General features: G+C 38.4%; 1 protein-coding gene and 1 long non-coding RNA gene across 3 annotated transcripts in view; one reads left to right on the top strand and one right to left on the bottom strand.

Annotated features, from left to right (window-relative positions):
- Positions 1 to 12,794: 12,794 nt before the first annotated feature.
- Positions 12,795 to 38,875, bottom strand: LOC131226041 (uncharacterized). 2 transcript variants are annotated; one of them, XM_058221696.1, is made up of 7 exons: positions 38,533 to 38,875; positions 33,986 to 34,066; positions 32,142 to 32,179; positions 18,378 to 18,457; positions 15,199 to 15,282; positions 14,226 to 14,334; positions 12,795 to 13,138 (listed from the first exon to the last, which is right to left on the bottom strand). In XM_058221696.1, the coding sequence occupies exons 1-7, from the start codon at positions 38,821 to 38,823 to the stop codon at positions 13,000 to 13,002; spliced, it is 822 nt and encodes a 273-aa protein (XP_058077679.1). In that variant the 5' UTR covers positions 38,824 to 38,875; the 3' UTR covers positions 12,795 to 12,999. The 2 variants fall into 2 exon arrangements, with proteins under 2 accessions (XP_058077679.1, XP_058077680.1); XM_058221697.1 differs by lacking the exon at positions 15,199 to 15,282.
- Positions 38,876 to 69,531: 30,656 nt separating this feature from the next.
- Positions 69,532 to 72,089, top strand: part of LOC131224856 (uncharacterized) — a 3,451-nt gene continuing 893 nt past the window's right edge. Inside the window, exon 1 of the long non-coding RNA XR_009161198.1 lies at positions 69,532 to 69,629. This is a non-coding gene — a long non-coding RNA (uncharacterized LOC131224856). The remainder of the gene's footprint in view (positions 69,630 to 72,089) is intronic.

Below are 72,089 nucleotides of genomic sequence, written 5' to 3'. Positions count from 1 at the left end.
CATGAGCTCAGATTATTCTAATTAACTAAATTGTGGACCACACTATTGCTATACCAAAATCCCAAAATCAATTTGATTTTGTAAACTTAGTCTCTGAGTCATGGACAATTATTTATTAAATTCAAACCATTGAATATTTTTCATCTTAACCATCTAATCAATGTCCCACAATCGATAATTAGATAGTCTAATAAACATAAGTGTTTATTCATTATAAATATAAAGTGGGAGTTACCATTTGGACTATTTAATTCATGCCACATATAAAAATTCTAATTAAGTTCTCGGTGTCTCATTTTCGCATCATCTATTATCTTATCCGGTCCTATTGCAAACACCTACAATATCATGATCACATTCGTTTATCTCTCTTTTTTCTTTTCTTTTTTCTAGCTCAGTGTACTATTGCTCCTCTAATAAGAAAAGGGCGTCCACTTCAGTGAAGGTCAGATCATAGGGTGTTACTTTCTACTCTTTCGGAGGCCTGTTGGTGATGTGGATTTGATGCTCCGAGTTACAGTGATTGATACTTCGGGCATGAGCTCTCCAAGCTTGATTCGAGTCTCCTCCTCTGGTAGGCCCGCCAAAGATTGTGCGGATTTTCCTGGAAGGTTCATTGTTGATGGGCCTGTCGTCTTTTGGATATGTTTTCTCCTCCCTTCTACTAACATATTCCCGTAAATTCCCATTGTGGATGAGAGCTTTGATTTCCTCTTTTAGATCAAAGAAATCACCAGTTGAATGGTTGTGGTCGCGATGGAAGTGACAATACTTCCTCTTGTCCCGCTTGTCTACGTTAGATTTCATCTCGTTTGGTCATTTGAGAATTCACTTAACCCAGACTTCCGTGAGGACCTACTTGAGGGTCGTGTTGAGGGGGCTATACGAGCTAAACCTGCTGTCAGGTCGTTTGCTCGAGCGCTGGCTTCTAGGTGGCTCGTCATCTTTCCTTCTCTCTCTGTCGTTGGTTGAGGTAGGCTCACCCTTAGGTTGCCTCTCTCTAGCCGAGCTTCCCTTGTTCCAAGCAGCTTTTCATAGGTTGAAAAGCTCTTCGACATTAGAGTATTTTTGAGCCCTATTGAGGAGGTCGACCATTGTCGTTGGGGGGTTTTTGTCAAGTGAGAAGAGGAACCTTCCTTCCCTTAGGCCTCCCCTCATGGCAATAAGAGCGATTTCTTCCGAATGTGCTTGTACTTACATCGTTTCCAGGTTAAAATGATTGATGTAATCTTTCAACAGCTCGCTCTCTCTGGACGATGTTGAGGAGATGGGAAGCCGGCTCGAGGCTCTCTTTTCCTCCAATGAAGTTGGTGACGAACGTTTTGCTAAGTTGTGTGAAAGAGATGATCGCAGCTTTACTTGCCGGAACCACTTTCGAGCTGCACCCGCTAGGGCTAAGGTCCATGGAGTTCTATCCAAGCCCTAAAGAATTCCGAGTGCTCGGCTAGGTCAGTGGTTCCAGAGTACGGGGCAATCTGAGGCATCCGAAATCTTGGTGGAAGTTGAGCATGCATAATGTCGGCAGTAAATGGTGGCTCAGCTTCTTCTAGTATTGCCTTCACTGAGGTTGAAGCGTTCGTTCGGCAAGCCTGCCATATATTGCCGATCTGACCTCGTATGTCATTGAGCTCGGCTTCCCAAGGGTCACCACTCTCGGCCATTGCCTTGTTCACTACCTCAAGGGCTTCTTCACGCCTTTTTCTCTCCAACTCGTGACACAAGTTGGAGGCAGCCCACGCTGCAGTACCTGAGACATGAGAAGGTGATGGCCTCGATGTTCCAACTTGCCTACTTCTTCGGGAACTGGTGGGCACCTCAAATGGCTCAGGGATCTCTGGAACCATCTGTCCTGCTACTTGCCCAGCCCCCTGGGCAAGACGGAGCTGTAATTGTTATTCAACGTCTCAACTTGTTGCTCGAGGGATATAACTTGTCCTCCCTGATTCCAGGATCGATGCATCGGCCCCACGAGGGCAAAATCAGCCTGGAGTTGGGAAGAAGAATCCCAATAGCTGACAGACTTTTTTGGCAGTGCAAGGTCGGGTACAATAGCAGAGGCCAGAGTTTTCTTTTTCCCTTTGCTATTGTTGAGTTGTTATAGATAAAAAGAGCAGCTTTGAAGTTATTCCCAGAGACAGTGCCAAACTGTTGATGCATAAATCTGGTTAGCTTCCCCTAGACCTCTATGTACCTGCACAATGAACGAACAAAGGAGACCCCGGCTAACATATGGGACACTCCGATGCCTAAGTTAGGTAAGGGATCTGGGTCAGAATCAAGGGTTATTGGCTAAAGATTGTGTGTACCTTTCATCATTAGAGATGCTCCTATTTATAGTTGAGGAAAGGCGGTGACGTAGAGGAGATCTCCCAATTTAGTAGGGACATCTTATAGAGAGAGTTGGATCCCGAATGCATGGGGAAACCTCCCGAGATGCTTGGCAAAGATCTCGGGATCCCGAGCATGTCGCGGATATCCTCCAAGATCTTTGAATAAGATCTTGGGTAGATCTCCCCATAGTAAGATTTGACTATTCGGAATCACCGGGGATATGTAGTAGAAGGCCGAGGTGGTCTTGGTCGACTTGACCTAGGGGCAGTGTGCCGATCTGACCTGGAGGTAGTAGGCTGACTTGGAATCATGTGGGTCTGATTCTTCTGGCAAGTGATGGGTACTTATGTCTCAGTGACGGTATCTCAAGCTCAATCTTATTTCCTACTCGGTCTCGAGTTGGAGGTTGGCTCTTTCGGTTGTATCGGTTTATTGTCCGACCTGAGTAAGCGCTTGAAGTTCCGACATAACCTTATCTTCTTAGTCGATCCATTTTTTTGCACAACAATTTTCATCATCCAATAAATGTTGTGAGTTGTTTGTTGAAATGGTATAGCCGGATATTCTCATTTTTAACCATCAAATAAATATAGGCAGTTTGTTGAAGTAGGATGGTTAGATATTTTCAATGTTAATTGTCTAATAAATATAGTTAGTTGTTTGTTAAAATAAGATTGTTGGATATTTAAATTTTTAACCATCTAATAAATGCTAGCAGTTGTTTGTTGAAGTAGAATTGTTGGATATTTTCATTTTTAACTGTCCAATAAATGTGGCGAATTATTTATTCAAATAGGATTGTTGGATATTTTCATTTTTAACCATCCAATAAATGTGGCCAATTATTTGTTCATATAGGATTATTGGATATTTTCATTTTTAACCAGTTTGATAATTATCCATGAATCAAAGAGTTAGCCGATCAAATAAATGTAATTTTTTATTCAGAATATCTAATGAATATTTTGATTTGAGCCATTTAATTTCATGTATTCAATTATAAGTGCCTGCATATTGTCCATCGTGCTATGCCAGAGTATCAAAGTTTTTCTCGCTTTGCTGACAAGCATAAGTTGGAGTGAGTGCACATATAAATTATTAAATGTGTTATACATGAGATCAAATTATTCCAACTAAATTGTGGACCAGACTATTGCTATGCCAAAATCCCAAAATCAATTTGATTTGGTAATCCTCGTCTCTGAGTCATGGACAATTATTTATTAAATTCAAACAATTGAATATTTTTCATCTTAACCATCTAATCAATGTCCTGCAATCGATAATTAGATAGTCTAATAAACATAAGTATTTATTCATTATAAATATAAAGTGGGAGTTATCATTTGGACTATTTAATTCATGCCACATATAAAAATTCTAATTAAGTTCTCGGTATCTCATTTTCACATAATATATTATCTTATCCGGTCCCCTTGCAAACACGTATAATATCATGATCACATTCATTTATCTCTCTCTTTTTTCTTTCTTTTTTTAGTTCAGTGTACTATTGCTCATCTAATAAGAAAAGGTAGAAATAAAAAAGGGCGTCCTCTTTGATGAAGGTTAGATCATTAGGTGTTACTTTCTGCTCTTTTGGAGGCCTGTTGGTGATGTGGATTTGATGCTCCGATTTGCAGTGACTGATACTTCGGGCATGAGCTCTCCGAGCTCGATTTAAGTTTCCTCCCCCGACAGGTCCTCCAAAGATTGTGCGGATTTCCCCCAGTAGGTTCATTGTTGATGGGTCTGTTGCCTTTTGGATCTGTTTGCTCTTCCCTTCTGCTAACATATTCCCACAAATGCCCATTGTGGATGAGAGCTTCGATTTCCTCTTTTAGATAGAAGCAATCATCAGTTGAATGACTGTGGTCGCGATGGAAGTGACAATACTTCCTCTTGTCTCGCTTGTCTACGTCAGATTTCACCTTGTTCGGCCACTTGAGAATTCGCTTATCTCAGACTTCCGTGAGAACCTGCTCAGGGGTCATGTTGAGGGAGGTGAATGGGTTGAACCTGTTGTAAGGTTGTTTGCTCAAGCACTGGCTTTTGGGTGGCCCGTCGTCTTTCCTTCTCTTGCTATCGTTGGTTGAGGTAGGCTCAACCTTAGGTTGCCTCTCTCTGTCCGAGCTTTCCTTATTCCGAGCAGCTTTTCATAGGCTGAAAAGCTCTTTGGCGTTAAAGTATTTTTGGACCCTATTGAGGAGGCCAGATATTGTCGTTAGAGGGTTTTTGTCAAATGAGAAGAGGAACCTTCCTTCCTTTAGGCCTCCCATCATGGCAGTAAGAGCAATTTCTTCCAAATGTGCTTGTACTTACATCGTTTCTAGGTTGAAACGCTTGATGTAATCTTTCAACAGCTCGCCTTCTCTCTGGACGATGTTGAGGAGATGGGAAGCTAGCTTGAGGCTCTCTTTTCCTCCAATGAAGTTGGTGACGAATGCTTTACTGAGCTATGTGAAAGATCTGATTGATTGCAGCTTCAGTTGTCGAAACCACTTTCGAGCCGCACCCGCTAGGGTCAAGGAAAATGCATGGCACATGACTACGGTTGATACGCCATGGAGTTTCATCGAAGCCCTAAAGGATTCCAGGTGCTTGGTTGGATCAGTGGTTCCGGAGCACGAGGCGATCTGAGGCATCTAGAATCTTGGTGAAAGTTGGCCATGCATGATGTCGACAGTAAATGGTGGCTCGATTTCTTCCAATATTGCCTCCACCGAGGTCGGAGCATTCGTTCGGCAAGCCTGCCATATATCGTCAATTTAACCTCGTATGTTGTTGAGCTCAGCTTCCCAATGGTCGTCGCTCTCGGCCATTGCCTCGTTCACTGCTTCGGGGGCTTTGTCGCACATCTTTCTCTTCAACTTGTGACACAAGTCGGAGGCAGCAAACGCTGCAGTACCAGAGACATGAGAAGGTGTTGGCCTCGATGTTCCAACTTTCCTGCTTCTTCGGCAACCGGCGGGCACCTCGGATGGCTCAGGGACCTCTAGAACCACTAGTCCTACATTTGCCCTGCCCCTTGGGCGAGATGGGGCTGTAATTGCTCCGACATCTGTTTCATCGAGCTCATGTTGTTATTCAACGTCTCAACTTGTTGCTCAAGGCATATAAGTTGTCCTCCCCGATTCCGTAATCGTTGCATCGACCCCACAAGCGCAAATCAGCCTGGAGTTGGGAAGAAGAATCCCAATGGATGACAGACTATTCTGGTGGTGCGAGGTCGGGTGCAATAGTGGATGCCGGAGCTTTCTTTTCCCCCTTTGCAATTGTTGAGTTGTTATAAACAAAGAGAGCGACTTTGAAGTTGTTCCCACAGACAACGCCAAACTATTGATGCATAAATCTGGTTAGCCTCCTCTGGACTTCCATGTACCTGCACAAGGAACGAACAAAGGAAACCTTGGGTAACACAAGGGACCCTCCAATGCCTAAGTCAGGTAAGGGATATGGGTCTTGTAGAATAAAGGGTTTTCAGTTAAGGATTGTGCGTACCTCTCACCATTAGAGATTCTCCTATTTATAGTTGAGAAAAAGCGGTAACGTATAGGAGATCACTCTATTTAGTAAGGACGTCATATAAAGGAATTTGGATCCCGAACACATGGCAAAACCTCCCAAGATCCTTAGCAAAGATTTCGAGATCCCAAGCGAGTCGCAGATATCCTTCAAGATCTTTGAATAAGATCTCGGGCAGATCTCCCCTTAGTAAGATCTGACTATTCAAAATCATCAGGGATATGCAGTAGAAGGCCAAGGTGGTCTTGGCCGACCTAACATGGGGGCAGTGTGTCGATTTGACATGGAGGTAGTACGCCAACCTGGAATCATGTCGGTCTAATTCCTCTGGCAAGCGATGTGTACTTCTATCTCAGTGATGATATCTCGAGCTCAATCTTATTTCCTGCTCAATCTCAAGTTAGAGATTGGATCTTTCAGTCGTATCAATTTGTTCGACCTGGGTAAGCGCACGGAGTTCCGACCTGACCTTATCTTCTTGGTCAATCCATTTTTTCCCATAACAATTTTCATCATCCAATAAATGTCATGAGTCATTTGTTGAAATGGTATAACTAGATATTTTCATTTTTAACTGTCCAATAAATATAAGCAGTTGTTTGTTGAAGTAGGATGGTTGGATATTTTCAATTTTAACTGTCTAATAAATATAGCTAGTTGTTTGTTGAAATAAGATTGTTGGATATTTTAATTTTTAACCATCCAATAAATGCTGGCATTTGTTTGTTTAAGTAGAATTGTTGGATATTTTCATTTTTAACCGTGCAATAAATGTGGCCAATTATTTGTTGAAATAGGATTGTTGGATATTTTCATTTTTAACTAGTTTGATAATTATCCACTAATCAAAGAGTTAGCCAATCAAATAAATGTAATTTTTTATTCATGATATGTAATGAATATTTTAATTTGAGTTATTTAATTTTATGTATTCAATTATAAGTGCCTGCATATTGTCCATCGTGCTATGCCAGAGTATCGAAGTTTTTCTCGCTTCGCCGACAAGCATAAGTTGGAGTGTGTGCCTGGGTATGCCATGCAAATCCACGTGATAAGGATCATATTATGGAAGTAATTTAATACTTAGGTAGCCTATGACACTTGATACACATGCACATATAAATTATTATATGTGCTATTCATGAGCTCGAATTTTTCCAACTAAATTGTGGACCACACTATTGCTATGCGAAAATCCCAAAATCAATTTGATTTTGCCAGTATCTGAGTCATGAAAATTATTTATTAAATTCAAACCATTAAATATTTTTCATCTTAACCATCTAATCAATTTCCCGCAATTGATAATTAGATAGTCTAATAAACATAAGTACTTGTTCATTATAAATATAAAGTGGGAGTTATCATTTGGACTATTTAATTCATGCCGCATATAAAAATTGTAATTAAGTTCTCAGTCATCCCAAGTTGTGTTAAGGTGACTACTACCAAAGTATCAAAATCTAAATTATTGTGATTAAGAAATTTCATGAAGAAAAAAGAAGGGAAAAAATACGCTGAAAATTAAAATAGTTATTTGGCATATATTTTTTATTAGTAAGTTTTTAAATTTAAATTTCTCACTAAATATTAAGAAAATACAACTGAAAATAAAAGTAGAAATTGAACTTTTGAATAAATACCATTAAAAACCTTTACAATCATTTATAAGACTCATTATGATGTATTTTAGAAATTGAACTTTTGGATGTTTTAAGCATGATTTTATATGGTTTTAGATCTCCATCAGACATTATGGTGGGGTCCATAGAGTTCGACCACATACTACCATTTCCATTAAAAGAATACACTTAAAAATGAAAGTATAAGTGAAATTTTGAATATATACATTTGAAAACCTTAAATGGGTATATTCATATTTTTTTCAATATTACGGAGTCGATGCTTTTGTACAATGCTCACGCATGCTTTCGCGCTTGTAACACACCTTTTGTTCGTGCACTGCTCCACGGTTACCATCCAGTTACCAAACGGGCACGTTAAAGTCAAAACTCAAAGAAGAAATGGTTCTCATCCGCTCCATCTAATGGCTAATATTCTACCGACATTTTGGAACGAACAGTGCTAAATGTTGAGGAATGAAAATTCTCCCCTCCAAATGCATCGAATCTTTTTCGAGGATTTATTTATTTATTTAAGCCTCTGGATGCACCGAATCTTTTTCGAAGATTTATTTATTTATTTATTCAAACAACAACGTGACTCACATGGACGCCAATTGCGTACTTTGTAACACATCACGCTATAAGGTGCTGAGTAAATTTTGTGGGGCCCATTGTGATGTATGTGTCTTATCGATGTTGTTCATTTATTTTTTCAGATCATCTTAGGAAATAAGCCAAAAATTGAATAATATGTGGGAATTGAACACCTACTAGTGAAAAATTCTCGCGGCTGAAGAAGTTTTGGATGAAACTTATATTTATGTTTTCCCTTCATTGACGTTTGTGTGACCTCTTTAACGGGTTGTATTACAAATAAACATCGTTGTGGGCTCTAGGAAGGTTTCAATAGTGTACGTCATTATTTCCACTATTTCTTGTGGTGTGGTCGACTTGGGTTTTCTAAGTGCCTCAATTTTGAATAATGTCCTAAAATGAGCTGGAAAATAGATGGACGATGTGGATAAGATACATACACCACAATGGGCCCCACAGTTTATGCAATCCATGAACTCACATGGGAATCCTGGAATGTGATACACACACACACACACACACAAAGTGCGCTGGTTCGCATGTGCATGTCGACGTCATGGGAACTTCCCATGAGGTCGAGCTGTGTGGGCCCCACTGTGATGTGTGTCAAACATCAACACCGTGCATTTGATGGGTCCCCTTTAAATTATGAGATATCCCAAAAATCATCCGTGTACGGAGATCACGTGGGCCATTCCATCTAAAATCATGTGAAGACACAACTAAAACATATAAAAGCATTTGGTGGGGCCCACATAAAATTTGGATGCATCTGAAACTTGGTCTGACCCCTCATCCAAGTGGGACACAAATAATGGATGGGCTGGAGTTGTGAACCACATCTCGGTTGGCCCAAAAACTGATTACAAATGTTTTAATGGGACGGTAACCCCTCTCAACTTTTGTATGTGGTGTGGCCCACACAAGTCATGGATTGACTTGATTTTTAAGCCCAAGGCCCACCATGGAATAGTGCATCCGATTGATGGGGTAGATGTTCAACACGCATCCTTCCCATGAGGTCGAGATGTGTGGGCCCTAACATGATGCGTGTTGAACTTCAAAATCAAGTCGATCTGTGACTTGTGTGGGCCACACCACATACAAAAGTTGAGAGGGTTTTCCCTCCATTAAAACATTCATAATCATTTGTTGGGCCCACCGAGATGTGGTTCACAAATCCAGACCATCCATTATGTATGTCCCACTTGGATGAAGGGTCAGACCAAGTTTTAGATGCTTCCAAATTTTAGGTGGGCCCCACCAAGTGCCTTTATATGTTTTAGGCATGTCTTCACATTATTTTAGATGGTATGGCCCACCTGAGTTGGCTGATTTTTGGGATATCCCATAATTTAAAGGGGACCCATCAAATGCACGGTGTTGATGTTCGACATACATCATGGTGGGGCCCACGCAGCTTGAACTCATGGAAAGTTCGCATGAGCACACCGCATAGGACCTTTTCCACATATATATATATATATATATATATATATATATATATATATATATATATATATATATATATATATATATATATATATATATATATATATGAGTCATGCTCACCTATGCATGTGCGCGTCTTTGCACACGTGTCATGGGTGTCTAATTTGAACGGTCCATGTGATGCGGAATCCCATGAAACCCCAAGGGACAAATTTTCACCCTATCTAAAATTCTGGTGGGCCATAGCAAAGAGAAATACAAATCAAGGGAGGAAACTATTTTCATTTTCATGGCCCACCAAAGTTTTGGATCAAAGTAAAACTTGGGCCCGGGGGGTTTCAAGAGGTGCTGCTTCACATGGACAGTTCAGATTTTCGCACCAGTTCCGTGCGAACTGGTGCGCAGGTGAGCATTTCCATATATATATATATATATATATATATATATATATATATATATATATATATATATATATATATATAAATAATATGTCCGCGCGCGCGCAGGCAGATTCAATAGGACAGGAATCTAAGAATCAGGAAGATTCAAAATTCATGTGTGCCATACCACATGAAACAGTGGGGATTGAACGCCTGGGGATGACAGAAGTTTTGTGTCAGGATGATATTTGTGCCTACAGTTTATCTGAGTGGTAATAACCCTATTAACGGTTTGGATGGTATATAAATATCATGATCAGCTTCAGGAAGGTTTCAAATTCGATGTATCCGTTCCCACTGTTTCGTTTGGTGTGGCTAACCTGAGTTTTGGATCTACCTGAATTGTAGACTCATGTCCTATCCTATTGTGGCCTTTCAAAACTGCTGGACGGAGTAGATTTTTCACGGACTTCTCTGTGGAGCCCACACAGCCCCGGGTACACTTATCTTTATGGTCGCCCTAGAAGGCAATCCACTTCCTATACATTATTTATTATTTTTATTTTTTAGAGAAAAATGAGTATCATATTGTTTGATTTTTTTATTTTATTTTACAAAAAACCCAAAAATACTAGCTTATTTTGTTATTAAATGGCACACCGTGCTTGATTTTCTAGAAATAGTTAATGAGTCAATGGGTCAGTTCAGATTTGAAATTTGAAGGGAAAAAAAACAAACATTTGATCCACTTAATGAGTGGCTTACATTTATCACACGTGTGCTAATCATGTATACATGCCTCATGATCATAGATATGGAACTCACCGACTTGGCCGAGTTTAGACTCGGTGAAATTTCAAGCCGAGTCACTGGGAACCTCAGTCCTGGCTGTGACTCGACCTTGACTAAGGAAGACTGGTCTAATCTACTTAAACATGACTTGTGGTGGATACTAAAAATCCGTAGTGTTTTCTTTTATTTATTTTTTATTTATTTTTACACTTATACTAGTCCTACCTTATCTAAATCTCAACATATTATCCTAGTATTTTTAATTTATAATTATTAAAAATGCCTCCATCTATATTGCTCCCCATAACACACATGAGAAATATTTTTTCTTTACAAGATCAAGCCAACATATCTCACAAGTGCTATTAGAGTTTTTGTTTTTTTTTTTTTTTTTTGTACCTACTAAAATTTCCAATAATAATTCATGGTGAATTGAATACATGTGGTTGCATGATCAACATGTGGTTGTGAGTACTTGTGTTGTGGCATGCATGCATGCATGCATGTAATACATAAATACATGGGTTCAGTGGGTCCCGGATATAAGTTAGTATACCCACATACGGCCCAGTTATTACTTGAGCTAAAACAAATACCTAAACTTACTGAAACCAAAACTACTACTACTTCCATTCAGATGCTGGTTGTGAGTCGAAATGCGACTTCATATAAACAAGGAGATAAGTTTTTTTTTTCAAACCTAAAATTTCATATAGTAATTCATGGTGAATGCATGTGATTGCATAATCAACATTAATAATAAATGTGGTTGTGAGTACTTGTATTGTAGTATGTATGCATGCATGCATGTAATACATAAATAAATGGGTTTAGTGGGGCCCGGATACGAGTTGAGTATACCTCACCTGGCCCAGTTACGGGCTAAAACAAATACCTAAACCTAAACCCACACATGTTTAGTTACATTTATGCCTGCCCATGTTGGAACAGGTTCAGGTAGCCCATTGGGGACACTCAGCCATTGACACGCCTACTAAAATGAGATGAACTCATTTTTAGCCCCCCAAAAAAAAGAAGAAAAAAGAGTTCACCTCAATTTGACCATTGGTCTGTTAAGACCACTGATGAATGGACCATGCTCCCCAAAAAATTGCCCATAGGACAGTTCTAACCACTCAAATTTGTGTCCTGCACATGGACAGTCAAGAAAAGGTATATTGCAACGGTCCATAATCAACTGTAAAAAGACCCAATACGAGTGCTTACTAGGATATTCCTCTCTAGGAGATTTGTAAGTATGGCACATCCACAGTGGGGCCCAACAGAAAAGTGGCCCAGATACCATGCATATCCTCAGCTCCAGGATCATCAAATTCCAGAATTAACGGCTTGCTAAGTTCCCACAAGCCATCTACAAATCCGACAGGCACACGTGTGCTAGCAGTCCAAGTGAAGTGGGCCAAAGCAAATGAAACAAATGGAAGGCTAAAAATACAAGTTTCTTTTAGCCATTCATTTGTTTCGGATGCGGACATCTATACACTGTGACACACTTGATGGACATGCCAATCACTCCCAAATGTGAATGTAATGTGGAGGCATTTTCACACCGGGCTCGAGTGAGGTGACTTGTGGGATACAAGGGCACACTTGGGTGGACGGCCCACGGAACCATGAATTTGGAGCTCGTGTGAGACGGGTCGCTCATGTGAGATGGAACCCATGGATTTGGAGCCTACGAGGGGGTGGAACCCATGGATTTGGTGTCCACGAGGAGGGTTCAGCTGAGGACCTAACTCATGGATTTGGGGCAACGGCTATGAGATAAATGGATTAATTCACCATGCTCTATCAGTTCGAGCTTTTAAAGCAAGTGATTAATTGTCCTGCATCAGAATGAGTGCTTGCAAGCAAATGGGCATAGCAAACCTCTATAATTCCCCATCATCCAATGCCCAAGCTCATTCGAGTTTACAGTTTTAAGTGGGGCTCATGGCAAACCGGTCCAAACCGTCGATGTCATGGGTCCAATGAGGATGGCCCAATACACCAAAAACCTCCAGATACGAAAATCCAAACCCCCTCAATTGGTGGCCAGAAAATAGACAGTTATGAAAGCAAAAACAGCAACGCATGCAGGCCACACCCGTACTTCACATTAAGAGCTGACAAAATCTATGAATCGGATCACTTACATCGAGTTTCCTTTTGATGATGAAGACAATGCCAACCCCTTGGAATGTTTGTTTCTATAGACCCCAGGCATTTACAATTGGCCACACTTCATTGATGCCTTCGGTAAGTAACTTCAACGTACAGGATTTATCGTTGATGGAATGTCATAACCAGTCTACATATTCAGTCGAAGCCTTGGAACGTTTCTTGGGCTTCTGATATCTATTGTTCTCAAATCTTGCTTTAGCTATGAGAGAATCCAGTACTGCTGCCTCAGCTGAACTATAGAGCGAGTTTAAGACGCTGCGGCATTGAAAATGACAAAAACCAAGCAGAAAATGAAATGTGAGGGGAACGAGAAATCCAAACCTAACATTTTTACAATTTGCAGATAATGGATGCTACTTGCAGTTGCATATCTGCAGTCGTCAATCACTATAAACCCACACATAACCACATGTGCGAGCCCTGACTGTTTACCAGGGTGGCCCCATTGTTAGCATGCCCTGGCCAGAAAAATCAGACTGGTCCCCTCATCAGGTGGACGAGCAGGTATGAAGAAAATGAATGGTTGAGAAAGGAAAAAGCCAATGTCCATGTTCAAATTCAAAGTACTTTTGGCCTACCCCATGACTTGACCAGCAAGATTTTTGTGCTGGGGCATAAAGGCAATGGGGCCTCCGTCGGCTGCCTCAGCTTGAACTATATAGGGCAAATTCTAGAAAAGAGGACATTGAAAATGACAAAAAAACAAGCAGAAGATGAAATGTGAGATGAAATGGATATCCAAACCTAAAATTTTTACTATTTGCAGATGCCGGATGCTTACTTGCAGTTGCATACCTACAGTCGTGAAACACCATAAACCACACGCCTACCATGTGTGCAAGTATGGACACTTTATCACACCCAGATCCATAGCTCAACTGGCAGACTGAGTGGAGATACCTTTCAACACTTGAGGTCTTGGTATCGATCCCTAGTGGGGGTGGCTAACATGGAGTGTGTGTACTAACAAGCTAACAACCACCCCCCCCCCCCCCAAACAAAAAAAAAAGAAGTTATGGACACTTTATCAGATGGCCCCATTTTTAATACACCCTGGCCCAAAAGAAAATCAAGCTCAGGTTGGTAAGCACACCAACTGAAAATGGATGATTAACAAAGCAAAACCAATGTCCATGTTCAACATACTACCCCATGATTGGAGCAGACTGATCTTTGTGCTACGGCATATAGAAAGTGGGGCCTACCTTATGAACGGCCCCAATCTCCTAAACGTGTGATAAGTCCGCATGAGTGGATTGACTGCAGGTGTGCAACAGCAAGTAGCTCTCCTCTTTGCTAGTAGAAAAGATGTGTTTTCTCCTTAACTAAAGCAAAAAAGTACCTGTCAAGTAGCTCCTCCAAAATAACTCTTTGAGAAGGCGTGACGTAATGGATACAGCTTCTTGGGCACTGGCCGACAGCAAGCTGCACTTGGTAATCCTCACCATGTCCTGTTTAAAATGACAGATTCATAAATAGAAAGTTGGGACACTGGAGCAAACAACAAAATTTAAAAAGATAAAAGACCATCCATCATAGAAGACAAAACAATCTACAACTGAACGTGGGTGCGAGTATCTGCACAGTAACCTCAAGCCTTGAGTTCATAGAAATGTGCCCATCAGATCAATGGCCTCCAATATGGGCAGTCAAGATCATTTGCACAAAATTAGGTTTAGCCAACAATTTAATCCATCTATTTTATAGTTCCCATCATGGATTGCTTATGATTCTAAATAATCACTTCTGTTAAGCAATCCTAACCGTCCCATCCATGGGTGACGAAAAGGATGGCCCCAAAAAATAAGGCTGAATCTAGGACGGATTTGACCATCTGATCACTCTTATTTTTATCATTGTAGCCCTGGAAATGTGTTCTAGATTTAATGGACAGTTTAGATCGATCTATTGGACTGTCCAAGTTACCCAATGCTACAAGGAGCACTATAACTTATAGTGCTCTGGGAGCATTGGAGGTTGGAGCATTTCTCTTTAAATTCCTATATAATATGTACGGACATCCAAAAAACTCAAGAGAGTCGGAGGAATTGGAACTTGTTCCTTAAAGAGATGTTCTAGTTAATAATCCCTGCAATATCCAAATGCAGTTTATAAGTACTAAAGATACTGTGTAAAAATTCTTATATTTTCTTAGATTTTGGTGCAATGTTTCAGAATAATTTCCATGTGATTAAGACATTAAAGAAGCACTTATCCATAATGCATATAAACCAATCACTCAATTGTTCAATTTTGATGAGACATTGTTGACCATTTAGTACAACTTTACAAGAAAGTGAAGAGTAAACTTTGACCTTGAGAAATTGCACATGCAGTACCATACGGGGAATCAAATGCGAAGGCATGAGGTGCCCTTTTTACACATGAATATGGACATCCTGAGAACAGAAAAGAAAGGAATCAAATACGGACGTTCGTCATGTTGATATAGGGTTCAAAATAGAAAAGATAAAAATATCCACCAGCAAAAGTGATTGTTGCAAGTCAAGGTGTATAGAAGCTAATCTTCAAATAAGAGAAATGCTCCAGTGCTCATGCAGGACTATAAATTTTAGTGCTCCTAGTTGCATTGGTCCCCTAGGACAGTCCAATCAATTGATCTGAACTGTCTATTAAGTCCAGAACACATTCCATGGCTACCCTGCAAAAATTTCACCGATCGGATATCTAATCCATCCTTGATTTGGCTTTATTTTCTATAGCCATCCCTTTTCCAAGCTATGGATGGGATGGCTACCACCGCCTAACAAAAATTGCTCTTTAGAATCATAAACCATCCATGATGGGTCCTAACAAATAAATGGAACAAATTGTCGATTCAGCATTTTTCATAAATACTCTTCACTCTGCACATTAAGACTGTTGATCAAATGGTTAATATTTGTCAGATCAGTGTGATGCTTGCATGGTAGCCCATGAAATGTGCACTGGACCTAATGAACAGTCCAGATCAATGGATTCGACTGTGTAACTGTTAGAATGCAACTAGGAGCACTATAACTTATAGTGCTCTGATAGCACTGGAGCATTTCTCTTCAAATAAAGTATTTTCAAAAGGCCAAAAGTCATCATATTGTAAATCAACTCATCTTTTGAATAACAAGTTCCAAATGTATAAGAATAGAAGAATAAATGAACATATAAATCTGTATCAATATCAACATGGCACCCACTACAAAGTGTTTGTTTTAGGGCTGCAACTTCGGTTTCAGTCAACCCAAACCTGACTGACCCAACCTGAGTTTGGCTCAGGTTGGGTCAGGTTGGGTCAGATTGTCAAGGTCCTTGGTTTGTGTTTGGGTTGAGAAACAGCCCGATTAAAATTCAGCTTGGGTTCGGCTTGAGCAAATTCGGGACCAGTTAAGACAGCTTGGGAATAATCACATGCATTTGGGTCAGGTTGGATCGTGGTCGGGTCAGGTCAGGTTGGGTCAAGTATAGAGGATTTCAGGTTGGGCACCTTGGGTTGGAATTCAGGTCGGGTCGGTTCAGGTCGGGTGCGGGTTGGGTCCTCTTAAGGTCAGGTTGACCCTCAACCCAACCCAACCCAACCCACCAGAGTTGCACCCTTAGTTTGGTCATTACATCAACCATTGCCCATTGGGGTAGTGGTGAGGGTATGGGAATATGCATATGAACCATCAAAGCTGAAATTCAGAGCATATAAATGAAGGATACATGCATGCATTCAAGATGTGCATGTCAAGTCCATATCTACAAACTCGCACATGCACATGCATGTAAGCATTCATACAACTGACCTGAAGGCTACATACAAAAACAGAATAGCCATCCACACACAAAAATAAACTTGCAAATGCATGCATGCACACTACCATGTGCCATTGGGATGGTGGTGAGGGTAGGGGAATGCACATGAACTGTGAAAGTTGAACTTCAGAGCATATAAATGAAGGATACATGCATGCATTCAAAGATGTGCATGTCCAATCCATATCTACAAACTCGCATGTGCACACACATGTAAGCATCTATACAACCAGACCTGGAGGCACATGCATCCACACACAAAAACAGAAAAAGCCATCTACATACAAGAACAGAATACTTATCCACACAAAAATGAACTTGCAAATGCATGCATGTACACGGGATAAGTCATCATACTTTCACCTCAAAAACAAAGTAGTGATGCTACCTATGTGACATGTTGTTTTCTTTAATTGTTGCAACAGAGAAGTAGAAGACATGTTGCAATTGAGAGGTAGAAGAAATGGTAAGTTGCATGCCATCTGTCTTTCCAGCTGCTAAGGTCACTCAAAAGCAGCGATTTAAATATAGACGGTATCAGCCGATCCACATGCAATATCAATGGTATCAGCTGATACTATCAATATCACATGTGGATGTGGCTGATACAATATACAAGAGTTATAAAATGCCTCCGTATCGTACAAAATATCACAATGCATCGCCAAGGTATCGGGATATATTGATACATTGCAATATTTTGCCAAAAAACCTTCATAAAATCCCCCCTATCATTGATACATACGATACATTGTGATATGTATCAGCGAAACATTGCAATACATTCCCTTACTGGTAATTTGAAAGGTCAAAAAATCGCAAAAAAATAATAATAAATAAATAAATAAATAAAAATCCCCACAAGAGGAGTTATACTTGTATCGTATGACATATGAATTATATAAACTCATTTTGGATATAATTGCATCACTTCTTTCAGACAACGCATAGCTTAGGACAGAATACAAAGGAACCTTGTTGTGCATGCTTGTTTTTTGTGATTTTTTTAGTTCGAAGTGTGTAATTATGCCTCTTTTAACATATAATACAGTTTTATTGAAAATTTCCATCATTTCACAATGTTTCCCTCAAACAGTGACACATTCCCTAGTACATGCAATATTTCCCATGAGATACCAATATGTTTTCTGTATCCCAAGGGTGTGATACATGCATCGATACCGATATTTAAATCGCTGCTCAAAAATACTATAAAAGGCAATATAGTGTTACCTATTTTAGTTCTTACTGCTCTAGTATATGTCAGAAAGCAAAAATATTTTCATTGCTCTAATGGCCTACCCAGCAGCTTATCTCCAAGGTGTCAACTTGAAAAGCATAAGAACTTTTCAAGTAAAAGAGTTGATGAAAGAATCTGCTCTATTAAAACGTATGACTCAATGAATGTTGTTGGCGGTTCTTGGTTCTAATAACCATGTTGTTAGTTTCTTAGTATTATCATTATTAGAATGTCATTAACAGTTCCCAGCAGTATGTCATTCTAAGATGTATTATCAGTTGTTAGAATGCATTTTTTTGAGAAGATCGGGGAAAGATTACAAGTTTGTCATTGTTATACCAATGTTATTTCCTTCCACTACGCGCAATATCTATCAAGAATATTCTCATGTTGCTACCTAAGGAACATGCATGCCCCAAACCTAAACAAAAACAATAAAATGAAGCCATAACTCATAAGCACCTTTGCCAACACAAAGAGCCTCATTTACGAAGAGATCTAACGCCTCGCATTCTGGATCTTCAAAGGGGTCTGCACATTTCCTACAAATAAATCCCAAAGAGTGGATCATGTAGTTATACATCACTACAGAATCATCTGAAGGTATAAAAATGGTAAAATATGGCGATGGATGGTACTTCAATAAGTTCATCTCTATTAATACAATGATGCACAAGGAACATCTTTTACCATGCTTTACGCAGTAGTTATCTAAAGTGGAAGCAGGAACACATGCAGAGGCATCTATCACCAAAATGATTCAAAGAAAGTTTCTCATTTACCGCATAGGTATCTGAACTGGAGCAGGAACATTTGAAGTAGGATAAGACACTTCGAATAATTGGCACCAAAAAAGCTTCCAAAAAATTTAGGAGCAGCAATATAACTGGACCTATTTGGCACCAAAAAACTCTCACAAAGTTCTCAATTCCAAAACTTTCAGTTCTCTCCACGTTCCACAACTAGCAGGAAATATTAAGGTCATGGGTTGCAAGCAAGGTTTAAAGCACCGGCTTTGGAATGCAACTTGTCTGGTTTGAGAACCAGAATGACAAGCCAAAACTGATACAACTCACAGGGTTTCGGACAAGTTGCCTGGATGATACATGAAAATATTAAAATCCATTTAAAATCAGAAAAAGTTCAAAAAATGAATAAATTATAATTAAAAAAAAAAAAAACCAAAAATGGGATTTTTTTTAAAGATAAAAAAATGGGATATTTAGGTTAACATAATTACAACCAGTCAAATTGACGATGACTTGAGCAAACTTAGCATGTTTGTGTAGTATGTATTGTCTAGTGTCCAGTATCCAGCTGAGCTGGCAGTCAAATCAGCTCTTACTGGGAGTTCCATGCTGACTAACCCACCTCTATCTCTATCTTTTTCTTTTTATTTTTCTTTTTTCTTTTTTCTTTTTTCTTTTTTCTTTTTTTATATTTATTATTATTATTTTTTTTTGGAAAGTTAACACTACCAGGATTGAACCTTGGATCACTAACGCACACTAAATTGTCTCCACCAACTCATCTAACAAGCAGGAGAGAGCCCACCTCTACGTCTATGATATGTAAACTCTGAAGATCATATAAATGCAGTCATTGGTTTTCCCATCTTCGCCTTGAGATTAAAACTGGGAAGCTCTTGCTCCATATTGTAGTGGGCATGGCATATCCTAGCCTTCCATATCCATATTGGTGCATGCTGCTACTGCACTGCTCTCAGCATATGCTTCATATCATGCTGTGCCTAATCCACAATGATACTAGTGGCAGCACTGGTCTCTGGGTAGGCCCATATCTAATGTGGACCCATGGCTGCCAACTGCAGCATTGATATTGGGTTATGCTCCATATCCACAAGGCGCATAAGTTTCCCCATTCCCTGGTCCATAAGCAAGATTGACCCCGTTGCCCATATGTCTCTGCTCGATTGGAGGCTTTGATGTTGAGGATGCAGTGGCACATCTAACTGGGCTAGGTATTCATCTTTGTTACCTTGGGTGTATGTGTGTGTGGGCCTATAGCTGGGCCCACAAGTACATACACCTGAATCTTATATGTTATGGACCTTTGTCCTCAATTTTTCAGCATTTTATCTTCGTTTCATGCTTTCCTTATTTGCTCCTTAGCCTTCATTTAGCTTTTCCTTCATATAAGGGCATATATGTAATTTTAAATTTTCTTCTATTTTCATAAATAAGAGAGGGTTGGACATCCAAGCCCCATATGCTCTCCCTCTTAAATTCTCTCCTTCTTAACATGGTATTAGAGCCCAAGTACTCCTAGGGTTTCTACTTCTAAGATTTCTTCAAAAAAAAATTTTTAGGGTTTTAAATTATGGGTTGTTGGATTTGAAGCCCTTCCTGATTTTTCGGTTGTCCAATTGAAGATATTGCTGAAAATTCTTCTTCAAATCCTTTTTTGAAGACTTTTTTAAAGGACTAGTTGATTTTTGCTGAATGGTTGAAGGTATTGCTGGGCATTTGGTCTCTTTAATGTGCGGATGAAGCCCTTTGCTAATTTCTAATGTTGTCCAATTGATGACATTCCTGGAAATTCGTCTTCTAATCTTTTTTTGAAGATTCGTTCTGAAGGACTTGTTTTTTTAACCTTGGCTAGGGCACATTGGATTTTTCCTGTGGAAGAAAATTTTTTTGTTGCCTTGCAAGAGTTTGTTGGATTTTTTCTGATGAAGCAGATTTTTGTGTTACTGCAGCTAGTGTTTGCTGATTTTTTCTATTAAGGCAGATTTCTTGGTATTTTTTGCCCTAATTTCCAGCAACTGTATTTTTGGACAGCAATTGGGTTATTAATCTTATTTTTTAGCATGTTTTTTTACCGCAAGACCCCCTTTCGTGTGTGATTGGGATTCGACATTTGTTGGAATTTTCTTATTGCAGTCGTTCCTTCTCCTTATTATTGTTGTTTATGGCATTGTTTTGGCACTGGTTGTTTGAAATTCTATATGGCTTCATTATCCACATTAGAGACTATAGGCCTCGTTAATTGCATAATGAAATGATTAGTTGTTCATTCTGAGAACCATGGCCTGCAAAGTACAATACATAAACTGAAGTCAAATAATTACCTTCAGTGGGCAGTGGTCCGAAGTAGTTGAGATGTTTATTGAAGGCAAACAAAAGTTGGGATATATAAATTGCAGAATCAAAGAACCACCATCTATCACTTATCTCTCGTATGCTGAATGGAAATCAAACAAATTTGTTGGTTAGGTCCTGGCTCTTAAACTCTATGGAACCAGAAGTTAGCAAAGGTCTTTTTTAGTTATCCACTGCTCGTGAGATTTGATTGATGGCCTATGAATTGTATGCTGATTAGAACAATATAGCCCGCATTTATAATATAAATTAATCAATTGAAATAGGGTGGAGATATTTGTATTTGATTATTATCCCAAGATGCGGGGTTTATGGCAGGAATTCTCCTTTCTCAATGATATTCAATTTGTGTGTTCTAAAGATGTAGTCCGATAAAAAACATAGAAAAAAAAAAAGAAAAAAAAAGGGACCTTTGAGTTATTGGTGGGTCTTAATATTAATTTTTTTAGGGCTTCTTAATATTGATTTTGACTCCATGTGTGCTTGGATTCTTAGATCACCTTCTTTATCATCTCTTAGTAGTGTGTATGCTTTGCTTTTACATGATGAGAAGCGTTGGACCATTATGGGTTCAATTGTGCTTGAAAAATCTGCCTTACTAACAGGATTTGGAAACTTTTATTATATTGGTACTGGTCATGGACGTGGTACAGGGAGAGGTGATCATGATGGTGATAGAGGCCATGGACGTAACACTGGTCGTGGTCGTAGCATGGATCAGTTGTGTACTCATTGTAACGGACATGAACACATTGTTGACTATTGTTGAGTTCTTCATTGTTGTCCTCAGGGTAGAGCAGCCAATTTTGTTGCCTCGGATGGCAGGGAGTGTTAGATTACTGTTGGGAAGGCGACGCCTTACACAATTTTACCTATAGTTCATCAATTGGTGATGCGGTTCATCTCTCAAAATCCAAATATGATACTTTGTTAAGAGATGCCACTCAGAATAATGCCTCATATACTTCCTTAGCCCAGACAGGTAACACATCCACTACCAAGTCCTTAGATTATTGATTTGGGGGCTACTCATCGTATAATAAGTACATCTGGTTCTTTTTCTTCATACACTTCTAATCCAAATTTAGGTCATGTAAAATTAGCGGATGGTACCCTAACACCTATTGGGGGTAAGGGTATTGTATTTATCTCTCTGTCTTTCTCATTGTCATCTGTCTTATTGATTCCTAATATAGCGTCTAATTTGCTAAAAGTTAATAAGGTTACAAATGATTTAAATTGTAGTGTGACCTTTTATCTTGATCATTGTGCTTTCTAGGATCTGAAGACAAATAAGCTACTAAGTGGTGGATGTGAGAATGATGGTTTATACATTTTTCGCTTAAATACTTCAAGTCATGTTAGTGAGTGTCTTAGTGTCAAGAAGGAAAACCTTTATATTTGGCATTGTAGGTTTGGTCATCCCTCGAGTCTAGTCTTATATTCTTTGCTACATGCATCGGTTGAGTCCAATGATGTTAAAAACCTATTGTGAGGCTTGTGTCTTAGCCAAACAGCATCAGTCTGTTTATTCTGAAACAATCCCACAGAATTTTTTCTTTGGTTCATTCAGATGTATGAGGTCCAATTCCTATTATTTATAATGAATTTAAATATTTTATCTCGTTTATTAATGATGCATTACATATGATGTAGATTTATTTGATGAAAACTAGAGTGAGGCTAACTCTATTTTCAAAGTTTTTTTTTTTTTTTGGTCAAAAATCAATTTAATGTGAATATCGGAACTCTTCGTATGGAAAATGTAAAAGAGTATCTTCCTCATACTATGTCATCTTATCTTCATGAGCATGATATTAATAACTCTTAGACCGTGCATGCATGTACCCTGCAACAAAATGGAATGGCTAAAAGGAAAAATAAACATATTTAAGAAGTCATTCGTGCTCTCCTCGTTGGTATTATCTGTTCCTAAATCTTCTTTGCTAGAAGCTATTCTCATAGCCTATTATCTAATTAATAGTCTTCCTACCAAGGTTCTTGCTAGCAAGTCACATGTCCAATATTTTTCATCCTTTTATCCAATCCCTGAAATTCCATTACGGGTCTTAGGGTATGTGTTATATCTATAATACATTATACTGATCCCCTTATAAATAAATTGTCAAATAGAGTTGTCGAATGCATTTTCTTGGGATATTCATCTTCACAAAAGGGGTATTTTTTTAATCTAATTACTAAAAAGTATTATGTTTCTATAGATGGAAAATTTGTTGAAGACACTATATTTTCTGGTGGAAAGGGGGAGCATCATTCTATGGTTCTTCATGTCCCTATCATTGAGTCTGATGAAATATTGTTTGTGCCTTCCAAACCTGATAATGTTCAAGATAAGGTTGCTATTGATTCTACTAAGTTCAACTTAAAGGTATATGAATGGTAGAATGTTTGTAATCCCATTATTTCTCGGGACACCACGAGACATGTTCATTTGGCTACAAATACTGAAAGTATTCCTACTCGTTTGTCTATTTATGTTTATCCATATTTAAACAACTCTTCCATGGACTTACCCGTGGCTATTAGAAAAACGAAAGGACGAAGCACCTCTCATCCCATTCAACGCTTTATTTCCAATCATTTTGTCTCCTTAACACAAGTCTTTTGTCTCCACTCTTAAGTGCTCTTCCTCCACCATTCTTAAAAATCTTAAGGCTATTATTTCTCCTCTGTGACAAGCTACGAAGGAGGAGATAGTAGATCTTAAAAAGAATCATACACGGGAGATGGTTGTATTCCTAGCTGGGAAGAATCCCATGAGTTGTCATTGGGTATATGCATTCAAGTACAATCCTGATGGAAGTATAGCTTGACATAAAGCCCGCTTTGTAGCTAAAGGCTTTATGCAGACTTTTGGTGATGATTATTGTAAGACCTTTACACTTGTTGCTAGGATGAACTCTGTTCGGGTAATTATTTCTCTTGTTGCTGATTTGCATTGGTTGTGCATCAACTGGATATTAAAAATACCTTTTTAAATGGTGATTTGACCGAGGAGATCTATACACTTCCTCCTCTTGGGTTTACTTGAAGGGGGAGGAGTGAAAGGTATGTCGTCTAAAGAAGACGATATATGGTTTGAAGTAGGCTTTTCGGGCATGGTTTGATAAATTTAGCGAGGCCTTGATATTGGATTTTTCCGTATTCATTCTGATCATTATGTGTTTATCAAGAGGCATGTGAATGAGATTATTATTATAAGTACCTATGTGGATGATATTCTTATTACATTCGATTATGCTATAATGGTATTTTTAAATTGAAATTATATCTAACTAAGATATTCAATATCAAAGACTTAGGATCATTAAAATATTTTCTTGGAATTGAAGTCTCTCATTCCAAAAAGGTCATAGTTTTGTCTCAACAAAAATATGCCCTCGATTTATTGACTTTAACCGGTAATCTCGATGTCAAACCTATTAATTCTCCATCGAAAGTCAATAAGAAGTTCACGGCAGATGAAATGGGAACTTCTTAATAATCCTCACATGTACCAATGCTTGGTTAGGAGTTTGATATATTTGACGATTACTCGTTTTGATCCATCTCATGCTATGAATTTGGTTAATTAGTTCATACATGCTCCTTCTCATTCTAGCCACCTTGAAGCAATTCGTCGCATCTTACGCTTCATCAAATTGTCTCCTGATCATAGCCTCTTATTTAGCTATAATGATAAACTTGATATTGAAGGATACTCTGATGCAAATTGGGCATGTTCTTCACATAATTGTCGCTCTATGTCATGCTACTGTACTTTTTTCTATGACAATTTAGTCACCTAAAAGACTCAAAAGCAGACAGTTGTGGTACGTTCCTGTGTTGAGGCTAAGTATCATGTTGTGGCGAATACAATATATATGAAATTATGTGATTGAAAAGCTTTGTTTATGAATTGGGATTTCTTGTGAAAACTCATGTGCCTATGTACTGTGACAATCAAGCTGCTATTCACATAGCTTCTAATTCAATTTTTCATGAGCACACAACATATTGAGGTTGATTGTCACTTTATTCGTGAGAAGGTTGCTACATGTATTATTTTCACTCCATTTGTTCCGCCATTCAAGCAGTTGGTAGATATCTTTACAAATGCTCTTACAATGGAAGTTGGACGACGTGTTCTTCGCAAGCTAGGCATGATTGATATCTATGCCGCAACTTAAAGGGAGTGTGGGTGTATGTACGTGTGGGCTTATGACTGGGCCCACACATACCAACACTTGGGTCTTATATGTTATGGACCTTTGTCCTTAATTTTAAGGCCTTTTATCTTTTTTCATGCTTTCTTACTTACCCCTTGGCCTTTATTTAGTTTTTCCTTCATATAAAGGTATACATGTAATTTTACCTTTTCTTCTATTAAAGGGTTGGATATTCTCTCTCTCAAATTCTCCCCTTCTTAACTGTTACCAAAATCATCTAGAAAGTCCCATCCCTAGTTAACATGGTCAACTCATTTCATACATGCATATGGATGCCACTTCCACAACCACATTGTGCATCATGATTCCTTGGCGACAACGTCATCAACATCAACATCAACATGACAATGCTACCACCACCACCAAAAGCGGTATGATAGCACTACTACTAGGACCACGTGCATTGTTGTCAACATCAAGTGATTATCACTCTTCCTCCTTTACCATATACTTGCATTGTTGACTCACTCGTCTACCCATCCAATTCCAAAACGCATCTTTATATAGTCTCTCTTCCCTCCACCCTTGTTGTAGCAACAACTTGTCGATTACCTTTGATAGCTTTAAAAGCCCCTTTCATTAGCAACTTGCCTTACCTCAAATTTGGGATTGTTTTGGTTTCTTGGCTATAGATTGCTCCATTAACTCTAATCACCTCCCTTGAACTTTTTGTCATTAACACATCCCATTCCTTTTACTGCTTCTTTCTCACTAGATCTTGGTAGAATTTTTCAAAATGGAGATGACTAAACATTGCTTCATAGATCAATCTATTAAACAATTGATATAATTCAATTACTTAACTCAATTATTAGCACCCTTGTGGCCATTTCCTTCCCATATTATAACAAAGTGAAAATGTAAAGACTACCATTAAAGCAAAGCAAGCGAGACTTGCTAAATCACATGAATTATATCCCCCGTCTCTATGAATATGAAAGAATTCTCCCTAAATGCTTTGCAAGAAAAGAAATGATTGGATTTAATGATTGGATTTAGCCTTGAATTAAGAACATCAATAAAAGATTTGTAAGGTTAAGACTTCTCTTGCATGTTCTAGTAGGAAAACCCGCATGTCTTTCCAATCTCCCTAACCTTAGAAATATGATGATCCCTTATTAGCCCTTCCTTTAAAAAAGCTAAAGAGTTTCAACCTTGTGATGCCCTTAGTTAGATTGTGAACATTGAGATATGTTAGAGGAGGAGAGAAGTTGTAAAAGAGAGGAAGAGAGAATATGAGAGAAAGAGAGCACATAGGGCTGAAATACCCTGCCCTATCTTATTTGTAATAATAAGAGGAAAGGTAAAATTACATATATGCCTTTATTATGAAGGAAAAACTAAAGAAAGATTAGGGGAAACAAGAAAGCATAAAACAAATAGAAGAAGGGACAAAGTCTAAGACCAAGACCCATAACGCAAGGCCCAGGTGTATGTACCCCTAGACCTAATCATAGGCCCACACACACACACACACACACCTCTAAACTCCCCCTCAAGAGGAGGCATAGATATTAATTATGTCAAACTTGCCAAGAACATGTCGTCCACCTTCCACTGTAAGAGCATTTATGAAAATATCCACAAATTGCTCAGAATACAAAATAAATGGAGGAGAAACAATATCTACAGCAACCTTCTCACGAATAAAGTGACAATGAACTTCAGTATGTTTTGTGAGCTCATGAAAAACAAGATTAGAGGCAATATGAATAGCAGCTTGATTGTCACAATACATCGACATAGGAGCATTCACAAGAAATCTCGATTCATAAACAAAACTTTTCAACCACATAAATTCACATATTGTATTCGTCAAAGCAAGATACTCTGCCTCAGCACTACGTCATGCTACAACTGTTTGTTTCTTTGTCTTACAGGTAACTAAATTGCCACCCAAAAAAAGATAATACCCTGACGTAGAGCGACGATCATCTGGGTAAATATCCCTGAACATCAAGATTATGATGACAACCAAATAGGATACCACACCCCCAAGTCAATTTGATGTATCGCAGGATGCGACGAATGACTTCAAGATGACAAAAACAGGGGGCATGCGGGAACTAATTAACCAAACTCACCGCATAAGACAAATCTAGTCAAGTAATCGTCAAATATATCAATATGCTAACCAAGCATTGATACATGTAGGAATTATCAAGAAGTTCTCCATTATTCGCCCTGAGCTTTTTATTAACTTTCAATGGAGAATCGATAGGTTTGAATCCCAAGTCGAAGTCAACAAATCAAGAGCATATTTCTATTAAGATAGAAATATGTCCTTGTTGGACCGAGAGACTTCAATTCCAAGAAAGTATTTTAACATTCTCGAATCTTTAATATCAAATACATTACTCAGATCTTAATTTCAGATCTGATATGCCATTAACATCATCATATGTAACAAGAATATCATCGATATATACACTCACACTAATAATCTCATTTGCATGTCACTTGACAAACACAGAATGATCAAAATGAATACAAGTGAAATCAATACGAACCAAAGCCTCACTAAACTTTTCAAACCAAGCGCGAGAAGCCTGCTTCAACCTATATATTGCCTTCTTCCCACATACTTTACTCTCTACCTCCTTTCAAGTAAATCAAGGAGGAAGTATATAGATCTCCTCAGTTAAATCATCATTTAAAAAAGCATTCCTGACATCCAACTAATGTAAGGGCCAATTCAAATTGACGACAAGAGAAATAATAACCCATACAGAGTTCATCTTATAAACAGGAGTAAAGGTCTCAAAATAATCATCACTAAAGGTTTGTGTAAAACCTTTAGCCACAATGAGAGCTTTATGTCGAGCTATACTTCCATTGAGATTATACTTGAAAACATATACCCAACAACGACCTACATGATTCTTCCCAACTAGTAACTCAGTCATCTCTCATGTATGATTTTTTTTTCAAGAGCTATCATCTCCTCCATAGGTCAGTGCCATAGAAGAGAAAAGAGGCCAATTTTTAAGAATGTTGTATGAAGAATACTCAATAATCGAAACAAAAGACCAATGTTGAGGAGACAAGGAATGATAAGAAACAAACCTTTGAATAGGATGAGAGATACACAGTCTATTTGCTTTTTTGATAGCAAGAGGTAAATCTAAGATATGTTCTAAATACGTATCATCATAAATAGGCAATCGAGTAGTAACACTATCAGTACATGTTGCCAAAGGAGCATACTTCGTAATGTCCTGAGAAATAATAAGTTTACGAACAGTCCTACGTTCATATACTTTCAAGTTCATTTCTAGCACTGTCAGGTTCAGAAGACACAGGTACCATCTTATTAGGCTCAAGAATAGGAATGGGAATAACCATAGAATGTGTCTCCTCCTTTCAATCAGAAAAGTATGAGGTATCTTCCACACATTTAACATCCATAGAGACCGCGTTTTAGGGCATGTTTGAATTTTCAATTCAGTGGTAAATACCCAGTAAATGCATAATAATTATTTCACTTGGTATTTACAGCACTATTTCCGGTGCTTGATTTGACCGGCTGCTCTTTAGACACAAAACCGAGAAGGCCACAAAATATTTGTGGGTCCCACCGTGATGCATGTTGATTATCCACACCGTTCATCCATAATGCCAGCTGAATTTATGGCATGAGCCAAAAAATGAGGCATATCCAAAGCTCAAGTGGACCACACCATGGGAAAAAGGAAATCAAACACTTACCATTAAAAACCTATTGGGGCCACTATTTCTTTTGTTATGGGCCACTTGAGTGTTGGATTTGCCTCATTTTTCGGATCATGCCTCAAAATATTTTGGTAAAACGGATGGACGGAATGGATATATAATACACATCACATTGGGGTTCACAAATTTAAATTAACTCTTTTGAACAGGTTTCCAAGGCAAAAATTCGTTTGAAAATCAAACGGGTAAAATGGTAATAATTACCCATTTATAGGGGTAATTACACAGGCTCTCAAAAATCAAACAGGCCCTTGGTAAGAGGATTAAGATATTTATACCCCTTTTTTTAAAACGAATATCCCAAAAAAATACATTTGACAACTCTATTCGACAATTTATTTATAAGAGGATCAGTGTTATATACATAACATACACACCCAAAGACATGCAGGGAAATGTCAGATGTTGGATAAAAGTCCGAAAATTACCGAATGGGAGACTTTCCAACAAGAATTTTAGCGGGAAGACGACTAATCAGATAGCATATTGTAAAAATACCATCAAACCAAATGAGCCTAAGTGACTTCTAAACGATGTGCATTCCTCCTTTCAGCCATGTTATTTTATTATGGGGTATATTTACGTGTGGTTTGAGAGTTAATATCAAGCTCCTGAAGATAAGATATCATAGTATGAGAAATGTACTTTTTTGCATTATCTATACGAAGAGTACCATACTCACATTAAATTCATTTTTATCTGAACTATGAAACACTTTGAAAGTAGAGCTAATCCCATCTTTAGATTTCATCAAATAAATCCATGTCATACAACATGCATCATTAATAAACGAAATAGTATTTTAAATCCGTCATAAATAAGACGAATTGAACCCTACACATCTGAATGAACCAAAGAAAAAATTCTACTAAAACATTTCTCCACAGGTGGATAGACAGATTTATAGTGTTTGGCTAAAACATCAACCTCACACTTTAAATTTTTAAAATCACCAGACTTGACTGACGCTAATAATAAAGACTACAACACTATACTTGAAACCAAACTTACAATGTCAGAGATAAATGTCTTCCTTCTGGACAATAAGACACTCAGTTGAAGTATTCAAATGAAAAAGGTATAAACCATCCTTCTCATTCCTTGGCTACCTTACTAACTGATAACAAATTAGACGTAATATTAGGCCCCAATAAAACAAATGACAAAGAAAAATATAAGGAAATAAATATAGTACCCTTACATAGGAGTTAAGAGTACAATCTGTCAATTTTACACGTCTTAAACTTGAATAGGCAATAAATGAAGAAAAAGAGCCAAATGTACCTGCCATATGATCGGTAACCCCTAAATCAATGACTGAAGGGCATAACGCATAGGTAGTATGAAGAGTAGTGGATGTATTATCTATATAAGCCAAGGAAGTGGGTAAGGAGGCCTTATTCTGAGTCGCATCTCTTAACAAAGCATCATACTTGAAAGATGAACAACATTACAAGCCGGTGGAACCGCAGATGAAGCTGAGCAAGGAACCATGTCCCCAGTAGTAGTTTGAAAATCTCTGCCATCTGAAGCTGCAAAGTTAGCGCAACTCAACCCGGAGGTCTACCATGATAAACCCAACAATAATCCACAATATGTCTCTATCTACAATAGCGAATACACAATTGATCGATGTCATGACCATGGTCAATACCACGACCATGACCACGGCCACCATCACGTCCTCCTCTTCGTGACCCCTCTACAACATCCAGCATTAGCATTATCAAAGTTTTAAAAACGTATCACAAGAGCGGATTTTTCAACCATAATCAATCCCATAGCAGTGTGAAGCTTCTCATCATGCAACAATAGTGCATAAACGCTATTAAGTGATGATAAAGAGGGTGAATCGAGAATCCGGGCACATGGTTCAAGCTTTGTGTTAAGGTTGTCAATAACTCAAATTTTATTTTCTTCTCAATGCTCTTCTTATATGCCTTTGTATTTGTGGAACACAATGAAGATCATCAAGAAATGATAATTTCTGCTAGAGACCATGCATCTTGGCATGATAGTTAAACATTGATCATAAATATTATAAATCCGAGCAATATTATTCTGATTTCCAATCTCCTGATAAATATTATAAATCCAAGCCATATTATTTTGATTTGCATACAGTTCATGGGCAGACAGTCAAATCTCACGAGCAGACCGAGCAGTAGATAAACAAAAGCATGCATTCGTTAACTTCTAGTTTAATCAAATTCAGAAGCCAGGGCATGACACACAAGTTATTTGATTTCCAGTCTCCATATGAAGGATCAGACAGTTGAGGTTCTGTGATACCGCCATCTATATACCCCAACCTTTTTGTTTTGTTCAACTAGACATCTGACTACTTTCGACCATTGAAGGTAATTGTTGGGCTTAAGTTTATGTGCGGTAATCTGTAAACCAGAATTCTCACAACGAACAGCTAACCATTCCATTTTAGAGTTAACAGGATCAACTGCCTCAGAAGTCGACCAAGAGGCCATATATAATATAAAAAATAATAATGAGAGAACCAAGGAGAAGATGAAGGGCCTTAAGGCTAAATAAATAGAACAAAAAAGAATTTTTGTGATAGTGCTCCTTGGGATGCAAGGGATCTCTCTCATGCCCCATAGCAGTGTGTGTTGCAATATCCCACCCATCATCAAATGATGCATGTTGCTGATGTGCCCCCAGCCAAAAAAGTCAAGCCAGTTCACTCATATGATGGACCACGTGTGTAAGTTGAATATGGATGGTTGTCATTTTTCTAACCATCCATTCATGCCTCACGTATTTTGCCTCAACTGATGAGTTGACTGGCCTGACTCTTGGTCCAAGGTATGTTTCCTGTGGGCCCCACATGATGAAAGGGAGGTTGGTGCATGCCATGTTGACATGTTTTCTATGAGGCTGCCTCTCCATCTTACTCCCAACTCTGCATTCCCACTAACTCTCTCCCCACATGCATCACACATGTCATTTACCAGTTCTAACACTTTTAACTCTTATGGAATAGCAGAGGCCAATGCAATATCAACAGGAGAAATCCAAACAAGAATCCAGTTTAGAATGTGATCAAAAGAAGGCAATGGTTACTCGTTAACCTTGAAATCCTTGTCCAACATATCAAGTTTGAAGATTTATTAAACATGTGGTCTTACCTTTCTGCAGTCTCAAACTGGTGGTGCATGGACAATATCTGCAGTCATAATAAAATGTAATTGAATATACCTCTACTATTATTATATAATAAAGAAGAGACAAAAGCAGACATAATGCAATACAGTAAGGACATGTATAATGTACATACATTCACATAGTGACAACATACTAAATACAAAAGAATATTCAATCATATATGAATGATAAATCCTTGAACCTATATCCGCATAATCACATTAGATAATATGCTTAGAATTTACATGCACATCTACATTATAAAGGGAATGTTGGGCCAAAAACCTGGCCCACTAGATTTTTTTTAATGGCCTAGCCTCTGGACTTCTAAACATATAAAATATGTCTAAAAAATAGTCCCGTCCATCTTTTCCTAAACTTAGCAATTACTACTACTTCTAACTCTTGAAATGAACTACAATTTAGCATTCTTATCACAAAAGTCATCTCCCATGAAGGAATAAATTCCATCCCATCTCCCAATTCTGGTGAAAAGGTATTCTGGACGAAAGGCATGTGGCATTATTAATTCTCCATTCACATCCACCAATCAGACAATAAGGACAGTCCTACAGGTACAATTTTTTGCACTATGTTCCCATTCACAGTGGAACTCACTAGAGCCCTATGTATCATGGGCAAGCATTGTAACTCAGATACTAACATGTGGGTCGGTTTTGGACATGAACACAGGCTATCGGACACAATAACTTTAAAAAGTTGAGTTCATCGACACATGCATACAGAAAACATTATGGATGATAAGTATTATATAAACACAGTAATTATTTATATGCAGAAAAGTGAATAATATAAGCATAATGAAATATTTATATATAAAAGGTGTCCCAAAATGAAAGGAGAATAGAAATTAATCACTAAAAAATTAATAATGTCGCAAAATGAAAATATTATAGTAATTAATCGCTAAAAAATTAGTATCATGTATGAACCGTGTCCAAGAATAGTGGATAGATGTGCTTACAGGCATGGGACATAACTATTAATGGGCTAGAGCACTCTTACTCAATTAGAACTCCCAGGTGCCCAAATGGCTTACACACTTTTCAATTATGCTACATGACTTGAGACTTATATAGATAGGAACAATAACAAACATTTCCACAAATATTTGATGTCAGGGAAAAATACTATATGATGCAAACAGCAAAGTTAATGTATTCTCAACATTTGTTTGTGTCCACGTGGCACAATTTCAAAAAAGTACCATGCCCTTGTTACATAGGGCTGAAGCTGGAGCACTTTTAGGTAGTTGGACAAGAACACCTAACTAGCGCTTTTGAACCCAAACCAAAAAATAAAAATAAACTAGTAGTAGTAGTAGTAATCCATGGATCTCTCTTAATACACACCACTGCCAATGCTGGCTAGGGAGCAGTAATAGAAATTTGTTAATAAAAGAACAGTTGGTACTTACTACCACGATACAGCCAGAAGATATTTAAAACTTTCAGAATTCTTATGATCACTACTAAAATTATCAATTTTAATTCATTAACTATTGTTAATAAAAGTACAGTTGCTATTTACTATCATGACACATCCAGAAGATATTTAGACAGAATTTCAGAATTCTTATGATCGCTACTACAATGATCATTCTTATAAACTGGGTGGGCAGCCATCACTCTTATATTCGTTCTTGTTGATCTCTGAGTTCAATAGTGTCACTTTCTCATCAATTGGACAGCATTACTTCTTTTGAACAAGTCCAAAGCAGCATATATTTGCAGGGCTAATTCAGCTTACTGAAACATTGGACAAAAGAAATAGACAAGAAGCTTAAATCATTCATTTGTTTTAGTACCTCGTAGGCTTGAATTACACGGCGAATCATAACATTTGAACCTCCGGCATCTTTGTTTACGTCGGGGTGGAATTCTTTTACCTGCAATAACGACAGGAAGTGGTTGTCTACGGCAATAATGATGACAAAGGATTTGATAAAGTCTTCTTAATATATGTAAACCTCATATTTTGGAGAGATGTCATATATCACAAATCTATGAATAATATTTGAACACATGAACAGAACAATAATTGATGTGGACCATCAATTTGGTGAGCCACCTCTTCATGGACCCTCATTCAAAAATCGCAACACTCAAAGGATCCTCCTATCCATCCAACCAATGTCTTGCAAAATGGATGCTCCACGTCGTTCATAACACGCAAAGCCCAATCATCAATCTAAACCATCCATTTAGCTCAGATTGAATATGATTTTGAGGCATCATATCATTAACGATATAAATATCCCATTGTGGCTTGGAAAACTGACAATTACCAAAAAAAAAGGGTTGAACAGTTTTTATGGAGATGATTGTCCAATAAGTATTTTTCATTCTTTTTTCCTTTTTATTTTCCCCTTTTGTGCATGGTGGCATTGGATAATGGATTGAACCAATGTAGCCCCAGTTGACTCAAAGGCATGTCCATGTGTATGAATGCCACTCATAGCTTGCAATGTAAAGTGTTGGGAGCACTAAAGCATTTCTCTATATTTCACAAGAAAAAAAAAATTTGTCTGGAGGATTAGTAGCCAAAAAAACCACCTGTAATTGTAGGCCACAAGACCTCCAATATACATGGAGGATTGGAGCCCATCCTTGATAATCGAGACCATTATCTTGTAGGCCCACTATGGATGGCCCACGGCAAAAAAATACATCAATTGGGCAATCATAACCATCGAACAAATGGACTTTTGCTCATTGGCCATCAACCAGTGACCTTTCTAAAGCTACTTTATTGTCCAACCAGTTGGATTTTTAATCATGGGCACATCCGCAATGTTGCACTGCATGCAGGTGTGTCGTATCTGTTTTACCCAATCTGTAGGGCATATTCTACTACCGAAAATTTGGTAACCTATTTTGAGGATCATGTTAAGCAGTCTCATCAGTGAAGTGGCTTTAAATTGTCCGGGAAACTATTCTATCATCTCCTCCCATGGATGTAGCCACACATTACAATGAACTGTGTAATATTTGTTTTTCTGTCTTTCCTTTCCTTCTGTTTATTGCTTCTGGTTTCACATCATGATCTACCAATCCAACACATGTAGGATAATATGAATGAATGTTCCAACCACTATAGGTAGCAATGGGCCAGGCTGCCCAGCCCAGCCTAGGTGACCCAGCCTTGAAGAACCAGGCTTGGGCCACTAAACCAGGCCTGAGGTTTGGGCTCGGGCTTGAAATCTAGGCCCAGTGTCCAGGCCGGGATCAGCTAGGGCCAACAAAAAATAGCCAGGCCTGGCCCCAGGCCATTGCTCTAGCACATAGTATAAAGTCCGTGTACTAATGTTATAGTAATATGAAGAATTTTGATACTCCGATACAGTGTGATGGATGATATGCAGGCACTTAACTATCACTTTGGATGGTGACAGTGCATAAATGCACTCATTTAAGTTCATGCACACAGTGAATAATTGGGTGGGGCATAGGCTTCGTTGATGAATGATCTTATTTAAGTCAGGTGTGCTACATAAAAACTTTGAAGAGCATGATGATTCACAAACAAGCACTCACCAATTGTACATGTCATATATGTAACTTAAACTTACAGGGCCGGCCCTGGTCCATCTTGGACCTGTATTGGCCTCAGCCCAGCCCTAGCCCAACAAGGCCCTGTAGGACGAGGACCAGGACCGGAGCCTCTTTAGCCCATTAGAAGTCTGGGCCAGGGCTTAGGGCTCTATGGCTGGGCCAGAGCCAACCTCCACCCCACCCTAACCTGACCCAGTGCCTACCAACCTGAGGGTGAGCCCACATAGGGTGGAGGTCACTGGGACTACCTGTCTTTCTCACCGTGATCTATTGCGAAACAACCATGGTAAAACTTCCTCCTTGTGAATCTTATAACCAATATATTACATTGGGCATTGATGGGAAGTAGGCCATGCTTGCTTTGTAACTCTTATATCCATTGCCCACCTATCCATCTTCTCCACCCCTGTCACATCCAAGGTATTCTATAATGGTAACGGTGGTCATAACGGCCACCCGTTATGGCCTTTTTTAAAAACTGTATCGGCAGGTCATTTTTTTCATGGTCATTACAACTATGTAATGCATAACAATTGCCACCGCTACCATTACATAATGGCCGTTACGGCACACCACTCACATCAGCTTCATTGATAGACGAAGATGCTCATTTTACCACAAGAAAATTACGTGCACCACAAGAGCGCCATTTTCCTAAGATTAGGAGACATGTACATGTATCAAAATCATGATGAACCATAACAGTAAAAGTGGCAACCATTATGTGTTATAGAATAAAAAAATGACTACCTTGATCAAACCATTGAAGAGGTATGCATCATCATCATCATCTTCTTCTTCTTCTTCTTCTTCTTCTTCTTTTTTGGGAAAAATAATTCTTCCTACTACGTACGATGAATTACATTCCAGAATTGTAATTCATAGGATGAATTACATTCCAGAACTGTAATTCGTCCTCAAACCATCCTGACAAGTCCATCGAGTGTTTAGTTAGGGCATCAATAAGGGAGATATTTTGGACATGGCTATCCATGTTGGGGCCTAAATATAGTTGCACAAAGTGTGAACCGAAGCAACAACAAATTCGGGTGCATGAGTGGGGAAGCAATTGCTTCAAAATATTGGCAGGTATAAACTACGAAGTGGGAGTGAAAGCTAATCCGAAGCGTGATTCAAATCAAGAGTTGTACCTGGTTACGAGGATCATATAATTCCTACCTCTTGACTAGCTTGATGCCCAAACACATGCCCCAATCATGGAGCAACAATTGGCATTGTTGGTCCCATGGCATGCACCCCAGGGTCTATATTGATGTTCATCACTGTTTTACAAATTATGGTGACTCATTTGCTGTATACATGGAAGCCATGCACATCAATTCAAATCATCCAAATTGTAAGACCCAATTCAGATGAAGCATTCATCACATTTCTTAGAAAACCCTAACCATCAAAATGGTGTCTATCAAGTGAGCAGTAAAAAAAAACATGGTGCATGGCCAGTATTCAACGGGTGAAATCAAAATGTTAAGATTTTCCAAACAGTGTGACTTCAATAGAGCCCTAGATTTGGATTGGCCATATTGCCACACTTGTACTCCATAGTATAGTGGATGACTTACCATCATCTTTAAAACAGTGGCGAACTATAATGACAGCCAAACCGTCATTCCTACATCAACAGGTCTAATGCGAGGGATGTGGGGAGTAAGGATGCTTTGGAAGTTGAAATGAATTGGCTTGCAAAAGTTCAATTGAGTAAAGTGGAATTCGAAATTACCCAAGTTGGGCCAGCCCCATCATAATGAGGAACAGACCCCCCGACAGCAATTCAGATCATTTAAAGCTGAACTGCATGGAAATGCAATTAGTGGTTTGTCATCATTGTGAATTAAAACAGTCCAACCTCCATTCCAGTCTGTATTTAATGAAAATATGGAAGTTCAGTCCAATAGAGCATCCAAATACACCGTGCAATAATTGGCCTAATAAATTGGAAATAACCAAATTGCAATTTCCTTCATTAGCATTCGCATTGAGGGACTAGATTCCAAATTGCAATCACGACATTTTCAAGCTGGAGTTGAAACATAACTACAATTTGGTGCCTACTTGCCCATCATAAACATGATTAAGAGGCTTGCAACTAGGTCCAACTCGTATTGTCGTGGGCCAAGTCGGGTCTGAATCAGCCGACTCACCTGAGTTGGGGGTGACTAGTCATGGAATCAAACCGATTGGGTCCGACAGAGTCCGAGTTGACTCGGAGGAGTCGCATCAGACTCCTCCGAGTCTTAAAACCATGATTGTGAATACTGAATACTAGCAAAGGTCCTTTAATGTTTTCTATTTTCTCTTGATTAAGATCAATGATCCACTAGTCCCATAAGTTCTCCTAGTCCCATAGAAACTTGTGAATAGTCCAATCAATTGATCTGGACCGTCCATTAGGTCCAGCACATGCTTAATGATTCCCCATGCAAGGACTATCCCTTCACATAGCCATCCATTTCCTGAAAATTGGATGAATGATTAGTGTCATCTGATGAAAAATTCTTAGAAGGAGCCACACAAACGACCTATCTTCAACAAATGATCCCAGCCACCCATTTCATATGATGTTGATTCGATGTTTACCACCAACCATTCAGTGTGATCTTCGCACAGTGCCCCAGTAAGCATGCCCCGGACTAAATGGACGGTCCAGATCAATCGATTAAGAGCATTATGACGCGCACTGGTCTGTGTGCGGTGGATCATTTCTCCTACAATTCGATTCGGTTGCACATCCAAACACGGGCGTAAGGAGCATGTTTGGATTCTTGGATTGCTTTCTTACCCTTGCTCGGAAAGCGGCTTTGATGTCGGCGAGGGTGCACAACGACGGGTCGATGCCGAGCACTTGGTAGGGGGAAACCCGCTCGGAATCAGAGCTTCCAGAACCTTCTTCTGCTCTGCAATTCCTAATGACGAATGCTGCTCTTCTTCTTCTTCTGGAAGAAGACGAAGGGATATTTCCGTACTTTGGAAAATGGCATCCTCTATTGTATGAGGGATTGCTGAAACGAGCTGTTGCAGCGAAGGTATTTGAAATCAGAACAGCATCGGAGATTTTCATGCCCAGCAGCATCTCCCTCTCCCTCTCTCTCCCCACCTTCGAAGCGGATTGCGTGGTGAACCCAGCACCAAGGGCGCGAATTAGATGTTACCAGGATAACAGCTTAGTGGGTGTTACCCCTACCGTAGGGCCCACCTTTATGATGTGTCGTATATCAACGCCGTCCATCTGATTTTCCAGCCCATTTTAGGATGGTCCATCAAAAATTATCGAGAAAAAAATCTCACGTGGACGACACCACAAGAAACAGTGGTGATTGAGTGCCTCACCGTTAAAAAATCCAAGGGCCCATCGTAAGGTTTTTTTAATGTGTATTTGCAATCCAACCTGTTGATAATGTTAAGAATATCAGGATGGATGGAAAATACAAACATATGGTTGATCCAAAATTTATGTAGCCCATAAAAAGTTTTTAATAGTTATTAGTCACTGTTTCTATTGGTATGGCCCACCTGAGATTTTTATTTTCTTATATTTAGGATCGCATCCTAAAATGAAATATAAAAACAGATGGACGGCGTGGATATACAAAAACTACATTAAGGCAGGCCCCACATGGTCAGGATAACACCCACTAAACTGTTACCTGGTAACAGCGAATCCGCACTCTAAGCTACGACTCAGTGGCCGACTGTGATCCATGCCCTTTATGCCTGTCCATGAGAAATTTACGACCGTGGACCCCACCTTTTATCCAGTGGTTTTTACGAAACAATACAAACTTAACATACGCACTTAGACCTCCTCGTACGGACTCCGAATTTGAGGACGAAAAAACCCCTGCCTTCCTCGTGCTGGCGTGCAGAGATGAGCTCTGACGGACGGTCCAGCGAGGGGAACTCAGGTGGGGCCCACTGTGACGTTTGTGAGAAATCCTCTCCGTCTAAGTTCATTCATAGGGTCACGAAGACGTGGATGAAGAGGAAAAACAAATTTCTTAATGATCCAAAATTTCTGTAACCTTGAAAGGGTTTCAATGGTAGACGTTTAATTCCCCACTGCCTTTTACAGTGTGGTCCACTTGATAGTTAGATCTATCTTATTTTTTGTCTCAAGCCGTAATATGAGCTCACCAAATAGATGGACGGTTTGGATATAACACAGACCTTATGATGGGACCAACGAAAGTAACATAGCAAATAAAATAAAATAGAAGGCACCGACAGCGGCTGTCCGGCAGATTTTTTCTTATTTTTTATTTTTTATTTTTTAAAGAAATTTTTAACATAGAGGACTTTTTCTCTCTTCTATTTTTCTCTAATACATAATTATGTAAATATGTGTATATAAGTATATGAAAATATTTTTCTATCTTTTAATTCATTTCTTTGTTTTTTTATTAAACAAGCATATCTATTGAATTAGAATGGTTTTTTTTTCTTTTTTTTACACACACACACCCCCATGCACTCACACTAGTGGAATTTCACCACGTATGGATACTCGAACGCTTGACCAGGTGTTGAAACTCTTAAGAGTCTACTACCCGAGCAAGAGTAAGAATCCTAAACTAGTGGGGCAAGTATGTAAATGAGTGGGGCAAACATGAAAATCAGCGGGGCAAGCATGAAAATGAATGGGCGAAATTAGAAAATCAGTAGGACAAACTGTAATATGGGTGGGGCAAACTAAAAAAACAGCGGGGCAAACTGAAGTATGAGTCGGGCAAACTAGAAAAATAGCGGGACAAACTGAAATATGAGCAGGGCAAACTAGAAAATGAGCGGGGGAAATATGAAAATGAGCGGGGGAAACTAGAAAATCAGTGAGAGAAGCATGAAAATGAGCAGGGCAAACTAGAAAATCAGCAGGGGAAACATGAAAATGAGCGGGGCAAGCGTGAAAAATGAGCGGGGAAATCATGAATATGAGCAGGGCAAGCATGAAAATGAGCGGGGCAAACTAGAAAAATGAGCGAGGCAAACATGAAAATGAGCAGGTCAAGTATGAGAATGAGCGGGTTAAGCATATGAATCGTCATTTTTGCTAACACAATTTTGCTATTTTCCTGTGTCATATATAATTGCTACACCTGCATATGAATCGTCATGCTGACAGTGTGTAACAATAAAGCTCATTTTCTCTTCTTTTTTAGTGCAACACTGACTAAAAAAATGAAGGGAATTCTTCCACCGTACACGGCATAGTTGCACGACAATCCAAGCCATCAAAATTTGATTGAAATTGACCGCAAACTAATTAAAATTGACCGCGAAGTGAATGAAATGGATTTTCGACCATTAACCTGATGAAATCTTGGAAAATAATTAGGTTAGTTGGCAAACTAGACTATCAGTGGGGCAATCTACAATTTCAGTGGGACAAACTAGAAAATCAGCGGGGCAAGTATGAAATTGAGCGGGGAAAACTAAAAAATCAGCAGGGCAAACTAAAAATTCAACGGGGCAAACTAGGAAATCATTGGGGCAAGCATGAAATTGAGCAAGGGAAACTATAAAATCAGCGGGGCAAACTAGAAAATCAGCGGGGCAAATATGAAATTGAGCGGGGGAAACTAGAAAATCAGCGGGGCAAACTAAAAAATCAGCGGATTGTTCAATACCCCTCCGTTTTCATCGAAACATGATGTATTACAAATAAAACATCATTATGGAGTGTAGCAAGCGTAATCGGATTGCATATTGAGTTAGTCAGTACGCTTCCATTGTACTAAATAAACTCAATTGAGCCCACATTGAATGTATGTAGTATATCCACGTCGTCCATCCATTTTTCCATCTAATTTTAGCGGTTTAGCCCTAAATCGAAGCATATCAAAAGATCAAGTGGATCATACCACGGGAAACAGTGGGCATAATGATTTCCACCGTTGAAATCATAGTAGGCCCAGCAGTGATGTTTGTTTGTTATCAAACCTATTTATAAGATCATACAGACATGGATTAAGAGAAAACACAATTATAAGCTTAATCCAAAACTTTTGTGGCCCCTAAGAAATGATCAACATTAGAAGTTCAATTCAAAATTTCATTTGATGTGGTCCATTTGAACATTGGATATATTTAGATTTATTGGTTTAAGCCATGAAATTATCTGTTAAGTTTGCCTCGCTGATTGTCTAGTTTGCCCCGCTTAATTTCATGTTTGCCCCACTGATTTCCTAGTTTGCCCCGCTGATTTTCTAGTTTCCCCCGCTCAATTTCATGTTTGCCCTGCTGATTTTCTAGTTTGCCCTACTGATTTTCTAGTTTGCCCCACTGATTTTCTAGTTTCCCCCGCTCAATTTCATGTTTGCCCCACTAATTTCCTAGTTTGCCCCGCTGATTTTCTAGTTTGCCCCGCTAATTTTCTAGTTTACCCCGCTGATTTTTTAGTTTCCCCTGCTTAATTTCATGTTTGTCTCACTGATTTCAATCCCGTTTCTTTCAACCCTTTCCATTGTGTTGCTTTCACTGTTGCCGTTTTCACCCCCTTTCTTCACTCCGTTCCAGTAAGGGCCTGTTTGGCCAGGCGAATCCCATTGGATTAGGAGGGATGGGATGGATTTTAAGGTAATGATGGTGGTGTTAGTGGATTGGAAAAAGATCCATGGGATTGCTATATCCCGGGACAAGTTCACTGGGTCTGTTTAGCACGCCCGGCATATCCCGAGATTTTACCTTCCAATCTGTCCAACCAAGGGATGGGATCAATTTTAAGGTAATAATGGTGATGTTAGTGGATTGTTTTAAGATCCATGGGATTGCTGATACATGTCCTTTTAAACGTAGACCTATGGCTACGGATTTTAAGTAAATCATTCTAGTTTAGGAGATATGCTTGTTAAATAAATAGACAAAGAAATGAATTAAAAGATAGAAAAATATTTTTATATACTTATATATATACATATTTACATAATTATGTATTATAGAAAAATGTAGGGGGGAAATGTTCTCCATGTAAAAAATAATAAAAATAAAAAAGAGAAAAAAGTACATAGCACTACAATTATGGCTACGGTTATAATTCGTAGCCATAGGCCAATCTCTGACCCCAACTCGCTGGCTTCTTCTTTTTTTTCCCTGTTGTAATCCCCACCGATTTTTGTAGGTCCCATTATGAGGTATGTGTTATATCCAAACCATCCATCTATTTGGCGAACTCATATTAAGGCTTGATATGAAAAATAAGACAAATCTAGATATCAAGTGGACCACACTGTAAAAGACAATGGGGAATTGAATGTCTACCATTAAAACCCTTTTAGGGGTTACAGAAGTTTTGGATCATTATGAAATTTGTTTTTCCTCTTCATCCAGGTCTTTGTGACCCTATGAATGAATTTAGATGGCGAGGATTTCTCACAAACATCACAGTGGGCCCCAACTTAGACAGGGAGAATTTCTAATGGTTGACGCTCATTCGACACTATTTCTTGTAATGTGGTACACTTAAGATTTGGATATACCTCATTTTTTGTCTCATACCATAAAATGATCTGGAAAAATATATGGACGACATGGATGAAAAGCATAAATCATGGTGGGGCCCACAGACCACCGACGATCCGCCATTGGCAGTTGGCAGGGGGAGTAGCCAATTCGTTTCTGTGAAAAGGAGGGGTATTTTCGTCCTGGAATTTGTTGTCTGTACGAGGAGCTCTAAGTGCATATGTTAAGTTTGTATTGCTTCAAGAATATCCAATGGAATTTGGGGTCCACAGTCGTAAATTTCTACCGATCCATCCGGTTGTCCAATAGGAAGCGGATTGGTTGGTGCACTATGTTAATGTCAGCAAGTTCTGTGGGTCCCATCATGAGGTATGTGTTATATCCAAACCATCCATCCATTTGGAGAGCTCATCTTATGGCTTGAGGCGAAAAATAAGACAGATCTAAAGATCAAGTGAACCACACTGCAAAAAAAAAAAAAAAACAGTGGGGGATAGAATGTCTACCATTGAAACCCTTTTAGGGGTCATAGAAGTTTTGGATCAATATGAAAAAAAATTTCCTCTTCATTATTTTTTACCTTATTAACAGATTGGATGGAAAATAAACGTTATTGTGGGCCCTAAGAATTTTTTAACCGTGAAAATTATTATCTTCGATGCTATTTTTGGTGTGTTCCATTTGAGATTTGGATATCATTTATTTTTTGTCTAATGCTATAAAATGATCTCAAAAAATGGATAAGTAGCATGGATATAATTAATACATCATTGTGGGACCATGTAACTTTGATCTCATTTAAACAGTTCCTACGACTCGGAGCTCGAGGATCGTTGGCGCAATCAAAATTTCAAGTGTGCCATAGTAAAGGAAGCAGCAGTGATAATGACGCACATGTTGAAACCTTCTTAAAGCTGACCACAATATTTATTTGCCATCCAAACTATTCAAAAGGCCACGTAGATGCGGATGAAAGGAAAACTATAATATCAAGCAAAAATATTAGCTTATCTAAAAACTCTGCTGATCTCAAAAGTTTTTTACGGTGAGAGTTCAATCTGCATTATATGATCCACTTGAGCTTTGAAACTGACTCATTTTTGTCTTATACGCTGACATGATAATGAAAAAAATAAATGGATGGTGCGGATAAACCCGTACATTATGGTGGGCCCCTCTAAACCCAACGTTTTCCACGTTCATTTTTGGGTATGAGCTCCGAATTTAAGCATATCCAACGCCACAAGAAACAATAACAGTAGGAGCGCACGACCTGGAATAGTGGTGTGGGTGTAGAAGTGGGCAAGACCCAACTCAACCTAAAACGAATGACAGGGTCGAGTTCGGATCGAGTAGACCCACCCGGATCCGAAGCCCGACTGAGTTGAGTTCGGGTCATGTAGCAAATCGATCCGGAATCCAATCCGGTTGGATCCAATCCAATCTGAAACTCGATCCGGACCGGAATCAAGTACTATAAAGTCAAAATTTTCTCCTTTTTTTTACATTTACCCTTCGTCTACTCGAACCCTAACCCTACCTGAAACGGTGCCGCACCGAACTCGATTAGAATCCAGGCCAGTCAGCAGCCTAACACCTTATCTTCACCGTTCATCCTCGTCTATTCATCAGATAGGTTAAATTTATAAGTTTTTTTTTCTATGTTTTTCGGGACCTTGGTCGTGGCCCGCCCTAAATTGGGATGGACGCAGATTAGCTATTGAACATGACGGTGGGTCCTGCCCTAGCTCATTAGTGGACCGCACTACATGGTGAGTCCCGCCCTAGCTCGCTAGTGGTCCGGTCGATCTTAGGACCTCACTAGCTCGACTGCAACTGGTGGCCCGCCCTGGCTCGACCTCGCCGGTGGATCGGCCTTCATGGTGGGCCTCGTCCTGGCTCACTGGTGGTCCGGCCGAACTAACCCTAACCCTAAAATCTAAACCCCTAACCCTAAGCCCAAATCCTAACCATAAACCCTACCTTAACCCTAACCTTAAACCTTACCCTAACCCTAAACCTAAATCCTAACCCAAACCCTAACCTAAACCCTAAACCTTAAACCTAACCCTAACCCTATACCCTAAACCTTAAACCTAAATCATAACCCAAACCCTAACCTAAACCCTAAACCTTAAACCTAACCCTAAACCCTAAACCCTAACCCTCCCTAACCCTAAACCCTAAACCTAATCCCTAAACCCTAACTCTAAATTGCAAAAGTGTTTAATTTATTTGAAATTTTGAATTAAACAATTAGTAGTTAATTTTTTGGAATTACCATTTACGTTGCTTTTTGGTATTACCATTTACATTGCTTATTGCTTACTAGTTAGCTTAATATGTTTGTATAATTGTATTACATTGCTTTTTTACTTATCTTATTTTTGTGCGTTATATAGTTAGCTTAATATGTATTACATTGCTTAGCTTATTATTGTGACTTTTGAGTTGTGATTGTGAGTTAGATAATTAGTTGCCCATTTGAGGATTTCTATGTGGCCATACATAGATATAATGTATTTTTGGTGGCATAGAAATCGCTCAAATTATCCCATTTTAGATAGTTCAAGGCTAAATGAATAGTATGCTTTCATATAACCTATTTAAATGTTTTTGCCTGATCTGCGGTCCATCTCCTCATTTGTCTTTAGATATGTTTCTTCCTTTTCATTTTTAATGTCAAATATTTTCACATTGCCTAAAATTTGGCATCGAAATGTAACGGAATATCAACTTATCTGGAGAGGCATGAGAAGATGCAGCCAAATTTTTGGTGTGGGTATTTAAATGGGAATATGAAAGTATTACAATCTATCCAACCTTGGATGAGTAACAAATTTAGGATTTAATATAACTCTTTTAGCATTAGATTGCTAATGCTAATATGATTTAATATCTTTCAATTATTAGATGTCTAGTGAGGGTCTTTTCAATACCCTAAGCGGTTTGTCAATTACATCATAGATGATCCTATAAGATAAATGATTAGGTCTAGAAGATGAAGAGGTGCCCATTGATATTGGTACATCACAGTCACGTATTATGGGAAAAGCGAAAAAATATCGATAGTATCGGAAGATTTTAAAGAAGTAACCCTAAAGAATTGCATCATGAAGATACAATGCAAGTAATGCAAGACTCAATATGTTAAGTAAGCATATGAGTCGACCATAATTATGAAGAAACACAGTCTAAAGTGTCATAAAAAGTGAGAACTCAGACCTCAGGGCAATAGACACTTTATTTACCCAATCTTTAGGGGGTCTGTCGCAAGGTACATTGTTCATCACAAGTATAACAAAGACCAGGTGAATGAGTTGATGGTCTAATTTATTATTGCCAATGAACTACCATTTTAGATGGTAGAGATTCATGCTTTTATCGAATTAGCCAGATGCCTTAACCCCAGATATAAGAAGGTCTCCCATACAACAATAAAGAGAGTGTGCATGAAGATGTATGAAAGCGAGAAGCTCAAATTAAAAGGGGTATATGTCTAGGGTTTAGGGTTTATGATATCAGATTTGTGGACGACATTCAATTAACGAAAGGGGTATATGTCACTAACTACTCACTACGTTAATGCCGAATGGAGGCTCCGCGAGAGAATCATAAACTTTCATTATCTCGCACCTCTTCATACTGGATTGATGATTTCAAACTGCATGTACAAATGTCTTGTAGAGTGGGGTATTGAGAAGAAAATCTCCTAAATAACTTTAAACAATACCTCTGCAAATGATAACGTGATAATGAATTTGCGAAACCAGTTTAGAGCCTCCAGTGACTTGTATTTTGGTGGAAAGATATTTCATGTTAGGTGTTGTGCCCACATCATAAACTTGATTGTACAAGATGGCCTTAAAATAATTGAGCCAACGATCGAGAACATAAGAGAGAGTGTGAAGTACATACAAGGGTCACCTTCCCGATTTTATATATATATATATATATATATATATATAATGAGATCGTGAAGCGGTTGAATTTATCATCTCAGATAACGATGAAGCTGAATGTCATGACACATTGGAATTGATCAACTTTTAAAATGTTGAATTTAGTGATAACTTTCAGATATGCATTCTCTCACTATGCAGAGCTTGATAGTGCGTATCTTTGGTTGCCTTTTAAAGATTATTGGTCAAGAGATGAATCAATTCGCAAGTTCCTTTCGGTTTTTTACCACATGGTGAAGAAATTTTCAGGAACCATGTATCCAACAACAAATATATTTCTACCAGAAATTTGGAGGGTAAAAGATGTCTTGCACGGAAGTTGTACTGGATTAGAATTTTTACAATTAATGACCATGGGTATGCAGTTAAAGTTTAATAGATATTGGTCTAAGTGTAATCTGGTAATAGTTATTGCAGTCGTTCTTGATCCTCGATACAAGATGACCATGGTTGTATTCATATGTTATAAGTTGTATGGTGAGAAGAGTGCCCCTGAGGTCAATAAGATTCGTGATGCAGTTAATGATTTGTACAACTTCTATGTCTGCGCCGCAAAAGACAAAACTCCTCAAGTGGGTTCTAGTTCTTCTTTTGATGAACCGCGAGAAGAAACAATTGATGATTTCATGTCTTTCGTGGCACAATATGAGACTCAAATGGAGACACCCCAATCAAAACTTGAAAACTATCTCAATGAGCCACTTGTAAAATACAAAGGCGGTGAATTTGATGTTTTGGACTGGTGGAAGACGAAATCCCGTGATTCATAATACCATGTGCTTTCGTTAATGGCACGAGACACTTATCAATTCCAACTTCAACTGTGGCTTCAGAATTTGCTTTTACTATGGGGAGTAGGGTCATGAACAAGTATCGAAGCTCACTTACACCAGAATCAGTTGAAGCGCTCATTTGTAAACAGGATTGGCTGCGTCCGATCTAGGAGAAAGGGAACTTTGTTGATGAGGAGTTCAAGGAAGAGGAGAGTGACAAGCAAGATGAGACAGTACCTGCAGGATAAGATACTGTCTTCTATTTCTCTTGCATTTGCTTACAAGTTACAACAAAATATTTGTAATTATTTTTTTCTGTCTTAAATTGTAATATTTTATAGGTGGATGGATATTTCTCTCTTTTCATTTTTACTGTTCAATTAGTTAATGTTGCTTAAATCTTATATTATATGGCTAGCTAATTGCATTCATTCATCACTATAACTTATTTTTTTATGTTGTCTTAACCTAACCAGATATTTTTCTTTTAAAATATACACATGTAGATATGTCATTAGAAGATGATGCATCGGTAGATATTTAGGATTATGGAGTCCAAGTCTACTCCCAAGATGGAAAGATAAAGTTATAATGCAAGTTATGTGGAAAACAATTTGTAAACAAAACAAATTGGCTGAAATTACATTTGGCTTATCAGGGATGAGATGTTGCACCATGTGGCAAAGCTCCTTAGGAAGTCTAGGATTTATTTCGAGCCATTCCCAACTCAAATACAAAGAATTTTTACACCCCTCCCCCTACACTTACAACCAATACAACTAGCCACAGAATATATAGAAGATGCATATTATAAATAAAGAAGAGTTAAGCAGAGGAACTGCCTCCAGGCCCTCCACAGTTAGTAGAGAAGAAGAACAAAAGAGAATTTTATGGGAACAAGAATAACAAGATTAGAAAGACGTTGTAAAAGAAAGTTTGAAAATGGCATCCAAGACCAAACAACAACATCCACCCCTTCTGAGACAATATGATGCTGAAGCAGACACGAGTAAATCATCGAAGTTTCTTAAAAGTCTCGCAATATTTTATAGGCGGTTGAAAATCCCATACAAATCGGATCATAAAAAGCGCCTGAAAAAACTTGTTCAATCTATGAATGAGGATGATAGGAAGACATCTCCACCATCTGATTCAGCGGAGGTAAACGGTCATCTTTTAGATACCTCCAGCTCAGAGTCAACCTAGAGTTTGAGTGCAGTTGAAGTCGTAAAAAGAGAGCCAAATGATGATCTAGCGTCGAAGGTAGAGGTGGAGGAGGGAGTTACTATTACAGACACGATTCATATGGTTATACACCACAAAAGCATTCATCATACAGAGGTTATTAAATGTATGAAAGTTTTATTTGTTTGTATGTGCAAGTTAGGTTTATTCACTTTTGATTATGGACAGAGTTTATTTACTTTGTTCGTTTTATGGACGTAGTTTATTTACTTTGGAAGTTGGATCCGTGATATTTTAACAGTTGAATGACCTATCTAAATGGTCCAACGTATTGATATCATGCATCTCACAATGGATGATGCTTCATGAAATCTCTCAAATTGAAAGATTTTACCTTGGATCTCCCAAATAACAGTTGAATGACCCATTACATGCCAAGTGTGCATATGTGTGATGGTTTTAGCTAAAGCTCTCTATATTTGTACGTGTACCACTATCAATTTCCAAGTGCCCAATCTGACCTCAATAAGAGTATAGGACCCAACTTGGAAATCCTGCCCAACGTTTCTAACCCTAACCCCCCCTAAATTCCTTTTTGCTCAACCCACCATAAGAACCCAACAGTCCAACACTATTTTGTGATTATTCCTAATTGGAGTTGTCATGTGTGACCGCATATGTGCATATGTGATCCCATATGCGCATATCCATATGCAGATCACATATATGATCATGGCATATGCGATCTGGCACGTGCGATCGCATATGTTGCATATGCGAAAATATGTGATCGCATATGCGATGTATGGACTCTTAATCTCTCTCTCTTATATTTCCACCCCAAGTGGTCTTAATCTCTCTCTCTCTCTCTCTCTCTCTCTCTCTCTCTCTTTCTCTCTCTTATATTTCCTACTTGATACTTCCTAGTGCTCTCTCTCTCTCTCTCTCTCTCTCTCTCTCTCTCTCTCCCCTACATTCCCTCTCTTGGAAGTCGAAAGATCAAGATTCAAGCACTTGTTATTTCATTCATTGTTTAATTGATTTTATTTCCCTCAAATATATTTTAAATATGCAAAATTAGTTATTTATTAACTTAGGAAATTTACCCTTAATTTCTTCTTCTTTTTTACAATTTTTTGAAAAATTTTCATATTTTTTTATTTTTAAAAATTTTTCAAAAATAAAACAAAAGACTCGATCCGAATCATACCCAACTTGATATGACTCGGTTTCCCTAACTGAGTCGGACTCAGTTCGGGTCAGACCAGCTAGGAATCGGATTGAGTCAGCCCTGCTGGACTCGGTCCCGAGTCGGATCGAGTTCGGGTCAGATGGTTGGCAAAACTAGATCGAGTCGAGTTGGACGTAAATCGATCCGACTCGACTCGATGTCCACCTCTATGTGGGTGGGACCACCGTAGATCCCACCTTGATATATGCACTGTATATCCAGGGTGGTAACCTATTATGTTAATTTATTTTAGTGCATGGTCCCAAAAATAAAACAAATACAAATTTTAAGTGGACCACAACCCAGGAAAAAGTGGTTATTGACCATTTTTATAAAAAAAATTATGGGCCACAAAAAAATTGGATCATGCTCATATTTGTTTTTCCTTTCATCTAGGTCTATGTAACCTTATCAATAGGTTGGATGGTCAACAAACATATATGGTGGACCTTAGAAAGTTTTTAATGGTCGGCGCTGAATAACCAATATTTATGGGTCCATGTGAAATTTTTAATTTTCTTTTGGTTTTTAGACCATGCCCTAAAATAAATTGGCAAAACAGATGGGCAGGTGGATATCTGTATACATCAAGGTGGGACCTGATGGCCGAATTGGGTACTACCCCCACGCGGACCTAGTTAGAGAGGGACGGTCCTGTCAGGGGTTCTGTGGGCCACCATGAAGTATATGTTTTACCATGTTGGCTATCCATATTGACATGTCATTTAAAGGTATTAGACTAAAAAGAAAGTAGATTGAAGGCTCAAGTGGGGTACACCACAGGAAGCAGTGGGAATTGAAAGCTTATTCTTGAAAACATTTTAAGGACACAGAAGTTTTAGGGTTTAGGGGTAGTGATGAGCTGTGACCATTGAAAACTTCCTAAAGGTACAAAAGTTTTGAATCAAGGTCACATTTATATGTCCCTTCATCTATGTATGTGTGACTCTATCAACTGGTTAAACATATTTGTGGCCCTAAGAAGGTTTCAATGGTGGAAAGCATTGTCCCCACTATTTTTTGTGGTGTGGTCTACTTAGAGCTTTGGATATGCTTCGATTTTAGGGCCATGCTCTAAAATAATTTGAACAAAATAGATAAACAATGTGGATACAGCATATGTATCCCGATAGCCCAAAGTCCTTACACCACATGACTCCCTTGTGTTGGGTCCACCCCGCTATCCTCCACAGGAATTGGCCTTGATAGTTGATATATATTTTGTATATTCACTTTGTCAACCCTTTTTTCTATCTCATTTTGTAGTGTGATCTCAAAAATGAAGCAAATTCAAATCTTAGGTGGACCATGCCAAAAGAAACATTGATAATTGATAATCCAAAACTTCTTGTGAGCCACAAGTTTTGGATGAAGCTGATATTTGTGTTTTTCCTTCATCCATGTCCGTATCATGACCTCGTCACCAAGTTGGATGGCAAATAAACATTATGATGGGCCTTGAAATTTTTAATGGTGGGTGTTTAATGACCACTGTTTCCCATATTGGGGCTCACTTGAGATTTAGATCTACTTCATTTCTTGTTTTTTTTTTTTTTTTTGGATAAAATGAGCTAGAAAAACTGATGGAGAAAGTGGATATTCAAGACACGCTTCGGTGGATCCTTGACTATGGGGCCCATCATAATGCATGTGCCTTACATCCACGCCATCAATCCATTTTGACAACTCATTTTAGGGCATTATCCCAAAAATGAAGCGGATCCAAATCCCACGTGGACCACACCATCAAAACTATGGTGATTATTGAATACCCACCATTAAAAACTTCTTAGGGGTCATTAGTGTGTTTATTTTCCATCCAATCAGTGATAATGTCATAAACACGTTGATGAAAGGACCATACAAATACCATCTTTTATCCAAAAATTTCGTGGCCTGCAAGAAGCTTTTAGTAGTCAATCACCAATGTTTCATATGGTATGGTCCACCCGAGATTTGGATCTCCTTCATTTTTTGGATTATGCCCAAAAATGAGACATCAAAACTGTTGAATTGCGTCTTTAAGGTGGGTTGATGGATCTATGTTCCATCAAAGCTGCATCCAGATATCCAACACATACTTCAAGGTGGGTCCCACAGTCAGCGACTTATTATAACCTTAGGAGCCAATGAAATGATGTCACATCATGACCTGACAGAACTCGGTGTTACTCTACTCCCCCACCAATAAGCCACTTGTGTGGGACACGAGTGCCATGAAAGTCGTAGGACCCACTAGTGAGCCCCACATAATAGACAACCCACATTTAAGGTTGGACCACATGATGAATGGTGGATATCTAAGATGGGCCCCACATGATGGATGGACCACATCAAATGTGATCCCCACATGATGGATGACTAACACTAGGGTGGGCCCGAACAACACGTTGATGTTGGCCCCACATGATGAATAGTTGACACTAGAGGTGGCCCAAGAAGCCACAGGTCAGGTAATGTGGCTACAAAACTTTATCTCATGGCTTCTAGATATGAATTCGATTTTAAAGTCATTAAAAATCTATTGTGATAATACCACAGTAATATTCTTCTCCAACAACAACAACAAAAGTTTATTGAAGTACATAGGCATACAAAAAATGTTGTGAAGGATAAGATTAAAGATCTTCTAATATGTGTGGAACACATCGACACAAGGTTGAAGGTTTTGAACACGCCAATTGAAGGCTTACATCCCAAGTCATGCATGGAACTGGTGAGCAATATGAAAATTATTAATATTAAAGATGTGTTTTATTGGTAGAAGTATGCGAACATTCTAGTTATCTACACATTTCTATTTATCCACTCTAATTGATGATTTTGTGTAACGCCCTGAATTCGGGTGTCGAGCATAACTCAGCTCCCGATTTCCAAAACATCACTTATGCAACATATTTAATGATGGATGTATGTTGTCTGTATTAGTGCACAAAACATGGAATAGATTAAGCCAAAGTGCAGATATAATTCAGGGATAAGTGAAGAAAGCAAGCGGAAGACTTAAAGAAATATATGTGTGTACGTGTGCAAATCCTTGAAATACATACACATACCAGGTCATAATGTAAGTGTTGCTATCAAAATTACAAGTATCAAATTACATCATTTAATTCCCAAAAGAAATCCCAGCATCCAGCGCATCAGAACAAGGCTCACTAAAACCCGTCTAAAAACTGCATAAAAGAGAAAGCGGCCTCATCATCCTCAATCTCCGGCTCTGCCTCAAACGTTGCATCAACATCTGCAACATCAGAAACTAAGGTAGAGTCTGGTGGGTGTTTAACACCGCCCTAGAATGTGGGAGTGAGTGATCAACTTAGTGGAACAATAAAGCAAAGGTTAACATGTTATCAGTTCAATCAAGTAGTAATGATAAAGCAGAACAATTAAACAAGTCCTAAGTACTCTTGTTAATGCAAGGATGTATGCAGAATGATGCGTGCCCTCGCGCGTACACCCTCAGCGTCTTCATCTTACGTTACGCATGACATCGCCTCAAAGTGCGCCATGTCTACAAAGCACATGCAAATGCGGTGCATGAACATGATTACCAAGTTGTTATTAGTCCTTTTCATACAGCAGGATTGGGAAGCTAAGGTACCTTCCTCATATCACCATCCAAGCAGTGATCCATTCTAGGGTCATCAGTCCTAGACATCTCATACAATCATATGGTTTCAAGTCGTTGCAAAGGGCTCGTCACCAATCAATGCACGCCTATCATACCTCCATTACCACACTAAGGCTCGTCACCTCAATACGATATCTAGGCATGCTTAAGGTCACTACAAAGGGCTCGTCACCAATCAATGTAGGCCGACAGCGTGAATATATTGTCCCATACCACCATAATCGGCTCACGAGTTTGGTTGTTCACTGTTCACTACGGGGAGGCTCGTCACCCCAGCGTAGGCCGACAGCTCGACCACGATATCCCATACCACCATGTCCGGCTCATAAGTCTTAGCGGATCAAGGTACCATGGTTAACAGAATTTCATTGGTAAGTTCGGTACCCTAGATTCAAACAATAGCTTCCATACATGGTGAACATACATCGGACAATCGGGTTACTTGACGAACTCGACTAGCACGAGCGCACGTTGAGTTAAGCGACATAGAGTGTACAAACACTCCGCGTGGCCAAACCACTGCCGTTAACTCTAATACGACTCGGGTTCGTCTAATCACGTCCTACGTGGCTAAAGCAATCTCAGCCACGAACTTAAGGCGGATTACTGATTTCCTGGACTATTGATAGTCTCAAACATATTACACTACAACAGATATTCGTATTGAATGTAGAACAGTAATGGAACAACAACTTCAACCATGCAGCATATGAGTACTTGAAGAATATCAACTCAACATGAATGTAAGCATAAGTAATGCTTGAACTTAAACAACAAGGAATGTAACCTGCATGAAGGAAATTATACACACTAGTGGGAGAGTTGAGAATCGCTTCTCAACGCCCATACTAGGTTGATATATCACACTTTAGATCATTCAGACATTTCTACAAACACTTAGAATATATAATACAACATACATGACGTATGTTGAAATACACGCATTTGGACAATTCCTTTTGCCAAGGAGTTGTCACACATACATCTAGCATACATACACGACAAATAATCATGGCAATCACATGATCATATTTTATACGCATATGGTACTTTATACATACACATAGAATACACAAATCTCAATATAACACATGCATATTAAGAACGCAAAATAAATATAACATTTGGCATGTGAAATCTCATCCATAACAAGAATAAACTATTCGCTAGCATTGAAAGCCTTGAAAATCATAACCTATATGATTAAAGTCCGCACCTTAATCCAGAAAAGAACACCGAACTGATTTCAGACGATATGTCTTCATCAACGGCGACAAGATAACCTAAAGCAAGAATAGAAATAAGCTACAACAACACAAAGACTATTCTAAGCTCTAACACAGATAAGGGTTAGGTTAACTTACCCAAGGATAAACTCAGAATCGTCGGAATAATGATTCGAAAGTGAAGGTTTAAGGATGAAGAAGGACAGGAAAGAATCTAAGATGATTCACCAACTTCTCTCTCACTTTCTCTCTCTTTTCCTTTCTCTTTCTTAGCTAAGGTTAGAAAATTCGTATGGAAAAGAGAGCTAGGGTTTTAAGGTCTATAAATAGGCCTAACATTAATAAAAATAACCCCAGGGCCAAGGTATACTTAGGGTATAACCAAAACTGGCCTTTCACGATCCAACAGAGCACTTCCGGTGGGCCTATTACCACGAAAGGTCGGACTTAAGCTCACTGACCATGGATCTATGTTAAGCTGAGTTTTCGTACCGACTGGATCTTCAGATCAGCCGTGGCGGACCACACTCAATCCAACGGTCACCGAAACTCGATCAGGTCCACAAGCACAAGAACATGTTTGGGCCACCTTCCCTGATCAGAGGGTGAAATTGGGTCAGAATCTAACGGTCAGATAGCTTAAAATCATCACGCAAGTGACACGACTCAGATTTCATAAAATCTCATTAAATTTCCAACCGTTCTCACACTCTTCACTCCGGACTCAATCAAATCGACCCAGAACATCATTTGGACTTGATTTTTGAGGTGATGGCCAAGTCCAATATGGTGACTACAACAGCCTAAGATCATCGCTATCGGACTTTCGATGCGCAGTCCAAGTCCGATCCAGAACTTTCAAAAATTCCCAAGAACAACTGGATTTAGCGATGGATTCCAGATTTCAGAGTAACATAACGCTAACTATTCTACAGGTTTTGAGTCATGCAGATCCAATTTAAAGTGCTTGATGCAAATTTCACAAGCAATCGAGTATAGTGCTAATTACCCCAAAAACAACTACTAAGGAAAAAATAGAGGTAGTACTCGGGTCTTGGCACAAAATTTCCCGGGTCATTACATTTTGTTTCTAGTAATATTGACTTTGTTCTTCTTCTTATTATTTAATGCGCATTATTGAAGTGAATGGATAAATAATTTAGCTTTCGAGGCAGAAGCAGCTGTCGGTAAATATAGTAAGGTCACTTGAAAATCTGCATATATAGATGGCCATATCTGGCATAAGATTTCATACCACACACCCAAATTATCATGATGCATGTCATTGGAAGTAGTGCTTATATTTGTGATCATGACTAATGCCACTTTGATAAATGTAAAGATGACTGCTATGATATCATATCAATAGTCTAAATAGATCAGATTATTCAGGTTACATTATCCTTTATAAATATATGTTAAAAAGTTTTGAATTCATAGAGTATGTACAAGATATACAATACATTTCATATAAAACAATGTCACTAGTGACCTAAATGGGATAATGTTAGAGATATGGCCACAAGTAGCATTGAGATATGGACATTGGATTGTATGGTTTGGATCACTTAAATGGAAATTAGGTGAGGCTACAAAAGTGTAGTGTATGACTTTTTGTTACACCCTAAGAGTACCATAACCCATTTTTATGAACATGAAAAATTGCCCAGGGTTCTCTCTATTGTAGTAAGTGCTCTAAAAAAACAAAGTGATTCATAATCCACTAGTCATGTGGATATGATTAGGGTGATATCAGTCGTAGATCATGATGAGCATGTGTCATTGGTGGACAACCTGGTGATCATTAGTGTGCAGTGTTACCTTGAATCTATATTATGGGTTTATTGATGAGTGATTCTTCTAGTAGTCCTTGGAAACTTGGGATTAGATATGATGGTTACTGACTAGGGAGAGTCATGGTCTATGGATCTCAATACCCTGTTAGACCATGCCATCACAGGTGTGTGAGACACACCTATGGACATGAGTTTATGAAATGTGTGATCATCATGTGTGAGTGGATTGGCTTGGGTCATGATGAATAGTCTTAACCACCAAGAGCCGACTTGATGTTGATTTATGCCATTCCCTTACCTTGCAGAGGAGTGTGAGTGAGCCATGAATAAAGGATCTAAGTCGAACCTTTGATCACTCACATTGGCGAATCGAGATCAAGTTAATAGTCTTGGGGGGCCATTAACATGGACTGCGATCATAAGTTTGCGACTTGATTATGCATGAAAGATGGTTAATTCTTAAACTTTATGATGTGTAAGGGTCACAAGCTTGACTAGTCAACTTTTGCTCTTCTTATGAGGTCCATGCAAAGGTCAATAAAGTGAACGTGGCTAGGTACTTCCATCAGGAACCGTTGATTATGAATGAGCCAACAAGGGATATATCTAATAGTTTGCCTAGGAAAATATTTATGGCTTTGATCTAAACAGATCAAGACACATCAAGTGATTTTTTCCACTGGGGCAAACACTTGAAATGTTAGATTTTCAAGTGTTTTTTACCATTAAAGTTTTATTTTAACATTTAAAACTATTTTGATTACACTTAATAAACATGATGGCCTAAATATATGTGATGGTCACTTTTGATCAGCATGAAATATAATCATTAGTGGATGGTCATAGCAGTGAAAGGATTAAATCACGAGTATATATATATATGGGTGGGGTGAATTGACACACTTTCCTCATGGTAGGTTAGAAAGAAGTGCAAAGGGTAGATGAGTACCATACTGGGTGTACCCTTAAAATCCTGAATTCATCCATTATACATATCCTATACCAGAAGAGATAGTAAGAGAAGCCTTAAACGTCTCCCCACTTAGGAGAGTGCACAGTGGAAGAGGGTGTGGATTACTACCACGCCTTCGTCCTATTCTCCTTCCTCAATCATACATGGGCATGTGGTCCACTTAAGTGAACGGTATGCATGTTTTATCCCTTGACACCTACTAAAGGGCATCGGATCATTCTACACCAGAGTCTCCATCGTAGGTAAAATCTAACGTTCTTAAGTTAAATTTTATATTTTAGAAATTATATATGATCAAACTTAGAGGGTCTTAAGACTGGGATTTTTATTTTTTAGACTTGGAAAAAAATATATTCCAATGTGCATCTCCAATAAATCCCATCACTCTCCCTCAGTGGAAAAATAAGCATGGAGCCAATGGAGTTCATGGCAATCCGTCGATCGGTAGGAGATGCTACCAACTAAAACGCCTATAAAGAATGCTTGGTCCATATAGTCTTCTTATATGAATAGTGTATATTCCATTGAAGTTATGTGAGAGAAAGGAGGAAGATCAAATGATTCATTATCTTTTCGAGTAATCAATAGAAATAAGTATATCTCATGGTTAATATATGAAGGACATAGCATTGAAGCTTTATAATAGGATCTCATGCATCATAATGTGAATAGCTTTTCTAATATGCTAGTTCATGCATTAGCAATTTGAGTTGTTGATGCCACAGGCTCCACTATGATGTGAGGTGCTGCAAAAAATAAAAAAATAAAAACCAACGATTTTATGAAAAAGAATTAAAAAAAATAATAATATAACAACACTCCAGTATCCCTCCCATCAATCTGCAAAAGCAATTGTAGAAAAAAAAAAAACTAAGGGCGGCCTAGAACCACAACCAAGATAATTAGTGATTTTAATAGCCTATCATACGAGGATCCATCAACAAATTTTCCAATGAACACTCATAAAACTCTCCTCATAAATACCTAATTAATGGTCAGGATTAGGATTATTCATTTCAAGATTCACCAAAATGGCTAGTCCTTAAAAAATACATAAGCTCTTATCCTTCCAAAACTATTATAGGACTCCTATGAAAACCATCTTCCATAAGATCTCTAATCAACCCTTAAATAAACTTGACCACAAGGCAATGCAAATATGGTAATTTGAGATTTTTGATCCTCTTAACACTAATACGTTATTGAACTTGGTATTCCCACAAGTTTTTGTGCACTAAAAGCATCATAATCATCCAATCAAGAACCTACTAAGTACAACTAGAGAGAGAGAAAAAAAAAAAAAACTACCACTATCCAAAAAGAAGGCCATGAATTGGAGGTTCAGAATCTTTCAATCTAGGTGATGCATTGGACTTCTTTCATCTATAGTCAAATTCATTGGTTTAGCAATTTGGATAAATGAACGGTGCACCCATTTGTATCAAGCAAGGGTAACAAGACAGAAGCATTCAGGGGTGGCAGCGGGTTAGGTTTAGATTGACTATGAGGATACTATGCCTACTAATGATTATTACGCCCATACCCATGCCTTGTAGTTCCTGCACCTATACCCATTAGGATATTGGATGCCATTAGAATATTGGGTACCCACATTTATAGCTTGACATTAAAAAAAAAAAGTACTAATCATATATTAGATTTTATCAAGGATTTAGAAACTGTAAATTTTCTTCAAAAACATTTTAAAAAAAATAGTATGGTAACATGCATTTTAAATTAAAAACTTGAAAACAATATGTTTCCATGATGGGGAGTCCCACCTTTGTGGTGGGCAACCTTGTTCGACAGGTTGGATGGCATACAAATTGCATGCACCTAGTCGACAGGTTTGATGACATACAAAGCATACTTGGAGGAGTCCCGTTCACATTAACTAACGTAAACACATATAGAATAAAGAGATATTCTTGAAATAAACAATTCTCCATAGACCTTAACTATTAATTCCATGAATCAAGTGGAAAGCTTGAAGGGAAATCTTCACCTCTTTGAGTCGGATCACCTTCTATTGTTGCTAGAATCATGTGTATACATCATAGGATCAATCTCTACCACAAATTATGAAGTTTGTATGGCTAGATGGGGTATTTACATAGTTTACATGGTTGGGATCAAAATCAAGGTTTTCATCGCCTAGGGTTAGGGTTTCAATATATGTTTTAGATTTTGAAAATTCTAATTTATACAATAAATAATAATAATAATAATAATAACTAGTAGTAGTAATAATAATAATAACATCTAAAAATAATAAAAATCACTAATTATAATTATTATAATAGAAATAATGATCTAATTAATATTCATTATGGCTTGCTGGAATCAACCCATCCATATCCGACTTGCTTGAACTTGTCGGTGACTCAGCGAGTCAGTTGAATCGAACTCCTCTCTCTCTCTCTCTCTCTCTCTCTCTCTCTCTCTCTCTCTCTCTTCTTTCTTTCTTTCTTTCTTTCTTCTTCTTCTTCTTCTTTCTTTCCAAGTCTAATAAGGATCACTGGACTGTAATCAAGTGTTAGACACAATGAAAACCCAACGAGACACTGCGACTCACTGCCTTAGCAAGTTGCACTCGACTCATCACTCTTCTCCCTCGACTCCCATTTGATGGTATCGAAGACCACTTGATGGTATAGGGGCATGTAAACTGTCTAGCAACATTTCAGCTAAAAGTCTTAAGTTTCTCAATGCCATTGACAAGACGTTTTATGCCTGTTTTTACTATTGGAGCTCAAACCTTTTATAAAGGATATTATGTTCTTGGACATTTAAATAAGTTTTTGGTGCAATAGAAGCCTAGGTGATTATATGTTCATAACTATCATCTTAAGCCTCTACACCAATGAGTTTCACGTCATCTTCCTTGATATTAACACTCTAATGAGGATTCCAACCTTCACCTTAAAGATAAACTTAAACTCAACTATTTTATGGAGATTAAATCCAACCTTATTGGTATATCATTTGTCTAAATTCTGTACAAGACCTATCTAGATGAATTTCCTAGTATTACAATATTTTCGTGTGTTATAGGGGATTTAACTAATCTTGCATCACTTTGGTCATCTCAATGTAGCATCGCATGCAATGTGTTTAATCTTGGAGCTGAAGTACTGACAAGCATCAACATCAACGATCGAGGGAGAAAAGGAGGAATGGATTCAATGACATGAGAGCTTTGAAGAAGCATCCCAAGAAAGTGTTACAAAGGGGTTCAATCTGACAAGTGTCAATTATAGAGACTATTCACACTCATTCCTTGTGTAGAATCAAATGTAGGGTTTGTAACCTAAACTCGCATAGGTTCTTATATAGGACTCTATCTTCACCAATACGAGTGAGTATGTGTGTAAGTCCTTATGTAAGCTATAGGCATGTGTGTGTATGTGGGTAAGTCCTTGTGTAGGCCACTGACACGGGTGTGTACATGGTAAGTCTTTATATAGGTCATCAACACGGGTGAGAATGTGGTAAGTCCTTGTGTAGGCCTCTAGCAAGAGTGTACAATTGTATAGGTTAGAGGTGAATCTGATTTAAAACTTCTAATTGTGAATACCGGTATATACACTTAAGGAGAGTGTGTCCATCGAGAGTGAAGTACAAAAACTGAACCATTATACATGCTTGTGTTTGTGATTGTGAATTGCATATATTTCTAATTATGCTTATGTGATTGATTAGTTGAATTATTTGAATGCATGTATGCTAGACACTTAACTTGTTAAGCACACATAAATTCACAATCATTTATAGACTAGTTGCTTGAATTGGAATATCCTTTGTAGTCTATGTGATTGGACCCACTATTGGCTTGAAAGCCTTAGTGTTAAATTAGCTTACTTTAATTGGTAAATTAGTTTAAATTAAGCAATGGTGTTTTAATTGGCATAATTTTTAATTAGTCCTATTCACCCCCCTCTGGAACATAGTCATTCATTCCTTAGCTCCACTAAGCTTCTGCACATATAACTCATGTGGCCCACCACCTCGCACAATTTCATTTCCTCCACGTCCAATAGGGGCTGGACTCAACTTGACTCAACTTAAGACTTGATTTTGGGTTAAGTTAGCGGGTTAGTATCTCCTTCTCCTTCATTTCTCTCTTTTCTCACCATTTTCTTTATTCTTTTTTTTTTTTTTTTTGATTTGGCACTTGGTTCTTTAGATATATAGGGTTTATATAGACCTTTACAGGCCCCTCTTAGAGCTTTTGAAAAGCCTTATGCATAAGAGGCATGCTAAGTCGATGCGAGATTGAGTCACGGGCACTACTCGAGCTATGTTACACCAGGAGGTTTCGATTACTGCATCCAATGATAAAACATGATCTTTATTAAAAATAAAAAACAAAAAAAAAAAAAAATCGATGTTACGATCATCAAATGAGCCACATAGTGGATGAACTAGATTTTTGGATCATTGATTATAAGAGATCCTTATAAACACCCCCTTATCAAAATAAGATTACTTGGCTTTGTGGTCCCCTTGATCAGAGTGAGTACATGACTCAAAACGTGCCAAATATAAATGTCAATTGACGGTCCAGATTGTGCTAGGGTTGACCAGTAGCTGAGTGTTGGCTATGCATAAAGGAGGTAGTGCTGCCGCCAGCTTTATGCAGATCCAACACCTGCACTGCTGGTTGCAGGGTTGCAAGTCCTAGGCACAAAGTTGGCATTGCTAGAATCGACATTGCACAAAATTGACCCTGCCTCCACCAGTACCTCCTCTCAACTGAATGTGGGTTTGGCTGCTTGACTTCTATGATGGACAATCCCTAATTTACCCCAATTTACACTCTTGTTTGGCTTGCACAAGCCTCACTTTCAGATAAAGCTATGGTGCAAATAGTGTGCTAAACCATTCCATGATTTACACTCTGATTCGGTTTGCACGAGCCTTGCTTTTAAATGAAGCTACGGCTCAACAAAACTATACCTATTTAAATTCTAGCCATGTGTCCCTCTGAAAATGCTTATAAAAGTAAGTTTCACCCTCACAACTACCCACAAAAGAGAGCCCCAAAGCCTGAAGAGAATTATGTTTATAAGATTCTGAGATAGAGACAGGGACTCTGACTCTCCATTCCCTCGATCTCTTCTATTATATTTCAACTTCAAAGCCAAAGTCATATTCTCGATCTATCCTTTTCCAGTCTATATATTTCAACCTCACTGCTTTAAACACCTGAGGTAGTAGGCTCTGCTCTGACATCACGTAAAGTATGCTCTACAGTTGCCTCTTTTGAGGATCTTTTGTATCAAAATACGTGACTTAAATGAGTGACCGAAAACTCTATGTTCTTTTTCTTTTTCATACTTTTATCGAAAACCATTTTTCTATTGTTATCATTTTTTTTTGAGTTTATATTTTGTAGTTTTGACATCTAAAGCTTAGCATTTCACTAGAAGTTCTTTGAAACCCCTTTTGAAAGAGTACAGCTTGGCAAAGTAATTAGAGACCATTTTTTACATGGGTGGTAAAAGAGTATCTAACATCTTCATTTTCTATAATCAAGGCCCTTACTCGGTATCCATAGCGCAGATCAATTCATGAGTCACTCGAGTTATTGCAAACCAAGTACACACCCTCGGGGCTCAACTTCTTAGGACATGAGCATGTTGCCTGAGGGGTGATGAACGATATAAGTATAATTATTAGCTTTTCTTCTAAATCCCTCTGCGAGGTTCGAGTATGGAGGTTTTATCTATGGGTTTCATTAGATCTGGATCGACTTAAGATCTGGGCCTTCATATGTTATTACCTATATCAACCAAGCGCCTAAAATCATTAACCTTCTCTTCTCAACTCCTTTGTAAGGTTCGGGTATGGAGGTCTTAGCTATGGGTTTCACTGGATCTAGATGGACTTTAGATTTGGGCTTTCATATGCTATCGCCCATATCAACTGAGCATACAATATTTTCTAGGTTTGCGAAAGACATGCTCTGTGGCTTGCTGGGTATCCAGATCTTGTCACATCAGAAATCTAAGTAAGCTATATTTATATGTCTATCACAACAAATATATATAGATCTAGCATTAGACTCATGCAACCATAAGACGGTTCGACCCAGACGCCCAATGGACAACCTAATAGAAAGTTTTTTTGAGTGTTGACAATCCTACAGTTGGAGGTTCTTGGTGGAGAATATGAAGGCCTTTCATGGAAGATTTGAGATGGTTATGTTTTTCTTCAAGTTAACTCTTGTTGATGGTCTATATTTGCCATGTGAAGCTTCTGAATGCAAGAAATCAGAGCTTTACACACATTTGGCTGGTGGTTCACGAGAATTCTCACTTCGGATGGACAAACGTTGTTGTGTGAAAAACGGCATAAGAAATGGTTCAAATATGGTCCTCTTCGAATGGATTTTAAAGATGGAGATGGAAGTGGACCCCACTAATTAAATGGTAGGGATTTTACTTTGTTTGCACTTTTGGAGTTTTCGTCCGAGCGAGTCGAAAAGGAAGAATGCATCATGCTTATTTTTTTAAAACATAATCCAAGCTAATATGGTTCAACGGCTTTGATTACTTGTGTTAACGGCGAGGGTTTTATGAGAATCATTCTCTTGGATTAAAAAATGAATCCTTCTCCAAAGACGATACAAAAATGAAAGTTTTTGTTTAAAACAGGCTTGCGAATGCTGATTGTCTTCTGGATTAGGTGGGGATCACTGTGATGTTTGTGAGAAAATCCACTCCATTCACCAGTTTTGCAAGATCATGTTAGGGCATGACTTTAAAGATGAGGCAAATCTAAAGCTCATGTGGGCCGCACAACAGGAAAAGTTGGAGGAATATGTCTACAGTTAAAATCTTCATGGGTGATATTTGATAAATTGTTTGGACCATCCAGTGGATCCCACTGCTTCAGATTATTCATATCACTCCACTGGACGGTTAGGATTTAATTATTTGAAGGGGTTAGATTTGTAAATTTTGAGAAAAATATAAAAATATCCATTCCAAGTTGTTTCGCACATTGGAATTAAAGCAAACTCAGTGTTTACATGTTTTCAAATTTGTAATACACACGTGCCAGCTGACACATGTGAATTGATCTGCATGTGAGATCACTCTAAGTTGGGTCGTAGGTTGATCTATGGTTAAACCATTTAGTGGTTCATCTATTGTGTGATTTGGATTTGTTAAAAGTTTATTCTAATTAATCATTCTTAATCAGATGGCTAAAATGATTTGAACCAGAAATCAACGGTTGGATCGTCGTTAGAAACACATATAGGAGTTCACTGAGTTTCTAGGGCAATAAGGTGTAGATGTAAGATTAATCTTCTAAATTAATGGTCAGATCATGATATTTCCCTATGAAGATGCATAAAGTTATATGCACACGCATTCACTAGGCCTCTTTTTTAACTTTGGAAAAGTGGAGATCGAGTAGGATTCTTCCTAATAGATCCGTTAACTTCGGAAATGAGTTCAAATGTCTTAATGCACGGTGTACACCGATAGATTTGTTGCAGATCGATCGTGGATTGTGAAGGGGGTTGTTGCATGATTTTCAAGAAGATCATTCAATTTATATGATGTGAAATCTGATGGACAGTGGATCTTGTGAGTTAGGACCCAAAATTGATAATGTACAACTCAGCTGTACTCTCAAGTCATTGCATAAAGTTTCACCACGATTGCATTTTTAAAAATAGGTGTTTTGAAGTTCAATATCATGTATAATGGTGTTATGGTCCAATTTAAAATTCAATATCGTGTAACACCGAGGACTTTTGATACCCGAGTATCAAAAAGTTCAGGGTGTGACAATAATGAGCACGTGATCATCTCCAACGACCACTTTGCTACGAAGCTAGCCAAGAGACAAACGGACGACCACCCGTCCCGCAAACCATGAATATCTTACATAACAAAGGCTAACCATGAACGAAATGTTATTTCCAATTACCATCTTATCAGGGAGCAACTAAGCAAGCGATCTAGTATTCGTGCTCAGTGACCTTTTTGTCTATAAAGTCTAGTATTTTACCAGATGATAAATTAATTGTCATTAGTTATCATTTTTTATTTTCTTATTTTCCTCTTTAGCCAATTGTAGTTACATTTACATTATTAATTTTAATAATTTCAATGTAGTTTATTTCTTTTAAGTTATATTGTGTTATTATTTAATAGTGTAAGTTATCACTCGCTTAATTAAAAGTCTTTTTCTAAAGGAAAAAAGAACTCATTAAATGGATGACCCTCTCGTTCGCCAATAGCTTGATTCTGCACAATCAGTGGTTAGATAGACAACCAATCTATATAAATCCGATCTTAATCGGTTTATTTCAACTACTGGGATCACAAGGCATCGGTTCAATTTGAGCCACATTCGACTGTCGCACACTCAACACACACATATCGCACGAATAACTAAATTTTAGCCAAACACAATTTGGGCCCAATTTTGATTTTGAGTACGAATCAAAGCTATTAGATGGATCATAGGCCAAAGATTACACATCACCGGTCTCTTTGTTAAGTTAGCCTAATGGATGACCAAGAGCTTGAAATGGAAAAGAGTAAGCAACACAAATGCAACCAACAAATGTCTATTAGTCGCTGGATAGAATCATTTCATTAAAATGTAGCAAAGTTACCCTCAAAGGCCCCATTATTTAGACAGTTACACGGGTTACATGAAAGCGGATTGTATGGTGTGACCTCAGTGGTCTATTGACATCACCAAGTTCTATGGGCCCTACCATGATGTATGTGTTATGTCCATGCCGTGATTGTAACAACTTTATTACCCAACTCAGACTTGTAATCAGGGAGTTATGGTTGTTTTTGTGGGATTGGTGACCCATAACGATTGTCGGCGATCTACAGTGAAAATATCGATGATCCACAGTAAATATAGGCGATCCATAGTGAATATCGGTAAGCCGCACTGAATATCGGCGATCCACAATGAATATCGACAATCCACAATGAATATCAGTGATCCACAGTGAATATCAACAATCCACCATACAACATTCATCCATTACAATATTCTTCCATTACAAAAATTTATCCATCACAATATTCATTACATTAATTTATTACAATATTCTTTCATTACAAAATTCATCCATTAGCACATTCTTCCATTATAAATTCATCCTTTACAATTGTATTTTAATATATATGCCCCACTTTATAATACTTTATGGATGTGATGAATAGATGAATGTTGACATAGAAGAATGCTATAATAGATGTATGTTGTAAAGTGGATCGCTGACATTTACCTTGGATCGCCAATTATATCAGTCATCCACACTAGGTATCTATGATCCTTGGTGAATATCAATGATACATAGTGAATATCAGCGATCCGTAATGAATATCGGTGATCCACCATATGACATTCATCAATTTCAATATTCTTCTATTACAAAATTCATCCAATATAACATTCTACCATCTTAATATTCTTCTATTACAAAAAATCATCCATTACAATATTCTTCCATTATAAAAAAAATCATCCATTAAAATAATCTTCTATTACAAAAATTCATCCATTACAACATTCTTCTACACCATCCTCCTTTGCACAAACTCTCATCATTCATACCCAACCAATTTATTAAAAAAAAACTATAATGTATGACGTCAATAAAGTAGAAGGGCTGAAAGTTGACTTTCTTTATTAAAAATATAAAATTTGAAAGGCTACACATATAAAAGAAACGATTTCTTAATATCTTGATTTGGCCAATTTCGCTCCAACTCATATCGAGAGGTGCAGTTGGTCAAGGTTGCAGCAGTCCCGGATAAATTCTCCCACTACGAAACTGTTTCAACATCTTTCTACTCATAGAGGGTAAGTATTTATCACAAGGAGCTATTTCCCCATGGTCTGAGTATTTCAGCATCTTCCAAACTTTTAGTTGTCAATAGTGCTACGTATTGGGCCACTTGAAGTAATATTTTGACTCTATGAAGACGATCTTTCAGTTATGCAAGACAATGTTCTCTTCTGATTTGATGTCCCAATCTATTCTCAAGACTAGAGAACTGTTTGATAGAGTGAAGGGCAATATGGTATTGCATGCAAAGGGTATCTAAAGTGGCTTGGTTAGTATTACTTTTATCTTACATTTGTCTTGGTTGTTCTTGATGAGCTCAATGATTTTGATGCCATTATGTCATTAGAACATAAAAGTGTTAGACCTTGCGGAATTCCCCGAGAATGGGTTGAACCAGTCGTAAAACGATGACTATTTCACACACAAGAGTGTTTGTAGTATCAAAGGGTTAGAGTTCTTGGAGATGTGCAACAATCTCTCCATCTCTTCTCGTAAGACATATAGTCAACAGATCTAACTCAAAGAAAGAAATCACGAAAATATTGGCCCTGCGAACAGCATCAGAAGCCATAACAAAAGAGATTAATTTCTTCAAGAAGATTAGATAAGCCGAAAGGATGGGAATAAGGAGGCTCGATGGTCTACAAGACATGTAATGCATGTGATTCTGTAGTACATGAAAGGATTCTACCTCGCAAAAAGATATTGTAGTGCATGAAAGACAATATTAGATTTAAATGTAATCATACCAATTCATCTAAAGACACTATATATAGTGCATATTTACTATAGATCGTAAATATTCATTGTGGACCGCGGATGTTCATTGAGGACCATGGATATTCATTGTGGACCGCGGATATTCATTGTAAATATTTGTGGTCCATAATGAATATCAACGGTCCACTGTTAATATCCACGGTCCATAATGAATATCAGCAAACCATTATTAATATCAGTGGTCCATAGTGAATATTAGTGGTCCACTATCAACATATGTGGTTCATAGTGAATATTAGCAGTCCATTGTTAATATCTGCGATCCATAGTAAATATTAGGGGTGTCGAGCTGGCCTCAACTCAACTCGGCTCGGCCATTAGTTGACCTCACCTCGAACTCGGCTCAGCTCGGTCCTCGAGCTTGACTAGCCAGCTCGGCTCAGTTCAGTCAACAGCTCGGGCTAGTTCAAGCCAAGTTCGAGCCAAGATCAAGCCGAGTTCACCATTGCAGCATTTTCACAAACACCTGGACTACACCTTCAAAATCTCACTATATTTGAGACAATAGCAATGGTTTTATAGGTATTTTATCAAACACCTATTAAGCAACATAAAAATCAAGAAAAAAAAGGGTGTTGGTTTCATATACATACCTTCTTTGCCATAAGCCACACTTCTTTGAGTCATTTCATCAAACAATTGGTGAGCAACATCAATATCAAAGTAATTGAGTCACTGAACTAGTTCAATCCGAGTTCGATTCGAGCTGGGTTCGATCAGAGTTGAGTCAAGTTGGGGCCAACTCGAACATGGGTCGAACTCATTTTTGAGCTCAAAAAATCAGCTCGACTCGGCTCGAACTCAGCTTCGAATCGAGCTTTTTCAAGTCGAGTCGAGCTAGCCGAGCTAGCTCGGTTCGTGTACACCTCTAATGAATATCAGTGGGCTACTGTTAATATTAGCATCCACAGTGAATATCAATGGGCCACTATTAATATAAGCGGTCCATAGTGAATATCAACGATTAACTGTTATTATCCACGGTCCACGGTGAATATTAGCGGGCCATTGTTAATATCAACGGTCCTGTAACAACCTTGGAAATTTTTGTGCTAATCTTTCCTTAAGCAGTTGTTTTTGGGGTAATTAGCGCTATACTCGATTGCTTGTGAAATTCGCATCAATCACTTTAAATTGTATCTGCATGGCTCAAAAATTGTATATTAGTTAGCGCTACATTACTCTGAAATCTGGGATCCATCGCTAAATCCAGTTGTTCTGGGAAATTTTTGAAAGTTTTGGATCGGACCTGGACCACGCGTCGAAAGTTCGATAGCGATGATCTTAGGCTATTGCGGTCACCATGTTGGGCTTGACCATCACCTCGAAAATCAAGTCCATCTGATGTTCTGGGTCGATTTAATTGAGTTCGGAGTGAAGAGTGTGAGAACGGTTGGATATTTAATAAGTTTTTATGAAATCTGAGTCGTGTTGCTTACGCGACGATTTTAAGCTATCTGACCGTTGGATTCTGACCCAATTTCACCCTCTGATCAGGGAAGGTGGCCCAGGCATATCCTAGTGCTTGTGGACCTAATCGAGATTCCATGACCGTTGAATTGAGTGTGGTCCCCCACGGCTGATCTGAAGAGCCGGTCGGTATAAAAACTCAGCTTGACCTAGATCCATGGTCAATGAGCTTAAGTCCGACCTTTCGTGGTTATAGGCCCACCAGAAGTGCTTCGTTGGATCGTAAAAGGCAGGTTTTGGTTATACTTTAAGTATACCTTGACCCTGGGGTTATTTTCATCAATTTGAGGCCTATTTATAGTCCTTAAACCCTAGCTCTCTTCTCCAAACGAATTTTCTCTAACCCTAGCTTGGAAAGAGAGTGGAAAAGAGAGAGATAGTGAGAGAGATAAGTTGGTGAATCATCTTGGATTCTTCCTTGTTCTTCTTCATCTTTGAACCTTCACTTTGAATCGTTATTCTGACGGTTCTGAGTTCATTTTGGGGTAAGTTAACCTAACCCTAACCTGTGTTAGAGCTTAGATTAGTTTGGTGTTGTTGTATCTCATTTCTATCCTTGTTTTAGGGTATTCTATCGCCGTTGACGAAGACAACTCGTCTAAATCAGTTCGATGTTTCTTTCCTTGCTTAAGGTGCGGACTTTAAGTGTATAAGTTATGGTTTTCAAGGCTTTCAATGCCAGTTAGTGATTTATTCTTGTTATGGATGAGATTTCACATGTCAAATGTTGTGTTTACGTTACTTTCCTGATATGCATGCGTTATATTGAGATTTATATATTCTATGTGTATTTATAAAGTACCATATACGTATAAAATATGCACTTGTGTTTGCCATGATTATTTGTCATGTATGTATGCTAGATGTATGTATGACAACTCCTTGGTAAAAGGAATTGTCTAAATGCATGTATTCCAACACACGTCATGTATGTTGTATCATGTATGCTAAGTGTTTGTAGAAATGCATGAATGATCTAAAGTGTAACTTATTACACTAACTGCGGGCGTTGAGAAGTGATTCTCAACACTCCTATTGATGTGCATGATTTCCTTTATGCAAGTTACATTCCATGTTATTTAAATTCAAGCATTTCATATGCTTACATTTATGTTAAGTTGATATTCTTCAAATGTCTATGTACCATGATTTGAGTTGTTGCTCCTTTACTGTTTTACATTCAATATGAACATCTATAGTAGTGTAATGTGTTTGGGACTATGCATTAGTCCAGGAAATCTGTAATCGACCCTATGTTCGTGGTTGAGGTTGCTTTCGCCATGTAGGACGTATTAGACGAACCCGAGCCGTATTAGAGTTATCGGCAGTGGTTTGGCCACGCGGAGTGTTTGCGCACTCTATGTCGCTCAATTCAACGTGCGCTCATACTAGTCGAGTTCGTCAAGTAACCCAATTGTCCAATATATGTTCACCATGTATGGACGCTACTGCTTGAATCTAGGGTACCGAACTTACCAGTGAAATCTTAATAACCATGGTACCTTGATCCGCTAAGACTCATGAGCCGGACATGGTGGTATGGGACACCGTGGTCGAGCTGTCGGCCCACGCTGGGGTGATGAGCCTCCCCGTAGTGACCAGTGAGCAACTAAACTCGTGGGCCGATTATGGTGGTATGGGACACTATATTCGTGCTGTCGGCCTACATTGATTAGTGACGAGCCCTTTGTAGTGACCTCGAGCATACCTGGATACCGCAAGGAGGTGATGAGCCGAACTGTGGTAGTAAATGTATGAAAGGCGTGCATTGATTGGTAACGAGCCCTTTGCTACGACCTGAAACCATATGATCGTATGAGATGCCTAGGACTGACAACCCTAGTATGGATCACTGTTTGGATGGTGATATGAGGAAGGTATCTTAGCTTCCCAATCCTGCTGTATGAAATGTACTAATAACAACTTGGTAATCATATCCATGCACCGCATTTGCATGTGCTTTGTAGATGTGGCGCACTTTGAGGCGATGTCATGCGTAACGTAAGATGAAGA

The sequence above is a fragment of the Magnolia sinica genome, chromosome 14 (genome assembly GCF_029962835.1).
Source record: "Magnolia sinica isolate HGM2019 chromosome 14, MsV1, whole genome shotgun sequence".
Lineage (NCBI taxonomy): Eukaryota > Viridiplantae > Streptophyta > Magnoliopsida > Magnoliales > Magnoliaceae > Magnolia > Magnolia sinica.
Note: the sequence above shows the minus strand (reverse complement) of the source record. Positions and strands in the feature narration are given on the sequence as shown.

What these genes read in the sequence shown, in the direction of transcription:
- LOC131226041 (XM_058221696.1), bottom strand. Translation starts at nt 38,823, where the DNA reads ATGCTGCTGGGCATGAAAATCTCCGATGCTGTTCTGATTTCAAATACC. An exon ending in CAGTTTGAGACTGCAGAAAG is followed by an intron (nt 18,458 to 32,141) that starts GTAAGACCACAT and finishes ATTTATTTGTAG; the next exon opens with GAAATGTGCAGACCCCTTTG. An exon ending in GGCTCTTTGTGTTGGCAAAG is followed by an intron (nt 15,283 to 18,377) that starts GTGCTTATGAGT and finishes TTCTGTTCTCAG; the next exon opens with GATGTCCATATTCATGTGTA.